Here is a 72089-nt window from a genome sequence, read left to right on the forward strand (position 1 = left end):
GGTATCAACTATTTTTTTGTTTGTTTGTTTGTTTGAGACAAAGTCTTGCTCTGTAGCCCAGGCTGGAGAGCAGTGGCATGATCTTGGCTTACCACAACCTCCACCTCCTGGGTTCAAGCGATTCTCCTGCCTCAGCCTCCAGAGTGGCTGGGATTACAGGTACGCATTACTGCACCTGGCTAATTTTTAGTATTTTTAGTAGAGACAGAATTTCACCCTGTTGGCCAGGCTGGTCTTGAACTCCTGACCTCAGGTAATCTGCCTGCCTCAGCCTCCCAAAGTGTTAGGATTACAGTTGTGAGCCACCGTGCCCAGCCTGTTTCAACTTTTGGCATTATCCTCCTGCTAGTCAAAATAGTAGTCTCCCGGGCCGGGCGTGGTGGCTCACACCTGTAATCCTAGCACTTTGGGAGGCTGAGGCGGGTGGATCACCTGAGGTCAGGAGTTTGAGACCAGTCTGGCCAACATGGTGAAACTCCGTCTCTACTAAAAATACAAAAATTAGCCGGGCATGGTGGCAGGTGCCTGTAATCACAGCTACTTGGGAGGCTGAGGAAGGAGAATCGTTTGAACCTGGGAGGCGGAGGTTGCAGTGAGTTGAGATTGTGCCATTGCACTCCAGCCTGGGTGACAGAGTGAAATTTCATCTCAATAACAAACAAACAAACAAACATAATAAAATAACCGGAAGCCCACGTTTCCACTTTAAAAAAAAAAACACAGTTCTGCTATTTTACAGTAGGATTTGACACTACGTAAGTACTCTTTTTTTTTTTTTTGAGATGCAGTCTTGCTCTGTGGCCCAGGCTGGAGTGCAGTGGCGAGATTTCCGTGCACTACAACATCTGCCTCCTGGGTTCAAGCGATTCTCCTGCCTTAGCTTCCAGAGTAGCTGGGATTACAGGCACCTGCTATCGTGCCTGGCTAATTTTTGTATTTTTGTAGAGACGGGGTTTTACCATGTTGGCCAGGCTGGTCTTGAACTCCTGACCTCAGGTGATCTGTCTGCCTCGGCCTCCCAAAGTGATTACAGGCGTGAGCCACCATGCCTGGCCAATAAGTACATTTTTGATGACAACAGAGTGATATCAATGTCTAAAGTTTTGATATATCTCTCAAAATTGAGAAGATGACCAAAAGGGAGAAATTGTTAAATTAATTATATTCTAATGCTGCCACTTTCACATTTAATTTTTTTCAATAGGTTTTTTTTACATACTAAACTGAAACCTAACTTGATATATAAATAGACTGTACCCATTCTTGTACCAGCCACATTGTATTGGCAAATATAAGAATGTCAACTGTTCAAATCATGTTCAAATCAGGCAAATTCTAAGCTGTAATCAATCTGGCTCTTTCTGTACATGCCTTGCATTTTCCGTATGTCACTTTGCTTTTTCCACCATGTGGCTATGCTGGAGTATCTCTGAGCCTACTCTGGATCCACAGGGTATCTGATTTGCAAATCATTTTTTGCTCAATTTAAGCCTGTTAAATTTAATTTCTCTAAAGTTTTTTTTTTCTTTTACAAGTTTTGAAATTATGTCTATGATGAAAAATAAATAATATTCTTGGGCTTTGACTTTCTAAACTCATCTCTCAGCTTTTCTTTCAAATTATTCTATGTCTGTTCAAAATGCTCCTGCAATTTTTTTGAGACAGTGTCTCACTCTTTTATCCTGGCTAGAGTGTGATGGTGTAACCAATTATTTCTCATTGTAGCCTTAATTGTCTTGGCTCACACAATCCTCCTGGTTCAGCAACCTGTGACTACAGGCATGCGACATCATGCCTGGCTAATTTTTAAAAATTGTTTTCATAGACATAGGATCTTACTATGTTGCCCAGGCTGTACTTGAACTCCTGAATCCAAGTGATTCTTTCAACTCAGCCTCCCAAAGTGCTAGGATTACAAGTGTGAGGCACCATGTGCTTCTGCAATTTCTTGACAGGATTATTCTCAATAATAAAGAGTACTACATGGGCACAAATCTAAAAAAAAAAAAAATCCAGCTTCTAGTGTAAAAGTATAATTCTCCAGTATGTCATGGGTCTGCAGAAGCCAATAGTTTGATCTATGGGGGAGCATAAATCAACAAATTCAGTTTATTCTGAGTTTCAGCCCAGCCACTTAGCAGGTGTGGGTCTTTGGACAACTTTCTTGATGTAAAAGAGTTGTATAAACCACATATGCAAAAAAGGCAGAATAATATTGATTGTAAAAATTGCAGCAATTTTTCTTTTTTTCTTTTTTCTTTTTGAGATGGAGTCTCATTCTGTCGCCTAGGCTGGAGTGTAGTGGTGCGATCTTGGCTCACTGCAACCTCTGCCTGCTGGGTTGAAGCAATTCTCCTGCTTCAGCCTCCTGAGTAGCTGGGATTATAGGTGTGCACCACCATGTCCAGCTAATTTTTGTATTTTTCTTAGAGACGGGGTTTCGCCATGTTGGCCAGGCTGGTCTTGAACTCCTGACCTCAGGTGATTCACCTACCTCGGCCTCCCAGAGTGCTGGGATTACAGGCGTGAGCCACTGTGCCCAGCCATAGCAATTTCTCATTCCTCCTATATCCATGCCCATTGCCAGGTGCTTTTACAGCTGCTCCCATTGAGATACAGAATCTGTTTTACAAAGCTTAAATCTGACTGACCTTGTTTGCTCAGGACAGTAGAAACCTATGAACTGACAGTGTGCTAATTTGGTGAACGGCTGAAATGGTCCTGAATACTACCTTTTTCTTTTTAAAGTTTGGCAATAGCCGGGTGCAGTGACTCACGCCTGCAATCCCAGTATTTTGGGAGGCCGAGGCGGGCGGATCACCTGAGGTCAGGAGTTCGAGACCAGCGTGGCCAACATGGTGAAACCCTGTCTCTAATAAGAATATAAAAATTAGTTGGGTGTGGTGGCGGGTGCCTGTAATCCAAGCTACTCAGGAGGCTGAGGCAGGAGAATCACTTGAGACTGGGAGGCGGAGGTTGCAGTGAGGCGAGACTGTTCGAATGCACTCCAGCCTGGGTAACAGAGCGAGACTCCGTATCAAAAAAAAAAAAAATTAAAACTCACATGTGGCTCACATTTTATTTCAGAGGATTGCCTTTTTAAAAAAAAATCTTGGCTGGGCGCGATGGCTCACGCCTGTAATCCCAGCACTTTGGGAAGCCGGGGCAGGCGAATCACCTGAGGTCAGGAGTTTGAGACCAGTCTGGCCAACAGGGTGAAACCCCGTCTCCACTAAAAGTCCAAAAATTAGCCGGTCATGGTGGCAGGCGCCTGTAATCCCAGCTACTCAGGAGGCTGAGGCAGGAGAATCGCTTGAATCCGGGAGGCAGAGGTTGCGGTGAGCCGAGATAGTGCCATGGCACTCCAGCCTGGGCAACAAGAGCGAGACTCTGTCTCAAAAAATAAATAAATAAATAAATAAATAAATAAAATCTTAGGCTGCCTCTTTAAAGAACTGAAGCCAGGAAGGTCACAAAAGCCGAAATTTTAAAATAACTGTTATTATATTCTTTTCCTTTATGAATAGCCATATAGTACATTATTTATAAATGCGTATGACCTTATACACAAAGTTAATGGCAAATCCCCTCTGGGGTGGGCCTGGCTCATTTCAGGGAGGAGGCCCTGCCTGAAAAGGCTGCAGCTTAGGCTGTCACTCTTTCTTCATTGAACCCAGCATCTGATTACATCTTCTGTCACTCCAGGCCTGAATGGGCGGGGCCTTAAACGGCATCCAATCAGGGATGCTTGACTAAGAGCCGTCCAATCAGACCCGCAGCTAGAGCGGACAGGGCAGCTTCCGGGATTTGGCGCGGCCTTTTGAGTTGCTGGTCTCTGTGGCCTCCTGACCTACACGCATTGGGAGATCCACAGCTAAGACGCCAGGACTCCCTGGAAGCCTAGAAATGGTGAGAGTGCCGGGTCTGACATCCCGAGAGAGGGGACGGGCTGGTTGGAACCAGTGGGAAGTGGCTGTGGCGGGACTCAGGCCTCCCTGCAGTCAGCCCCACAATCTGTGCCCGGAGTTCTAGCCTGGCTCGGCCTCAGACCCCTTCAGCGATAAGATGGCGGCTGTACTGACAGCCGGGCCCGAGCGTCTTGTCTCTTCCCTGGCAGTGACGGTGCCCGGGCCTGGAGCCCTCTCTGGGCAGCTCTGCACCCGCAGCGCCGAGTCTCTCCCAGATTGTGCAGGGACCAGGGGAGGGTCGTCAGGGGAGAATCCTGACTCGGGTGAGGAGTTTCTGAATGTAAACAACTTTGGTCCGTGGGGTTCCTAGTTCCTCTTTTCTCCTTTTAAATATTTATGGGAGTAATCGCAAAAATATTAAAGAATTTAAAGAGTTGTTCAAAAATTATAGAGCACCCCTATGGGTTGTAGTTTGTGGTCCATTAGAGGGGCTTGAAGAAAAGACTTTTATAAGATGCATGATGAAAAAACCCAAATTCTGTAATCAGGTACAGTTACGTAGTTTCCTAGTTTCCACCTTGAGCCTACAAATTTCCTGATTATGTAATCAGAGCTTAATTAGCTGTTTATATTTGGTTAAGACTGAATTTCGTTTCTTCTAATGTAGTAATTTTTTTCGGCTCACTGCAGTCTCCGCCTTCCTGTTTCAAGCGATTCTTCTGCCTCAGCTTCTCGAGTAGCTGGGATTACAGGCGCCTGCCACCGCACCCGGCTAATTTTTGTATTTTTGGTAGAGACGGGGTTTCACCATGTTGGCCAGGATGGTTTCGAACTGACCTCGTGATCCGCCCGCCTCGGCCTCCCAAAGTGCTGGGAGTACAGGCGTGAGCCACCGCTTCTGGCTATGTCCTGCATTTTTTTACATGTTTTTCAAGAAGGGTCTCAAATGTACCCCCCAATCCTCCTTTGCTCTAGCCTAACTGGCTTAAAGTAAAATACTAAATTTCCAGCTCCTTCTGACAATTCCAATTCCAAACGCTAACTTTTCCTCCGTAAGTCAGATTATTAACTTTTTTTTTGAAACGGAGTCTCGCTCTGTCGCCCAGGCTGGAGTGCAATGGCACGATCTCGGCTCACTGCAACCTCCACCTCCCGGGTTCAAGCGATTCTCCTGCCTCAGCCTCCCGAGTAGCTGGATTATAGGCGCGTACCACCACGCTTGGCTATTTTTTGTAGAGACGGGGTTTTGTAGAGTCCATGTTGGGCAGGCTGGTCTTGAACTCCTGACCTCAGGTGATCCACCCGCCTCGGCCTCCCAAAGTGCGGGGATTACAGGCGTGAGCCACAGTGCCCAGCCGCTATTTGTTTTTTAGTGTACTTTTTTTTTTTTTTTTTTCGAGTCTCCTTCTGTTGCCCAGGCTGGAGTGCCGTGGCTCACCGCAACCTCCGCCTCCCAGGCTCAAGTGATTTTCCTGCCTCAGCCTCCCAGGTAGCTGGGATTAGAAGCATACACCACCACGCCCGGCTAATTTTTGTATTTTTAGTGGAGACGGGGTTTCACCATGTTGGCCAGGCTGGTATCGAACACCTGAGTTCAGGTGATCTGCCCGCCTTAGCCTCCCAAAGTGCTGGGATTGCAGGCGTGAGCCACTGCGCCCAGCCTGGTGTACATTCTTGATAAAGTATTTTAATTAATGATTTTTTTTTACAGCGCATTGGATGGAACATTTAAAGAGATTCGTTTTCTATTTTTAAGTCTTTTCCTTTAGAAGAATGCAAAGGATAATCCCCTTGCAATGTATTGTAAATAAATCTTTGTGTGTCTTTCTCTTTATCTTCCCTAGGCACAGAGATCTTATGAGAACGTTTTGGGGTCATTTTTTTTTTTGGAAACTTTATGGGGTTTTGTGTCCGCAGCCACCATTTAGTGTTTTTCTCATCTTGGATTTTAGTACTCTCTGTGAATAAACGAAGATACTCACTATGTCTATGTCTGCTAGAGTGTCTAGGTAATATCAGCTCCTGGGTCGTTTTCTGCCATAGGACAACCTGAGGTATGGAGTATAGCCTCTCCAGGGAGGAGGTTGATGCCCTGGGGCTGAGAGGCATCTCCTGGCATACTCTTCCTTTGAAAAGCTAACATTTAGACATTAAGATTGTCTTCACCTAACCCATCTTCCATTTCTTGGAGACACGTTGCTGGTCAGCCAATCAGATGCTGGTATTGAGAGCAAAACAGAAATAATTTCTGCCACCTGGATTCTCTAAGATTTGTGAAAAAAAAAAGTAGTATCCCCAAAGACAGGAAAAAAACCTGACCCCAGTGAGAAAGTGCAAGAATTTGCACAGTAAATTGCACTTGAGGCACTCACTGGGGCATAGTGCAGTGTCTCCTGAGAGGGTCATTGAGCATTTAACTGAGCAGGGTGGGGTGGGAGAATCTAAGTGATTGGATGACCTGACTTGACACATGACTGAGACACATCTGTGTGTGTGGTTTTTTTTGTTTGTTGGTTGGTTTTTTTTTTGAGACAGAGTTTCTCTCTTGTCACTCAGGCTGGAGTGCAATGGCAAGATCTCGGTTTACTGCATCCTCTGCCTTCCAGGTTCAAGCAGTTCTCCTTTCTAAGCCTCCCGAGTAGCTGGGATTACAGGCGCCTGCCACCACACCCAGCTAATTTTTGTATTTTTTAGCAGAGATGGGGTTTCACCACGTTGGCCAGGCTGGTCCTGAACTCCTGACCTCAGGTAATCCACCCACTTCAGCATCCCAAAGTGTTGGGTTTGCCACCTTGAGATTTGTGCACTTATATTGACTTCAGTTTCTTAACTGAAAATTGCATTTTATTAGTAGAGCTTGAAAGGTTAAAAAGAAAATGTTTACAAAGGGCATAAAATAGGTGGATTTCAAAATATATTCCATTTGTTAAGAGTTCTCATTTACCGTTTTTTGTTTGTTTGTTTGTTTTTGTTTGTTTTTCCCAGAATGAGTTTAGGAAAGTTCTCAGGTGTGTTTTTATGGGTAATTTCAAACAGAATTCCAAGGCTTAGATTTTGTAATGCTATCAAGGAAAATAATAGGGAAATCTCTCTTTTATTTTGGCTGTAGAAAATAAATACATTTCCACAAGAAAATGTGGTAGATAATTGATGAGTTGCATAGATTCATGAAAACAACAGTTTTTCTTTTTGTATGGTAAATTTCTGACGTGAATATTTTTGTTCTATAGCCTGTGATCTTGATTTCTGATTTTAATGCTAAATATTACAAGATGAAACTTGGTACCTCTTAGGAATGTTCCCATATGACCAATTGTTTACTACATAATTTTTAGTGCAAATAATAAAATAATACATTTATTGTCTGAAAGGAATAGATACTTTGGGTTTTCTTGTTGAGGTATGAAATGTAAGCACCTTAAATTTTTTTTCCCTCATATGAACACTGTTTCAGTAATTTTGCTAGATGTTTCAAACACTTAGTTTTAAAAACTGAGTAAATAACTCTGACATAAAAATTGAAGCTTGAGCCCAGGGACTCCAAGCTAAGGCTAATATTGAGCCTGCAAAAGGAGGTTATTAAAGGCACCGTTAGTTCTTCCTGGGGATTTCCCAGCCTGCTCACCCCGGCCATGGAAGAAGCTTTTATTCCGAGAGAAGCTACAGAGCCCTGGAAAGCTGGGGACCCTCAGGCTGACGCAGTTAAGGTTGAGATGGAATGGGACTGAAAGGATCTCACTGAAGATAAAGTTATTCTTGCTTTGAGGCAGTTTCTAGACTTTTAGAAATAAAACAAAGTGAGATTTATGTAAAAAAAATTAAATTCTAAAGGAGTATTGCAGCAAGAGGAAGTACCAACCATAAGATATTTAAGGATTGCAGAGGATAGGCAGACAAGGGCTTTCTTTCATAGGAAGGAGCAAATAAGATTAGAAAGAAGGTGATAGGGGAATGGCAAATGGAGGGTGAAAAATCAGATTCTAGATGGAGAATATTTTATCCTGAAGTCAGCATGTTCTTAGAAGGGACATAAAATGGGGTTTATGTTGGCTCAGACTGAGAATAGCTCAAAGTTCAGGAGCTGTGGGAAGAAGATAAACTTAAGTGAAGTTTGATTAACAAGTATTCTATTTTGACCACTGAAGACAAATTCAGCCGATTTTTCTATGAGAAAAAGATTTGCAGAGTCTATGTCTGGCTGTGATAGGTAAGCACAAAAAGGATAGAGAATTTTATTAATTGTAGCTATTTACCAGGATTATCTTTATGCTTCATCTTTCTTCCATTTGACATTTCCTGGGTTGTATCTTTTATTATAAACTGGTCAGCATAACTACAGTGTTTTACTGAGGTCTGTGAGTAGCTCTATCAAGGGAGATTACGGAAGTCCCCAATTTTTAAACAGTAGCTCAGAAACACACATGGGGATGGCACAATTGCTTATGCCTGTAATCCCAGCATTTTGGGAGGCTGAGGCAGGCAGATCCCTTGAAGTCAGGAATTCAAGACGAGCCTGGCCAACATGGTGAAACCCTGTCTCTACTAAAAATACAAAAATTAGCTGGGCGTGGTGGTGTGTGGCTGTAATCCCAGCTACTTGGGAAGCTGAGGCAGGAGAATCACTTGAACCCTGGAGGCAGAGGTTGCAGTGAGCCGAGATCGCGCCACTGCACTCCAGCCTGGGCTACAGAGCGAGACTCTGGCTCAAAAAAAAAAAAAAAAGAAAAAAGAAAAGAAAGAAAGAAAGAAATATAGATGAGCCCATGGAGTTTGTGACTGGCATCTGCAGTAAGGACAATATTGTGGGACTGAGCCCTGAACCAAGGTCTGTGCTGACTCTGGGTGGTTTCAGAATTCAAATGTTAGACAGTGAGTTGGTGTTGAAGAATTGTTTGGTGTTAACAAACAATCTGGTGCCAGAAAAAATATGGAGGCCTGGCCTGGAATAAAACTCTAGGTGTGTGGAAAGGAGAGGCTCTGCTTTCCTGTACACAGGCCGTCACACTGCTCATTGTTCTGTGATCCCAGATCTCCTCTTAGGGTGAGAGAGGACTGAAAACTTAGAGAAAAGGAGTTCTGATGACAGACCCCATTTTTCCACAGCTGCCACCACAGGATTCCCACCCACTCACAATCATGCCCACTGGACGTTGACATGTGCACACTCCTTCCAGGACTAGGCACCACCCTCAAAAATTTAACCACGGCATTTTTGATCCTAGTGTTTTTTGCCAAAATCCCACAAAATTGTCTACAAATGTTTGGCATATCCCTACCCCCAGACACTGAATCTGCAGCAGCAACCTCTTTTCTCCACCAGCTTGGGGTTCTGGGCCACCTCTTCATAATCTCATCTGCCTGCGTGGACCCAGAAATAAGCAGCACAAGCCAGTCCTGCCTACACTGCACTCTTCCCCACCCATTGAGTTCATTTCTTTTAACTCTTATTTTTGTTTTGGGGTACACGTGCAGGTTTACTATATAGGTAAAATTGTGTCATGGAAGTTTGATGTAAATTATTTTGTCACTGAGGTACTAAGCATAACACCAAACAGATTTTTGTTTTTTAATCTTCTTTGTTCTCTCACTCTCCACCCCCAGGTAGGCCTCAGTGTCTGTTGTTTTCCCCTTTGAGTCCATGGGTTCTTATTATTTAGCTCTTACTTAGAAATGAGAACATGGAGCCGGGCACGGTGGCTCACACTTGTAATCCCAGCACTTTGGGAGGCTGAGGCGAGTGGATCACGAGGTCAGGAGTTGGAGACCAACATGGTAAAATCCCGTCTCTACTAAAAATACAAAAATTAGCCGGGCGTGGTGACACACGCCTGTAATCCCAGCTACTCAGGAGGCTGAGGCTGGAGAATCGCTTGAACCCGGGAGGTGGAGGTTGTGGTGAGCCGAGATCTAGCCATTGCATTCCAGCTCGGGTGACAAAGTCTCAAAAAAAAAAAAAAAAAAGAACATGCATTTGCTTTTCTCTTTCAGCATTAGTTTTCTAAGGATAATGGGTCACAGTTCCATCCATGTTGCTGCAAAAAACATGATCTTGTTCTTTTTTATGGCCACACAGTATTCCATATTTATATACTATATTTTTCTTTTCATATAAATATTTTACTTTATTTTCTTCTTATTTTATTATTATTTTTTGAGATGGAGTTTCACTCTTGTTGCCCAGGCTGGAGTGCAATGGCACGATCTCTGCTCACTGCAACCTCTGCTTCCTGGGTTCAAATGATTCTCTTGCCTCAGCCTCCTGAGTAGCTGGGCTTACAGGCATGCGCCACTATGCCTGGCTAATTTTGTATTTTTAGTAGAGACAGGGTTTCTCCATGTTGGCCAGGCTGGTCTCGAACTCCTTACCTTAGGTGAACTGCCCTCCTCGGCCTCCCAAAATGCTGGGATTACAGGCATGAGCCACCACGCTCGGCCTTCTTCTCATTTTATTTTAAGGAGAGGCAGAGTCTCACTCTGTCATGTAGGCTGGAGGGTAGCGGTGTGATCTTGGCTCACTTCAGCCTCAACATCCTGGGTCCAAGCAATCCTCTTACCTCAGCCCCCTATGTAGCTGGGACTACAGGTGCACACCACCACACCTGGCTGATTTTCCTTTAGTATACTTTGTAGAAATGGGGTTTCTTCATGTTGCCTTGGCTGTTCACAAACTCTTGAACTCAGGCAGTCTGCCTGCCTCGGCCTCTTAAATTGCTGTGATTACAGGCATGAGCCACCGCCCTTCTGTATTATATTTTCTTTATCCAGTTTACCATTGATAAGGATTCAGGTTGATTCCATGTCTTTGCTATTGTGAATAGTTCTGCAGTGACCATGAATGTGCATGTGTTTTTATGGCAGAATAACTTATATTTCTTTGGGCATATACCCAATTATGAGGGTGTTGGGTCAAATGCTAATTCTGTTTTTAGTTCTCTGAGGAATCACCAAATTGCTTTTCACAATGGCTGAACTAATTTACACTCCCACCAGCAGCGTATAAGCACTCCTTTATCTCCACAACCTTGCCAGCATCTGTTGTGTTTTTGTTTTTTTTTTTTTTTTTGAGACAGAGTCTCACTCTGTTGCCCAGGCTGGAGTGCAGTGGCACGATCTCGGCTGACTGCAATCTCCACCTCCTGCTTCCCAGGTTCAAGCGATTCTCATGTCTTAGCCTCCTGAACAGCTGGGATTACAGGCATTTGCCACCATGCCCGTCTAATATTGTTTATTTTTAGTAGAGATGGGGTTTCACCATGTTGGCCAGGCTGCTCTCGAACTCCTGGCCTCAAGTGATCCACCCATCTCGGCCTCCCAAAGTGCTAGGATTACAGGCATGAGCCACCGCGCTTGGCCCTGCATGTGTAATTTTTTGATGTTTTAATTATAGCCATTTTGGCTTGTGTGAGAAGGTATCTCATTGTGTATTTTCTTTGCATTTCTCTAATGATTAATGAGTATTTTTTTTCATATGCTTGTTAGCCACACATATGCCTCCTTTTGAAAAGCATCCGTTCATCTTCTTTGCTTCCTTTTTAATAAGGTTGTTTGTTTTTCCTTGTAAATTTATTTAAGTATTTTATGGATTGTGGATATTAGTTGTTTGTCAGCAGCATAGTTTGCAAATATATTATTCTATTCTGTAGGTTGTCTGTTTACTCTCTTGATGGTTTCCTTTGCTGTGAAGAAGCTCTTTGGTTTAGTTAGGTCTCATTTGTCAATTTTTGCTTTTGTTGCAATTGTTTTTAATATTTTCTTTTTTCTTTTTTTTTTGAGACGGAGTTTCGCTCATTGCCCAGGCTGGAGTGCAATGGTATGATCTGGGCTCACTGCAACCTCTGCCTCCTGGGTTCAAGTGATTCTCCTGCCTCAGCCTCCCAAGAAGCTGGGATAACAGGCATGCGCCACCATTCCTGGCTAATTTTTTATTTTTAGTATAGGCAGGGTTTCACCATGTTGGTCAGACTGGTCTCGAACTCCTAACCTCAGGTGATCCACCTGCCTCAGCGTCCCAAAGTGCTGGGATTATAGGTATGAGCCACCGCACCTGGCCTGTCCCATTTCTTTATAATGCTCATGTTTCTCACGCTGAGAATAGTTGTGCACTTTGGGTATTTAAAGAGAAATTTTTTTCTTAGAGGAATATTTTCTGGTGGACTTGATCAATATTATATCTAATCTGAGTTTTGTTTTTAAAGATGCTTTTAACTTTTATTTTCTCTTGATATAATCTTGCTCAGATAGAGAGCTGTTTTTTGCTCGAATCCTTTGGGTTTCTGTTTCAGAAGCCCTGTTAGTATCCCATGGTATCTATGAATGAGGTGGGCTGTCACAGGGAGAACTCTTAGACCTATCTCTATCCGGACTCATGCTGGAAATCCAGCAGTATTTTTTTCATGTCACCATTATAAACAGAAGCTGAGGCTGAAACAGTGCTCCCATTCCCATTATTGTGAAGGTGCAATTTCACCCAGGAGGCCTGCAGGCTCTCCTCCTGCAGCTCAGGCTTCATTGTCTGATGTGACACTGGAGTGCTGCTGTGGCAATTGGGTTTCATGTAAGATATGAGCTGCCAGCTATGAGCTTTGTGTTGTGGACTGTGCGTCAGTGGCAGATGGTAGGCGTCAAGAGAGGACACTGGCCATCAGGAGAGGGCAGGCAGGGTGCTCTAGCCCAGTGCTAAAGGAGTTAAAGAGCCATTGCTTTAAAATATAAATAGCCAAAAAGATAACACCCTATTCAACCATTTCTGTAGGAGAGTGGGAGCCTACCTTCAGCAGGCACCTGGCTTCATCTTGCAGAATTACCTCCTGTTATGAAGATGTGAAAAGTTTATTTTGTCATTGAATATAACCAATAAGCATACACCAATGGCCTTGCCAATTGCCAGGTGAATTTAGGATGAACTACATATGACATGGTGCTGTAAATTTTTCCACTTGTGGACTAACTGTGGTGACTTTCTGTCTTGACGATCTCTTGAGCAGATTGACTGTGATGCGTGTCACATTCAGGTTAAATTGTGTAATAAAACAGTTTTCTTTCTGTTCTATCATTTTGGAGTTTTTCTGGGGCTGGAGAAAAATTTTCTTTTAATTATGTTTTCCACACACTGTCTAGAATTACCAGACATTATATAAACTCATAGGATGCCAACCCAGCTTTACTCTAGAGGAGACTTTTCCTCTCAGCCTTCCAGTCAACTCACAGATTTGTACAAACTTCACAGGGTAGCAATCAACCATTTCACCTCTTTCAGTGACTGTTGGGTCTTCAGACCTGAAACTGATTCAGAGGCCAGGGGGACCAGAAACCCAATCAGAGTAACATGTGAGTGTTGAGTAGACATGTAGACATGAGAATCTCCGCTTTCTCCTTCCTCCTGTTGCTAAAATACCCACAAATATGCAAGTAACACCTGCTGCAGCTCCAAATTCTGAATCTAGGTCTTGAGATCTGGGAACCAAAAAAAAAAAACAAACCTTTCATCTGAGGAATGCAAGTCCTTTTAGTTGTCAAACTCAGAGAGACATTAAAATGAGAACACAATTTTGTCTTTCTCCCACCTTTGAACTATGTTTTTTGTTGTTGTTGTTTTTTTGAGATGGAGTCTGCTCTGTCCCCAAGGCCGGAGTGCAGTGATGCAATCTTTGCTCACTGGGACCTCCACCTCCCGGGTTCAAGCAATTCTCCTGCCTCAGCTTCCCAAGTAGCTGGGATTACAGGCATGTGCCATAACAGCTGGCTAATTTTTGTATTTTTAGTAAAGAAGGGGTTTCACCATGTTGGCCAGGCTGGTGTTGAACTCCTGACCTCAGGTGATCGACCCGCCTCGGCCTTCCAAAGTGCTGGAAAATTACAGGCATGAGCCACTGCGCCTGGTCCTGAACTAAGAGTTTTTTTTAATCTCTTAAAACTGTTAACTGTTGCCACTAGTTATAAATTAATAATGACACACTGGACACTATAACCCATACTCTAAATTTTAATGATGTATATCCAATCAATAATCAATGTCATTTCTGTAAATACAATAAAAATTTCTGGTAAACAACTTTATATCAACCATCTCTCTCCCCCTCTCTTTTTGCCTTTTCAGATCAACTTGTAACTGCTCCTAATCAAAGTGTAGATGACAGGCAACTTGAAGATTTGCTCCCAGGTTACAATCCTCAGGCTTTGCCCAAATAAACTGTCTACTTACATTCATGTTGCCTTAGCTTTTTTTCTTTTAGGTAGACATATCTTTCAGAATGTGCTAAAGCAGCCTATATAAGGGGATCTTTCCTTTGATTGTACTCTGCTTGCTGTAACACCCAAGAATGAAGAGCCAGGTTGATCCGACCTAGAATCTGCAAATAAGGTGTATTCTCTTCCTGGAATTTACAAGATAAGGCCAGACTTTGAATTGAGAATGTAGAGAAAACTAACGAGACATTTTCTGCATTGTCAGATGTCAACATAGACATCTTAAAGTTCCTCTTTGAGAATGTGATTCTTTCAGCTCCTCAGATCTTGTCCAGTGACCTGCTACAGTTATGTGAGGGGCACCAGGTGTAAATAGAATCTGATGGCAGAATACGTAAGTGTGAACAAGCATCTTCAGAGTTATAGAAAGGTGATAATGTATCCAGAGCCATAACCACAACTACACCTGTCTCTAAAATGTGGGACTGGAGTAGAATATTCCTGTTCTTCCTCTTACCTAGGAGCTGGATAATCAGGACAGGTGATCCAGGTTCTGGAGCTTCCCCAGGGCAGTTTAATTTTTTGTTTAGAATTAGCCTGAGTCTCTCCTGTCTGTTTTAGCATTGGGCCATCAGCCCAGGGTCACTGGGAATTCTCACAATCAGCTGGGTGTCTTTGAGACATCTGAGGATGTCCAGAGCAGAATTGTGCCAGGGTAACAAAAGTGGTTAATTCTGCTTCTGTCTCAGTGTAAAAAATTGAGTCATCCTGTGTTTGCTCCTCCCCTCACACAAGAGATGACTTTGGTGAGTACCCAGATGAATGTTTCTCCAGTTTTCAGATACTTGTGTGAAAAACAACCAGGATGTCTGGAGACTCAAACAAATAAACGAATTGCTTTTATTTTATATGGCCATTAGAAAAATAGATGAAGCAGTCATCCAGGAACCATCCAGGAAATTTTAGACTAGACTAGCAACTGAATAAAGGGTTGAATTAAGCATCATATGGTTGATTCATTGAACAGATGTGTGCAAAAACATTTGCCTTTATTTGGGCCCCTTTCTTTATATTGTAGTGACTTCTTATGTCATCACCTGAAGAGATATTTATGAACAGAAGAGTTGCTATTATTATATGCGTTTCTATTACCTGCTAAGAATACATATTTATCTTCTAATAATTACCCTAGAGAACCTTAAGACATTTATTTAAATTGCTTATTAGTATGCATTATATAATTGACAGGGCAGTGGCTAAAAAAAATTATACAAACTCTGAGATTTAAGTTTCTCTTAGGCAAGTTTAGGAAAATAGAACTGGAAATACCCCAGTGGCACAGAGAACAGAATTCTACATAAGGTCCACTCCCTGTCCCAGTTCTGTTCAGATTCACTCTATTTGGGGTCTTATTTAGATCTGGCCCCACTCTGGAGTCTTACCTCACAGAACTGATTAGAAGAGATGAGGGTTTTGGCTGGTGAATCCTGCTGCCTTTCTAAAGCTGGTGCTTACAATTTTCTGAACCCCAAAGGAGATAAAGGGAAAAATAAAGTATGTATTTTAAGATCTTAATTTTTAAATTTTCTATTAAATCAGTGCTTGCAGATTCCATTTAGCATCTTGTTTTCTATTCCTGCAGATTCAGTAGTTGCTCCACTAGTCACACACAAAAAAATATAAACACAATAAAATTTCTCTAAACTGCGTTAAACTTTTCTCTATTCAGGTAATTTGTCTACATTTAGCTTTTATTCTATACATTTTCTTTAAAAAACCAAGAACAGAAATAGAAGATGAAATACACGTGCTGGGCCCTTAACCTAATGCTGGGAGTTATTAAATACTTAGTACCAAATCGCAGTGTGTTATGAGGATTAAATCACATAATGTATTATTTGTATTAGTGTTCTGCAACATACTCTTGAGCACATAGTACCTGCTTAAACATTGCATTAGTACGTGTGTATGTGTTGTTTTCCAAATGTAGGCTTATTCAGGCACTGCTACCTTTTATTGTCTCTGTAAACTTTAAAGAACTGGCAAAGAATTTGATGCTTTAGGATGGAGATTAGTTGTCTTCATTTGTGCCAGAAGTGATTGTGTTGTGACAAGAGTACGGAGTGTAAGGGACTCTGTGCTGTGCCTGCTTTCTCTAACTAATGCTAATAATGAGCCCACGGGGAGCATCATCAGCATTGACAGGGGACTTATTTAAAACACACATTCATGGCCAGGTGTGGTGGCTCATGCCTGTAATCCCATTTGGGAAGCCGAGGCGGGCAGATCATGAGGTCAGGAGATCGAGACCATCCTGGCTAACACGGTGAAACCTCATCTCTACTAAAAATAGAAAAAAAATTAGCCGGGCATGGTGGCAGGCGCCTGTAGTCCCAGCTACTTGGGAGGCTGAGGCAGGAGAATGGTGTGAACCCAGGAGGCGGAGGGTGCAGTGAGCCGAGATCACGCCACTGCACTCCAGCCTGGGTGACAGAGCGAGACCGTCTCAAAAACAAAACAAAACAAAACAAAAACATTCATGTACCCTTTGAAAACCTGCAGAATCACATTACATAAAGAGGGACTAAAATTACTGAGTGGTTTATAAGCTTGTTAGAGCTTGAGAGACAATGCTTAGCTAAGTGGTTATAAACCCAGGGTTCTATTAATTTGGTGCAAAAGTTATTACAGTTTCTGCCATTGTAATTAATGTGGATTACTTAGATATGGATACTCAAATTACATTGCCAATTCACAGAAATATCTTTGTTCGTGCCCTTTCCACGGGTTCTTTTTATTGTTGGACACATCCATGTTGTTTTAATTAAGAGCCTTGTGTGATTCTAAGGTGAGGCCAGAATCACTTATGAGGGGTTGAAGATACACTCATGAGAGTTCATTTTCACCTGTTTACTACAGGGTGATTATAGGGCCTGTTCTGTTTGGGTTTGGTATGGACAGGGCAGTGTGGCCCATATTTTTATTACTGTAGCAGAGATTATTGGTGTCTGTAGCAGGGGAGGGCACCTAAAGAGAGGAAAGGAGAAACTTATATTTCTTCTTCATGGGGAAACTCATTGTTCCCGAATTTTTCATGTTATAAAGGACAGAAATGGGTGGACTTTTTCAGCGGGTCTTGGTACTTCTGCCTGTGGGTGTGGTGGTAGCAGGTAAACAGGTGGTGCTGACACCTTTAAAGGCATGTTCTCAAGATGCGGGTGTAATTTGTCCAGAGAATCTCAACCGAAAAGGAATCCCAGAGAAGGAGGAGATAGGGAAAAAAATATGCCTTTTTTTTTTTTTATCTAAACACATCTCAGATCAAGAACTGCATCCACTCTGCCTCGTGGATTTCCATGCATTTAGTACTTGCAAACCTTTACTTCTCTTGTGTTTTTCCTCCCTAATGAGTTTGTTTTAACTACTTTTGAAAATTTTATTGATAGTCAAGGGTCTCTGAAAAATATTTCTTTTTAGAGCCTTTTCTAAATTCTCCACATCATGGCTTTTTATATGCCATGGAGGATTCTCACCATTAATTTATGATCTGCAGTATTAAAAATGCTTCCTTTGTGGCTGTTGAACATGGGAGGGTGGGGATAACTCAAGATTCCTGTTGGGGAAAAGCTGGAATCCTTAGTAAAGATGGAGAACAGGTACTGTTGAGGCTCCATTTGTGTTCCCCATTAGCACCATGCAGAACGGGATTAAGGAAATGCTTATTTAAACAAGATGAGGGCCGGGTGCGGTGGCTCCCACCTGTAATCCCGGCAGTTTGGGAGGCTGAGCAGGGTGGATCACCTGAGGTCAGGAGTTCAAGAGCAGCCTGGCCAACATGGCGAAACCTCGTCTCTTCTAAAAATACAAAAATTAGCCGGGCATGGTGGCGCATGCCTGTAATCCCAGCTACTCGATAGGCTGAGGCAGGAGAATCGCTTGAACCCGGGAGGCGGAGGTTGCACTGAGGCAAGATTGCCCCACTGCCCTCCAGCCTGGGTGACACAATGAGACTCTGTCTCAAGAAAAAACAATGAGATTTATTACCCAGAAAGTTCGAAAGATAATTATCAGGAGATTACTGCTCTCTACGGTGCTCAAAAAAGACTCCTTAAAATCACTACTAAAAATGACGGAAAATGGGAAATATCTGTATCTTGAATTTTGCATAAAACTGATGTTTCTGTATGGTTGCATTCAGCCTATAATTTCCTTTTTTTTTTTTTTTTTTTTTTTTTTTTTGAGGTGGAGTTTTGCTCTTGATGCCGTGCTGGGATTACAGGCATGAGCCACTGCCCCTGGCCAGCCTATAATTTACTTTTTGGGAACAATATTTCAGCAGTGATGCTGTGTTATGTGTGTATCAGCACATCATAAAAATTTTTCCTACTGCGGTTGATGTTTATGATTCACTTGGATAAGCACTCTCTGACAGATTTTTTTTTTTTTACTATAGAATTAATTTTTTTCTTTGTTATTTTATTTTATTATTATTGTTTTGGAGACAGGGCCTCACTCTGTTGCCCAGCTTGGAATGCAGTGGTGTGATCTCGACTCACTGTAACCTCCGCCTCCTAGGTTCAAGCGATTCTCCTGCCTCAGCCTTGCAAGTTGCTGGGACTACAGGCGCCCACTGCCATGCCAGGCTAATTTTTGTAAAGGCCTTTTTTTTTTTTTTTTTTTTAAAGTGTCTTTATGCAGCTGATGTGTGTAAACTATCAAATTTAATTTGGCAGCTGCTCTTTCTTAGAGTTTCTTTGCATATATCTGTCCTTGGAAAATGAAGAGTTTCATCTTCTTTTATAGTCCAGAAAAACTGGAAAAAACACAGGTTCTTCCATATACTAGATGTTTGATAAAATATTCTTCTTAGGCCAAAATCATTGGCACTATTGGTGAGCTTGTTAGAAATTCAGAAACTCAGACTTTATTCCAGATGTTCTGGAAAAAAAAAAATCTCCATTACAAGATCTCCAGTTTATTGTACACATTAAAATTTGCTAGGTACCTTCTAACTCAACATGTCTTTTCCATGTCAAAAATACACAGAACTCATTCGCTATGATTTTAATATAGCACTCAAAAATATACATGCTTTTGTTAATGCCTTTAATTTTATACTTTATTATCCAGAAAAGTATATATACACTGATGTTGTGGATCTTATTCCACTCTTTTTTCAGAGTTAGAGAATACATAAGAGAATATTTCTGTGTTGAAAATTATTTTCGGCCAGGCGTGGTGTCTCACGCCTGTAATCCCAGCACTTTGGGAGGCCAAGGCGGATGGATCATCCGAGGTCAGGAGTTCGAGACCAGCCTGGCCAATATGGTGAAACCCCATCTCTACTAAAAATACAAAAATTAGCTGGGCGTGGTGGCGGGTGTCTTGTAATCCCAGCTACTTGGGAGGCTGAGGCAAGAGAATCACTTGAACCCAGGAGGCAGAGGTTGCAGTCAGCCGAAATCGCACCATTGTACTCCAGCCTGGGCAACAAGTGCAAGACTGTCTTAAAAAAAAAAAAAAATTATTGGAGGATTTCAGTCATTCCTATAAGTCAGAACCTGTTCTCTTTACTCTCTCATTTCACCTTCAGTCAAATTAAAAATTCTGCCCTTGGCCACCCGGTAAATGTGTGTGTATGTGTGTGTGTGTGTTTTTTTTTTTCAGGGACCATTGACATTCACAGATGTGGCAATAAAATTTTCTCTGGAAGAGTGGCAATTCCTGGACACTGCACAGCAGAATTTATATAGGGATGTGATGTTAGAGAACTACAGAAACCTGGTCTTCCTGGGTGAGAATAACTTCAATACACAATCCTCAGATACTGTAAATGTTTCTTTTTTTGGTGTTGTAGAATGTTTTTTGGTAACTGATGCTTTGCATAAGTGAGTTTCATATCACTGTTTTGAAGAAAATCTTGGGAATTTGTCAGTGTAGAAAAGAATTTCTTCAAGATAAACATCTTGAAATTCACCTTGATCTGAACTTTTCACATTCCTGAGCAGACCTGTAGTTTTTACTCTACATTAGTGATCATTTCAAAATTTAGTGACATAAAATATTGTTGCCCACACCTTAACATCTAATTGTCACCACCAGCTTTTGATTCAGTGGTACTGGGTAGTGAAATTATTTTATTTATTTATTTATTTATGAGATGGAATGTTGCTATTGCCCAGGCTGGAGTACAATGGTGCGATTTTGGCTCACTGCAATCCTCACCTCCCAGGTTCAAGAGATTCTCCAGCCTCAGCTTTCTGAGTCGCTGGGAGTACAGGCGTGTGCCACCAAGCCCAGCTAATTTTTGTATTTTTAGTAGAGATGGGGTTTCACCATGTTGGCCAGGCTGGTCTCGAACTTCTGACCTCAAGTGATCCACCCTCCTTGGCCTCCCAAAGTGCTGGGATTACAGGCATGAGTCACCGCACCCAGCCCATTTTCTAAATATTTAGAAATTACTGTTATAAATTAGTGTTTTGGGATTAATATACTAGAATATTCTATTATGTTCTCTTTACTGAGCACATTATTTGAAGAATATGAGGAACATACATGTTATTTATTTTTAATAAAACAGGTGTTGGTGTGTCTAAGCCAGATTTAATCACCTGTCTGGAGCAAGGAAAAGAGCCCTGGAATATGAAGAGACACAAGATGGTAGCCAAGCCCCCAGGTAGGTGAGAGTGAACACAATGGACAACACAGATTAGAGGTCCAAAGGTCAAGGAGAAAGCCAGTCCTTAAAATAGATTTTGGGAAGCTGTGTTCCAAAGAAAATAGTTTCAGGAAAGCCTGAGAGTTTAAAAAATTTTACTCTCACATAGGGGCATCTTCTGCATTATGCTATTAAATTCTCTAAGGATTCTACTTTCCCTTTTGTGATCTTCCTTGAAGTTTATAGTGACAGCCAAAGTCTTCTTCATGGCATATAAGGGACTGCACAATCTACTTTTTCATATTTTCAGGGGAACTATAAATATCTGCATAATTTTATAAAACTCTGTTAGGCTGGGCAAATGTCTCACGCCAGTAAACCCAGCACTTTGGGAGGCCGAGGCGGGTGGATCACCTGAGGTCAGGAGTTCGAGACCAGCCTGGCCAACATGGTGAAACCCCTTCTCTACCAAAAATACAAAAATTTGTTGGTCATGGTGGCGCACTCCTGTAATCCCAGCTATTTGGGAGGCTGAGTCAGGAGAATGGCTTGAATTAAGGAAGCAGAGGTGACAGTGAGCTGATGTCGTGCCATTGCACTCCAGCTTGTGTGAGAAGAATGAAAGTCCGTCTCAAAAGTAAAAAAAAAACCAAAAACCTATGTTAAACTATTTTTCATGTTTTCTTGTTTTATCATGTTTAAAATATGTGAGAGTAGTGGTTTCTGTTCCATTTGTTTTTTCATTTTTCTGCATAATTCATCCTGTTTTTATTAGTATAGTCTTGAAATACAGTTTGGAATTATTATATTAAGTATGACATCCTCCTGGTTTGTTCTTTTTTGTCAAGATTGCTTTGGCTATTCAAAGTTTATTGAAGTTTTATATAAATTTTAGGATTGTATTTTACATTACTATATAAAAGATAGCACTGGAGGTTTTTTTTGAGATGGAGTTTCGCTCTTGTTGCCCAGGCTGGAGTATAATGGCACCATCTTGGCTCACTGCAACCTCCGCCTCCCGGGTTCAAGTGATTCTCCTGCCTCAGCCTCCCGAGTAGCTGGGATTACAGGCACGTGACACCATGCCCAGCTAATTTTTGTATTTTTAGTAGAGATGGGGTTTCACCATGTAGGCCAGGCTAGTCTCGAACTCCTGACATCAGGTGATCTGCCCACCTTGGCCTCCCAAAGTGCTGGGATCACAGGCGCTTGGTCTTTTTATTTTTTTCTTTTTACTGAGATGGAGTTTTGCACTTGCCGCCCAGGCTGGAGTGCAATGGCATGATCTTGGCTAACTGCAACCTCTGCCTCCTGGGTTCAAGTGATTCTCCTGTCTCAGCTTCCCCACTAGCTGAATTAGGCATGAGCCACCGTGCCCAGCTACATTTCTTTTTATTAAGTTGTTTAATTTATATTTAAAATAATTGCTTAGAGATATGAAGTTACTATTAACAGTTTATTATTGTTTTTTGTAGATATGTTTTTTCTCATTTCCTGTTTTACTGCCTTAATTTTTGTTTAATTTTGTTGTGACATGCCTTGATTATTTTGTATTCTGTTTCACATACTTTCTACAAATACAATGCAGTCATCCTGAAATATAATGTGATCATTTTGAAAAATGGAGATTACATAAAACATCTTAAAGTTAAAACAATACATTTTAATATCATAACTTCAATTGAATACAAAACCTATACCTTGATATTTTCCAGTTTGTTATTGATATTATAAATATTATCTTATATTGTGTATCTATTAACAAATGTAGGCAGATTTAAGTCTTGTTTTTTGTATTTACAGAAGAAGTTTAGGGGTTTTATGCACCATCATTGTAATAGAATTCTATATGTGTCTCTATATTTACATTTAACAGAGAGCTATTTATTTATTTATTTATTTTATTACTATGTTTTCTTGAGATGGAGTCTTGCTCTGTCGCCCAGGCTGGAGCGCAGTGGCACGATCTTGGCTCACTGCAATCACCGCCTCATGGGTTCAAGGAATTCTCTTGCCTCAGCCTCCTGAGTAGCTGAGATTACAGGCACGAGCCACCACACCCAACTAATTTTTCTATTTTTAGTAGAGACGGGGTTTCAGCATGTTGGTCAGGCTTGTCTTGAATTCCTGATGTCAGGTGATCTGCCTGCCTCAGCCCCCTAAAGTGCTGGGATTACAGGCGTGAGCCACCGCGCCCAGCCTATATACATTTTCATGATGCTGTCCAGCATGATTTTATTTTTCAACATAATGGACTCATTTTAGGATTTCTTTTTATTTATATGCAGTCTCACTGTGTTGCTCAGACTAATCTTGAACTCCTGGTCTCAAGTTATCTGACTGTCTTAGCCTCCTAATGTTATCAGATTACAGGCATGAGCCACTGTGCCTGGTCACCATGTAGCATTTGTTATAGGACTGTGTTAGTGGTGATGAACTCCGTCACTTTTCATTTTGGAAAGTCTTTATTTTTGTCTTGTTTTTGAAGTAAAATAATTTTGAATAAAGTATTACTTGTTAGAACTTTTTTTTTTGAGACGGAGTTTTGCTCTTGTTGCCTAGGCTGGAGTGCAATGGTGCAATCTGGGCTCACTGCTACCTCCGCCTCCTGGGTTCAAGCGATTCTCCTGCGGAGTAGCTGGGATTACAGGCATTCGCCACCACGCCCACCTAAAATTTTGTATTTTTAGTCATGATGGGGTTTCTCCATGTTGGTCAGGCTGGTCTCAAACTCCTGACCTCAGGTGATCTGCCCCCTTCAGCCTTCCAAAGTGCTGGGATTACAGGTGTGAGCCACTGCGCCCAGCTAGAATTTTTTTTATAAAATCAAAATTGGTAAAGTTCTCAGTTTTTGTTTCTTCAAGTAATCTCTGTATTACTTTTTCTTTATAATCTTCTTTTAAGATTTCTTTCATAAATATATTGATCTACTTTATACTGTCCAATAAGCTTTACATTGCATGTTTAGTGTTGTTTTACAATTTTGTTTCTGTGTTATATATTTTAGAATATGCCACCTCATAGCAGTTAATTGTGTTTTGATGTTTTAGTTTATATTATAATTTTATATGACAGTATTAAAGTCTGTACAATTTAAGAATGGATAGAGCAAGATCAAATATTAGTCATTCATATATCTGTTTCCAATATAGTTATCTTTATGTTTGTTTCCCTGTATAAATATTATCTCTGTATCTTTTATGACTGTATATTTTTTGTGTAGGTTTGTTGTGAATGGTTGTTTAATCTTTTCTAGGTAAGCAGTCATAAACATTTTACTAGTTTTAGCATCTATTTGTGAATCCATATTATTTCTGTGTGGGGAAAAATTTTGGACTTGACAATAATTTAAAAACTTATCAGAACTTTATTAGGTATTATTGTTCATTTTTACTTGTCAAAAACACAGAATCTTTACAGTCAAATGTTTTAAAATATTCAGTTTAGTCATATTAATGGTATTGACAATGCTATGCAACATATCCCTAGAGTGTTTATCTCACAAAGCTAAATCTCAAGACACATTGAACAGCTACCAATTTTTTTCATTTCTTGGTGCTTTTCAAATGCCACTCTGTTTTCTGTTTTTAACAGTGTAACTGCTACATATATCTCATTCTATCTCTGACTTTGTGTGACTGGCTCATTTCATTTTGCATAATATCATCAAGCTTTATCTTTATAGTTGTTAAGAATATTTTCTGCTTATAAATCCTGAGTGATATTCCAGTATTTTTATATTTCAAATTATTTCTACTGAATGATTTGGTGACAGAAATTTGCATTGCTTTTAGTTATTGGCTTTCAGTAAAAACAGTGCAATAATTATAGATATGCAAATAGCTCTTTATATAACCGTATATATGACAGTTTATATATGTGCTGCATTCTCTTTTATTATTCTACTTTTTAACCTTTATATTCATAGTAAATTGTTTTAATTCTGTAGCTTGTAATGTGTTTTGAAATCAGGAACTGTAATGCCTTCAACATTGTTTCTTTTTTTGAAGATTGTTGAGTATTTTATTTTCTCTTGAGATTGCATATACTTTTGGTATTGCTGTTTACATTTTTTCAAAAATGCAGTTAGAAATTTAGTTAAATATCATTAAATCTGTAGATTACATTGAGCAGCATGGACATCTTCAAAATATTCAGTTTTTGAATAGATGCATTCTCAAGAGTGTGCTGTTTAATTTTTATATATTTATAAAGTTTTCAGGTTTTTTTCTATTATTGTTTTATACCCTCATTCCATTTTGGTCATATAAAGTAATGCATAAAAATTTTGTTTTAAGAAATTTGTTAAGACTTTTTTCAAGGAGAATCTTGTAAGATTGTGTGAGTATTTATTTATTTATTTATTTATTTATTTATTTATTTATTTATTTGAGACGGAGCCTTGCTCTGTCTCCCAGGCTGGAGTGCAATGTCCTGATCTTGGCTCAGTGCAACCTCCTCCTCCCAGGTGAACCTGCCTCAGCCTCCCAAGTAGCTGGAATTAAAGGCACCTGAACCATGCCCAGCTAATTTTTGTATTTTTAGTAGAGACAGGGTTTCACCATGTTGGCCAGGCTGGTCTCGAACTCCTAACCTCAGGTGATCCACCTGCCTTGGCCTCCCAAAGTGCTAGGATTACAGGCTTGAGTCATCGCAACTGGCCATATGAACTGTTGAGAAGGGTGTGTATCCTGATGTTGTTGAGGAGTGTTCTTTATACTTCTTTTAGAAATAAATGTTTTATACTCTCTTCAGATTTTCTCTTTCCTTACTAATATTCTATCTTGTTTTATTTTTATTATAGAAAGTGGGGTATTAGAATATCCTATTATAATTATATTGCTCTCTATGTGTTTCTTTAATTCTGTCAATATTTGCTTTATATATTTGAAAGCCAAATGTGAGATACACACACACACACACACATTTGTTATGTTTACAGTAAATGACTCTATTATTGTTAATTTCCTTCTTTGTCTCCATATAGTTTTGACTTAGAATACATTTTATAAAATATGACAGTTTTTGACTTCAGATATAGCTTATGTAATATTATTTTGACCTCTTCTTCTCTCATTTGGTTAATATCTGCATAGAATGTCTATGTCCGTCTTGCCACTTTCCGTCTTTTTTAATCATTAAATCTCAGCTGACTCTTGCAGGAAAGTAAGCTGGATTTTGGGTTTTAAGATTTTTTAAATAAATCCTTTTATTGAAAATATGTCTTTTGATTGGAAAATTAATTGTATATATATTTAAATAATTTTCTGAAACAGAAAAACTTAATTTTTTATTGTTTTATTTGATTCTTATATCTTTGTCCCTCATTTTCTCTCTTTCTGCCCTCTTTTATATCTGTTTCATTTTTGTATTAATATGCTTTTACTTCTTATTTTGTTTTGTTCATCTAAACATATATTCTTTGTGGTACCTTGGGGATTACACAAAACTTCTAAAAGATATAAGAATATATTTTAATCTAGTAAAAAATGAACTTCAGCTGAATACAAAAATGTTTCTTTGGCTGTGCTTGGTGGTTTACACCTGTAATCCCATCACTTTGGGAGGTTGAGGTGGGCAGATCACTTGAGGTCGGGAGTTCGAGTCCAGCCTGACCAACATGGAGAAACCCTGTCTCTACTAAAAATATGAAAGTTCCCAGGCATGGTGGCACATGCCTGTAATCCCAGCTACTCTGTAGGCTGAGGCAAGAGAATCGCTTGAACCCAGAAGGCGGAGGTCGCAGTGAGCTGAGATTGTGCCATTGCACTCCAGCCTGGGCAACAAGATTGAAACTCCATCTCAAAAAAAAAAAAAATTCTTCCTCAAATTTTTTATTTGTATATTATTCTCTGGAATTCTTTAAATTGTATAGAACAATTACAAATGTTTTCTGCACCATTATAACAATGGTAGGAAATTTCATTTTTATGTATGTGCATATCTTTCCTAGAAAATAATGTATTGTTATATGATTATGTGTTATTTTCTTTTTTTTTTTTGAGATGGAGTCTCTCTCTGTCACCCAGGCTGGAGTACAGTGGTGCAGTCTTGGCTCACTGCAACCTCCACCTCCCAGGTTCAAGTGATTCTCCTTCCTCAGCCTCCTGAATAGCTGGAATTATAGACACACACCACCACACATGTCTAATTTTTGTATTTTTAGTGGAGATGGGGTTTTGCCATGTTGGCCAGGCTGATCTTGAACTCCTGACCTAAGGTGATCCATCTGCCTTGGTCTCCCAAAGTGCTGGTACTACAGGTGTGAGTCACCACACCTGGCCTGTTATTTTCTTGAATCATATTATTTTCAATGGAAGAAACTGCTTTCAGTATCTTTTATGCATAGGGCACATGCAGTGCCAATATACTTTTTCAGAATTTGATTACTTTGGAAGGTTTTTTTGTTTTATTTTTGGCAGGACAGATTTGCTGATGGTATTATTCTCACTTGATAGCTATTTTTTCAGGACTTTGACTATATCACACAGTTCTCTTCTGGCCTCCAAAATTTTTGTTGACAGTTCAGTGGTTATCTGAAAGCCTGCTTGTAAGTGATACATCACTTTTTTCTTGCAGTTTCCAAGATTCTCTTTTGTCTGTCTGTGACTTTTAAAAGTGTGCTTATATATGTGTTTGTTATAATTATCTTTGTGTGTTTCCTAGTTTGTTTGTTGAGCTTCTTCATTTTTATTTTATCTTTCTTTTAGAATGTTTTTGTTTGTTTGTTTTTGTTTTTTGAGACAGAGTCTTGCTCTGTCTCCCAGGCTGGAGTGCAATGGCATGGTCTTGGCTCACTGCAACTTCCACCTCCCAGGTTCAAGCAATTCTCCTGCCTCAGCCTCCTGAGTAGCTGGGACTACAGGTGCTTGCCACCACACCCAGCTAATTTTTTGTATTTTTAGTAGAGATGAGGTTTCACCATGTTAGACAGTATGGTCTTTATCTCCTGACCTCGTGATCTGCCCACCTTGGCCTCCTGAAGTGCTGGGATTATAGACATGAGCCACTGTGCCTGGCCAGAATTTTTTAGTTATAATTTCTTTTTGTATTTTTTACCTCCACAATTTCTGTTTTTTTGATATTTCATACTTTTGTTACCCTCCTTTTTCTGTTTTTCTGTAGTTGTCTGTTTCCATTTCACTCATTGAGTATTATTCAATTTATTTTCAATTTTTAAAATTAATATAAACATCTTTTTTATAATTTCTTTCTGAAAACTTTATAATATATTTGATGGGATTGTAGTGCCCTATCAATTTGTATACCTTGTAATCTTTGAGATTTGGACATTATTAAAAGCTACCTGTTACATAATTTATGGCATAGTCTGAAAACAATTGTCTTGGTTAGAGATTTTGGGAGTCTATCAAACAGGTTCTTATGATGTGTCTTGTCTGAATTTAGTTTTTACTTTCTAGTTAAAGGAGTTTATTCATGTTTCTTTATATTCATCACTTGCTACACCTGTTCCCTGCCTGTGGTACTGCAGTTTCTCTGCTGCTGTAACATTTACGTTTAGTCTCAGCAAACTCAAAGTGTCACTTCAAAGTATATGACCAGTTCTTTTAGCACTTTATGTCATTGGAAACAGAAACCAAGTGTCTGGAAAAGCCCCTCAAAGACAGAAATAAAGATGTATGTGCCAGTATTTTACTTGTCTTTTAAAAAAGAATTCAGGAGCTTACAATTTACTTGTAAAGGCTCTTTGCTATATTGGGGAGCAGGAAGAGCTGTTTTGGGTAGATGCAATAAACTTTTCATTCTATGAGGCTCTTTGTGGCACTGCACATACCTAACTCATTTATACATTTTCCACAAATGTATTTTGGTCTGTATGTTTTTGTTACATTTATATGTCTATGAAGTAATTACGGCCTATGGTATTTTGCTATGCCGTCTTGCTTATGTAGTTTGTATAATTTTATAGCTTAGATTTGTAAAGTATATCCATCTGAGTCTAGTAAGTGAAGTAATTTGTTATTTCTGTTTTTTTCAGTTGTGTGTTCTCATTTTGTCCAAGACCTTTGGCCAGAGCAGGGCATAAAAGATTCTTTCAAAAAAGTAATACTGAGAAGCTATGGAAAATATGGAAATGACAATTTACAATTAAGAAAAGGCTGTGAAAGTGTGGATGAGTGTAAGATGCACAAAGGAGGTTATGATGAACTTAAGCAATGTTTGACAACTACCCCGGGCAAAATATTTCAATGTGATAAATATGTAAAAGTCTTTCATAAATTTTCAAGTTCAAATAGCCATAAGATAAGACATACTGGAAATAATTCTTTCAAATGTAAAGAATGTGGCAAATCATTTTGCATGCTTTCACACCTAACTAAACATGAAAGAAATCATACTAGAGTGAATTGCTACAAATGTGAAGAATGTGGCAAAGCCTTTAATGTGCCCTCAAAGCTTAATAATCATAAGAGAATTCATACTGGAGAGAAACCCTACAAATGTGAAGAATGTGGCAAAGCCTTTAATGTGTCCTCAAGCCTTAATAATCATAAGAGAATTCATACTGGAGAGAAACCCTACAAATGTGAAGAATGTGGCAAAGCCTTTAATATGTTCTCAAGCCTTAATAATCATAAGAGAATTCATACTGGAGAGAAACCCTACAAATGTAAAGAATGTGGCAAAGCCTTTAATGTGTTCTCAAGCCTTAATAATCATAAGAGAATTCATACTGGAGAGAAACCCTACAAATGTGAAGAATGTGGCAAAGCCTTTAACCAGCCCTCACACCTTGCTACACATAAGAGAATTCATACTGGAGAGAAACTCTACAAATGTGAAGAATGTGGCAAAGCCTTCAGCCAGTCCTCACACATTACTACACATAAGAGAATTCACACTGGAGAGAAACCCTACAAATGTGAAGAATGTGGCAAAGCTTTTAAAGTATCTGTACACCTTACTACACATAAGAGAATTCATACTGGAGAGAAACCCTACAAATGTGAAGAATGTGGCAAAGCCTTTAACCAATCCTCAGCCCTTACTACACATAAGATAATTCATACTGGAGAAAGACCTTACAAATGTAAACAATGTGGCAAAGGTTTTAGCCAATCCTCAACCCTTACTAAACATAAGATAATTCATACTGAAGAGAAACCCTACAAATGTGAAGAATGTGGCAAAGCTTTTAACCAATATTCAACCCTTAATAAACATAAGATAATTCATGGTAGAGAGAAGCCTTACAAATGTGAAGAATGTGGCAAAGCCTTTAACAAGTCCTCAATTCTTAACAGACATAAGATAATTCATACTAAAGAGAAATCACAAACCTTAAAGATGTGACAATGCTTTTTACGAAATCTCAGACTTTTTTAAACATAAAAGAAATGCTGGTGGCCGGGTGCGGTGGCTTACACTTGTAATCCCAGCACTTTGGGAGGCCGAAGCGGACAGATCACCTGAGGTCAGGAGTTCGAGACCAACCTGACTAACATGATGAATCAACGTCTCTCCTAAAAATACAAAAAATTTAGCCGGGTGTAGTGGTGGGCACCTGTAATCCCAGCTACTTGGGAGGCTGAGGCAGGAGAATCGCTTGAACCCGGGAGGTGGAGGTTGCAGTGAGCCGAGATCACGCCATTGTACTCCAGCCTGGGCAACAGGACGAGACTCTGTCTCAAAAAAAAAAAAAAAAAAAAAAAAAAAAGTGCTGGTGAGAACTCGTAGAAATGTGAAGAATATGACAAAGCCTTTAAATGGTTGTCTCACTTGATTGTAGGTAAGATACTTTATACTGGAGAAAACTCCTACAAGTGTGAAGAATGTGGCAAAACTTTTGACTAATGCTCACACTGTAGTGCACAGGAAATTATATTTTAGACAAATTTTACAAATATAAAGAATATGACGAAGCCATTAATAACTGCTCACATTTTAACATCAGAGAGCTAATACAAGCATTAAAGGTGCAATTACTGTCAAAAGATCTTCCAGAAAATATAAGCCTTTAAAATGTATTAAATTTATTGCTGTAAATTCTTATGGCTTACAGTTAAGAATCTCTTCATGCAAATTCTGTTTTTACTTTTCTGGTACTCATACTAGACCTATAATTTTCTTGATTCTTATTTCGTTTTGTTTTATAGATTATAAAGTATTCATTATATTAGCTGGTCAGTGATTATAGTAATTGTTTTTATGAAATTTACTAGTGCACACAAAATAATTTTCAAAGGTAATTCCATTAGTGTATTAAGTTTTATTTAGTGTTAGAACATTCCATTTTGTTCTTTTAAGTGCAGAAACTTATATAAGCCAACTTTTTTTTTTTTTTTTAAGATGGAGTTTCACTCTTATCACCCAGGCTGGAGTGCAATGGTACAATCTTGGCTCATTGCAGCCTCCACCTCCTGGGTTCAAGTGATTCTCCTCCCTCAGCCTCCTGAGTAGCTGGGATTACAGGCATCTGCCACCACGCCTGGCTAATTTTTGTATTTTTAGTAGAGACAGGGTATCATCATGTTGGCAAGGCTGGTCTCGAGCTCCTGACCTCAAATGATCTGCTCACCTTGGCCTTCCAAAGTGCTGGGATTATAGGCGTGAGTCACCGCACCCAGCCAAGCCAACTTTTATTTAGTTATTTTAAAAAAATTTTCTAATAATTGACATAAGTACATTTATTTATTTAGTCAATTTGTTCAGGTAAGTACTAGGGAAACTTGATAAGTTTTGAGGATGTTTTTGTATATAAATATATCAAACAAACATGACAGTGCTTGCTGTCTAACAGATGCTCCATAATGCAGAAATATTTATGCTAAAATTAGTTTGTAACTTTGATTCAGAAATAAAAAATACCATTGGGCCAGGTGCGGTGGCTCACACCTATAATCCCAGCACTTTGGAAGTTTGAGGCGGGCAGATCACAAGATCAGGAGATTGAGACCATCCTGGCTAACACAGTGAAACCCCATCTCCACTAAAAATACAAAAAATTAGCCAGGTGTGGTAATGGATGCCTGTAGTCCCAGCTACTCAGGATGCTGAGGCATGAGAATGGTGTGAATCCAGGAGGCGGAGCTTGCAGTAAGCCCAGATGGCGCTGCTGCACTCCAGCCTGGGTGACAGAGTGAGACTCCGTCTCAAAGAAAAAAAAAGAAATAAAAAATATCGGCTGGGCATGGTGGCTCATGCCTGTAATCCCAACACTTTGGGAGGTCGAGGTGGGTAGATCGCCTGAGGTCAGGAGTTCAAGACCAGCCTGGCTAACATGGTGAAACCCCAGCACTACAAAAATACAAAAATTAGTCAGGCATGATGGTGGGTGCCTGTAACTCCAGCTACTTGGAAGGCTGAGACATGAGAATTGCTTGAATGCGGGAGCAGAGGTTGCAGTGAGCCGAGATCACGCCATTGCACTCCAGCCTGGGCGACAGAGTGAGACTTTTGTCTCAAAAAAACAAACAAAAAAACAAAATAAAATATCAATGCTGAAGATATAACATTGTTTTTTTCATGTGGAGAGGACACTTTTTCAGGCTGCAAAGCTGAATCTTGCTGAATTTAAAGAGAAATTCTGCTGCTTTAATTTCCTGATTATCTTGATTTCTTTTCACTTTTTATGTGTATTCTAACTATGTATGCATCACAGCCCTTTTTCTTCTTGCTCTGTTATGGCTACAGTTTTCTCACTGTTATCTCCATGCCATATCATTTCACATGGTACTTTGTAGGTTCTGATGAGAAAGTTGGTACTTTTTAATGCATTGAAAAATTGGTTTTAACTAGAGAGTTTGCTTATCAATATAACTTTCAGATTAATTAAAATAAAAGACATACACTTTCCACAAGAATGTATCAGTTAACATAGAATATATCATATATCAGTGAGAAGAATAAGTTAGCACGGTTTTGTTTGTTTATAAACGAAAAACCTTATTAGATTCTCACAAAGAGTGAAAAATATAGTGTGCTAAAATATGTATCTTAGAAATTTTATTTTTGAGCAAGTTGATTGCAAGTGAACAATTTCAAATTTAATTTTTATAATATACTTATAGCATAACTTATGTTTCTATACAGTATCTTCCGCTTTTAAGTGTGAATGTTAAAGTTGGCAAAATAATAAAATGATCTCTGGATTTGAAATTTGATGTAATTTATTTTCATGTTGATTACAATTTGGAGGAATTTCTTACTTTTTTTCCTAGTCTGCAGTTTTTACTCTTTTTCACCTAACTGTAGTCAACTCCCTGGTCATTTTCTCTGGAAAACTTTTGGGAAACATGGCTGCTTTTGGATTAAAATATTTCCCATTATTTTGCATAAAAAACGAGTTTACTGTGTTCACAGAGTGGCTAGTCATGGGACCATAAGCAACAACTCCACCTTTTAGTGTTTTTCATACTATTACCATCAACAACAGAAACTCCAGGTACCCTATGCTCGAAGTAAAAGCCCTAACATACATTGGCTCTTCCCATACACTCTGCTGGGTCCAGAAAATGCTGTTAAATATTAGAGTTTCTAAGCTGGGCATGGTGGCTCACGCCTGTAATCCCCAGCACTTTGGAAGGCTGAAGTGGGTGGATCACCTGAGGTCAGGAGTTCGAGACCAGCCTGGCCAACATGGCAAAACCCCATCTTTACCAAAAATAGAAAACTGGGTATGGTGGTGGGCACCTGTAGTCCCAGCTACTTGGGAGGCTGAGGCAGAAGAATCCCTTGAATCCGGGAGGCAGAGGTTGCATTGAGCCAAGATCGTGCCATTGTATTCCACTCTGTCTCTAAATAAATAAATAAAATAAATAAATATCAGAGTTCCTATGGTCATGGCTGACAAACTAAATGACAAAAACTATTTTTGATACTATTCATCTGTTTATGACAGACAGTATTTGAAACATTGTTATATGTGTGTGTGTCTATACATATAACATGTTATATATATATAACATATACATATAACATATATATATATATATATGTAATTTTTAGACAAGATTCTTGCTCTGTCACCCAGGCTGAAGTGCAGTGGCATAGTCTCAGCTCACTAAAACTTCTACATTTCAGGTTCAAGCAATTCTCATGCCTCAACCTCTCGAGTAGCTGGGATTACTGGTTGGTGGCACCATGCCCGGCTACTTTTTCTATTTTTCATAGAGATGGGGTTTCTTCATGTTGGTCAGGCTGGTCTTGAACTCTTGACCTCAAGCGATTCACCCACCTTGGCCTCCCAAATTGCTGGAATTATAGGTGTGAGCCACTGCACCCATTTAATTTTATATATATATATATATATATATTCTTTTTTTTTTTTTTTTTGAGATGGTTTCAATCTGTCCCCCAGGCTGGAGTGCAGTGCAGCCTCCACCTCCTAGGTTTAAGTGATTCTCCTGCCTCAGTCTTCTGAGTAGCTGGGACTACAGGCATGCACCACCACTCCTTGCTAATTTTTGTATTTTTGGTAGAGACACAGTTTCACCCTGTTAGCCAGGCTGCTCTTGAACTCCTGACCTCAAGTGATCTGCCCACTTTGGCCTCTCAAAGCACTGGGATTATAGGCATGAGTCACCATGCCAAGCTAAAAATATATTTTTCAAGTTGACAGATAAAATGTGTATTCTGCAATACAATATTTTTAAGTACATATATATCATCACATGCTTAATTCTAGGTAATTAATGCTTTACCTCATGTAGTTAACATTTTTGTTGTGAGATCACATGGCATTGTCTTAACATTTTTCAAAAATAGAAATACATTCTAATGAACTGTAGTCACTGTGCTGTACAATAAATCTTCTGGACTTATTCCTCCTATTCAAGTATAATTATATATTCTTTTCTTTCCAACTCCCCATTTCTTCTAAACACGTTGGCATCTGGTATTCACCATTTTATTCTCTACAGCAATGAGATTGTTTTTTAGAATTGTTGTGTAAGTGAGGCCAGGCATGGTGGCTCACGCTTGTAATCCCAGCACACTGGGAAGCCGAGGCAGGTGAATCACTTGAGGACAAGAGTTTGACACCAGCCTGGCCAACATGGTGAAACCCTGTCTCTACTAAAAATACAAAAAAATTAGCCAGGCATGGTGGTGGGCACCTATAATCCCAGCTACTTGGGAGGCTGAGGCAGGAGAATTGCTTGAACCCAAGGGGTGGAGGTTGCAGTGAGCCGAGATCGCACCATTGCAATCCAGCCTGGGAAACGAGAAAAACTCTGTCTTAAAAAAAAAAAGAATTAATGTGTAAGTGATATCATAAGATAGTATTCATTCTGTGCCTGGCTTATTTAAAGTAATATAATGTTCTCCAGGTTAATTCATGTTACTGAAAGTAATAGAATTTTCTTTTTTAAAAAATGAATAGTATTCAATTATGTGTGTATACCACATTGTTTTTATTTACTCATTAGATGTCAAACTGTTGACTCTATTTTGGCTATTGTGAGGAGTGCTGCAAACAACATAGAAGTGCAAATGTTTCTTCATCCTGATTTTATTTGTTGTGGATATATGTCCAGTATTGAATTCTTGTATTATATAATAGTTTTGATCTTATGTTTTTTTGTGAGATCTCTTTTGTTTTTCATAATGGCTGTCCTCATTTACATTAAAACCAACAGTGTGCAAGCATCCCCTTTTCTTCACATCTATGCCAACACTTTATTTTTATTTTTATTTTTTTGAGACGGAGTCTCGCACTTGTTGCCCAGGCTGGAGTGCAATGGCACAATCTTGGCTCACCGCCACCTCCGCCTCCCAGGTTCAAGTGATTGTCCTGCCTCAGCCTCCCGAGTAGCTGGGATTACAGGCATGTGCCACCACGCCTGGCTAATTTTGTATTTTTAGTAGAGACAGGGTTTCTCCATGTTGGTCAGGCTGGTCTTGAACTCCTGACCTTAGGTGATCCACCCGCCTCGGCCTCCCAAAGTGTTGGGATTACAGGCATGAGCCACTGCGCTTGGTCACTTTTTTTATTTTTAATAAAAATCATTTTAACAGTAGTGAGCTGATATCTTGTAGGTTTTTTTGGCATGCCTTTCTCTGATAATAATTGACATTGAGCATTTTTAAAATATATTTGTTGGACATGTATATGTCTTGAAATATATTTAAGGTTTTTGCTCATTTTTAGTAGTTATTTGTTTGTTGTATAGTTATTTGAGATTTTTTTTTTTTTTTTGAGATGGAGTGTTGCTCTGTTGCCAGGCTGGAGTGCAGTGGCGTGATTTCGGCTTACTGCAATCTCCGACACCCTAGTTCAAGCGATTCTTCTGCCTCAGCCTCCCAAGTAGCTGGGATTACAGGCACGCGCCACCATGCCCAGCTAATTTTTGTATATTTAGTAGAGACAGGGTTTCACCATGTCCTCGGCCTTGGCCTCAGCCTCTCAAAGTGCTGGGATTACAGGCATGAGCCACTGTGCCCGGTCTTGAGTTTCTTATATATTTTTGATATTAAGCTCTTGTCGTGTATGATTTGCAAATATTTTGTCTGTTTTTTAGTTATTTCATTCTGTTTTATCAGATTCTATGCAGCAGCTTTTTAATTAAAAGTAATCTGAGTAATCCATTTTTCCTTTGGTTATCTGGGATTTTGATGTTAAATAAAAAAATTCACTGCCCAAATCAATGTTATGCTTTCACTCTATATTTTTTGTACTAATTTTAGAATTTCAGGCCTTACATTTAAGAACCTAATTTATTTTGAGTTGATTTTTATATATGGTGTGAGATTAGGATCTCATTGCTCTGTATGTGGGTGTAAAGTTTCCTTAACCATTTATTGAAAATACTGTTCTTTCCCTAAGAAGTTGTCACCTTTACATTTGTGTAAAATGTATTTCGTTTCTTCCTTTAATGTTCTTTAGATTATAATGTACAGGTCTTTCAACTTTTTGGTTAAATGTATTTCAAAGTATAGTTACTAGAGTTTTTGTAGATGGGATTGTTTTTAAATTTCATTTTGATATATTTATTACTGTATAGAAATGCTACTGAATTTTAGATATTGCTTTTGTATTCTGTGAGTTTAATGAATTTGTTTATTATAATAGCTTTTAGTAAAGTCTTAGGCTTTTCTATACTTAAGATTATGTATAGAAATAAAAGATTATTAAACAGGGATAATTTAACTTACTTTTTCCAATTTGGATGCCTTTGGTTTTATTCTCTTCTCTGTTATATTTAGTAAGACTAAAAAAAGTGCACATTCTTGCCTTGTTCTAGCTCTTAGAATAAAATCTTAAACTTGTTTTGTTTATTTAGTATGTTGTTAGCTGTGCATTTTTTTGTTTCATATACCATTTATCAGCTTGAGGTGCAATGCTGCTATACCTAATTTTTTCAGAGATGTATTATGAGGGAATGTTGAATTTTGTCAAACTTTTATTCTGCATCTATTAGTAGAGTTGTGAAATCACAACTAATTCTACTTAAATACCAAACATTCTCAGAGACTTGTATGAACACCTCTATGCATTCAAAGTACAAAATTTAGAGAAAATAGATAAACTGAATACATACAACTTCCAAGTTTGAATCAGGAATAAACAGAAGTCTTGAGAGCAAAAATGCATAAAATGTATAATGAATTAGTAATAAAAAAAACCCTACCAACCACAAAAAGCCCTGGATCAGAGGAATCCGCAGAAAATTTTACCACATATGCAAAGATGAGCTGGTCCTAATCATACTAATTGTATTCCAAAAAAAAATCATGGTGGGATTCCACCCTAACTTATTACATAAAATTAGTATCATGTTGCTCTCAAAATCTAGTGAAGACAGAACAACAAAAACAACTACAGGCCTATATTCCTGGTGAACATAGAAACAAATATCCTCCATGAAATACTAGGAAGCTGAGTTCATAAGGAAATAAAGTTACTTTGCCACAGTCATATGAGCTTTATTCTATGAATGCAAGAATGTTTCATCATATGCAAGTCAATAAGTGTAATTCACCATGTGAAGGTAATTTTAAGCAAAAAAGTATATATCACAATATATGCAGAAATAGCATTCAAGAAAATTAAATATTGACTCATGAACATATTCGCAAAAAGCCAGGCATTCAAGAAACATACCTCAAAATAATAAGAGACATCTATGACAAATCCTCAGCCAACATCATACCGAACAGGAAAAAGCTGGATGCATTCTCTCTAAAAATAAAAATAATACAAGAATATTCACTCTAAACCGTCCTATTCAACATGATTCTGGAAGTCCTAGCAAGAGCAATCCAAAAAAGAAAGAAAAGGAATGCAAGTTTTCTGCACTGATGATATAATTCTTTTTCTAAAACCTTTAAAGATTAGACCAGAAGACCCCTCTGCCTAAAAAAAGACTAAAGCAAAGTCTGAGGATACAAAATTAATATACAGAAATGAGTAGCATTTCTGTACACCAGTAACATTCAAGCTGAGAAAAAGAAATCAAGAACATAGTTCTATTTACAGTAGCCACAAAGTAAAAACAATATACATAGAAATGTATTAAATCAAAGAAGTGAAATATCTCTACAAGGAGAACGTAAAACTGCTGAAAAAAACAGAGACAAAGCAAATAAATGGAAAAGCATTTCATGCTCATGAATTTGAAGAATCAACACTTAAAATGTTCATGCTGCATAAAGCAAACTACAGATTAAGTGCTATTTCTATCAAACTATCAATGACTTTTTTAAAATAGAATTAAGAAAAGAAGGCTGCATGCAGTGGCTCATGCCTGTAATCCCAGCACTTTGGGAGGCTGAGGTGGGCAGATCACTTAAGGTAGGAATTCAAGACCAGCCTGGCCAAGATGGTGAACCCCTATCTCTAAGAGTTTAAAAAAAAAAAAAAAAGCCAGGTATGGTGATGCATGCCTGTAATCCTAGCTACTCGGGAGGCTGATGGGAGGATTACTTGAACCCGGGAGACGGAGGTTGCAATGAGCCGAGAATGCCACTGCACACTCCAGACTGGATGACAGAGTGAGACTCCTAAAAAAAAAAAAAAAATTAAAATATATATGGAAGAATAAAAGAATTCAAATAGTTAAGGCAACTTTAGATAAAAAGGACAAACCTGGAGACCTTCCATTACTTATCTTTAAAGTGTACTATAAGCTACAGTAATCAGTATAACATGGTTCTGGTACAAAAATATACATATAGAGCAATGGAAAAGATGAGAGAGCCCTGAAATAAAGCTACACTACTCCAACTTATTATTGAAAAAGTATACAGAAATAAAGGAAAAATAACTTCCTATGCAATAAATGGTAGTGGGAAAACTGGCTAGTCATATGCAGAAGAAAATTGAATCCCTACCTCATATCATAAATATAACAAGATAGATTAATAACTGTGAGTCTTCAAGCTACAAAAATCCTAGAAGAACATCTAGAAAGTACATTTCTAGACACTGGCCTCTAGAAATAATTTATGACTAACACCTTAAAAGTGAATGCAACAAAAATAAAAATTTTTAAATGGCACCTAAGTAAACTAAGGAGCTTTTGCAAAGTAAAAAGCTATCAACAAAGTAAACATAGAGCCTACAGTGTGGAATAAATTATTTGTATACTGCATACCGCAAAGGATTAATACATGGAATCTATAAGAAATTTAATAAGAAAGTAGACAACTGATATAAATACTTCTCAAAGGAAGACATAAAAGCTGCCAATAAACATGCAGAAAATTGCACAAGATCTCTAATCAGAGAGATGGAAAATTTTGGAGAGAAGAAAATCTTTATAAACTGTTGGTGAAAATGCAAATTCAGCCACGGTGAAACAGTTTCTAGATTTTTTAAATAACTAAAAATAGAATTGCCATTTGACCCATTAACCCCTTTTTTGGGTATCTACCCAAAGGAAAACAAAGTATTTTACTAAAATGACACCTGTACTTACATGTTTATTGCAGCACTATTTACAGTGGCAAAAACCTTGAAAAACTATAGGGTATGATGTACACTATGTGGGCAAGGGAATTATTAAATGTGCAAGCCTCAACATCCTGATGTATACAGGTTACAAATCTGCACATGTACCACCTGCATCTAAGATAAAAATAATAAAATGTTTTGTGGTATAATGGCATGTTACATTTCTCCAGTTCTGAATTAGTAGTTGGGATTAGGGGTGAGAGAATTATTTGCCCCTTAGGGCGTAGGGGTAAATGTTTTTATACCAGGTCTCCCCACACTCTATAAGCTAGTCTCTCTGAAAGCTCTTGGGTTATAGCTCACGAAGTGTTTTATTCCCAAGTATGCAGATAAAATAAAAGACTCTACATCTTTATTTTTTATGTATCAACTGTACATTAGACTACAGAGTTAATTTGTTAGTCTACTCTTTTGGGGGAAAAATGGTAAGTGGTTTAATCACATTAAAAAGTTTTTTACAAAATGTGAGGTTGTGAAAATCATGGTTAATTCCTTTATTAGGAAAAGAAAACATTTTTCTAAAAAAATGCACAAAAGTCTAATGTCCATAGCCTAAGAATAATGAAACAGAGACTGTGGTTTATTTAAGACCACACTGCTGCAAATGCTTACTCCATCACAAGAAATAGAAATAATGGGTCAGAAGGTGTTTTCAGAGTACTTTTCTTAATCTATTGCAGTGTTTAAATTTTTGTCTTTATTATCTCCTATATAAGTCTGTACTTAAAAAGCCATGAATTTTATGTTAATATGCTCACACAAATATTTTTCCTAGAAAAGTACTAGTGTGTTTGCAATGAATGTGTAGCATTTCTGGCCTACCTCGTGCTGCTGTGTTTGTGTGAAATTAGAAGACAGGAAATAAAGCAGAGTTGACCATGACATTTCTAGTTTCTACAACCACACCATCTGAAATGTAGTGTTAGGTCAACAATAAATAATGCCAAAGTATTTCAAAATATAGAAACAAATTGATACTTTGTATATTTAGTTTTTTATAGTTTATAAAAATTTGTAGTTTCTGAATTATTATAAATTAAACAACTTGAACATGAAGATACCTAAAAGTTTTATCTAAATGATAATATTAAAATTGTAATAGCTTATGATGGTGAGTCACAATTGCCCTATTGGGTTTTCTGGAAAGTAGTTATTTATCTTCTAATAGTAGATAGAGAATAGATTTTTATAATCCTAAGGATACAGATTTTTTTTTTTTGAGACAAAGTTTCATTCTTGTTACCCAGGTTGGAGTGCAATGAAACAAATCTTGGCTCACTGCAACCTCTACCTCCCAGCTTCAAGCAAGTCTCCTACCTCAGCCTCCCAAGCAGCTGGGATTACGGGAATGTGCCACCATACCCAGATAATTTTTGTATTTTTACTAGAGACAGGGTTTCACCATGTTGGCCAGGCTGGTCTCAAACTCCTGACCTCAGGTGATCTGCCCGCCTTAGCCTCCCAAAGTGTTGGGATGACAGGTGTGAGCCGCCGTGCCCAGCCCCGATCTTTTAAAATTAGTGCTGCTTAGATTTGTACAAAATTCATAGGCTTGCAGTAGCAGAAATTTTAATATTTTTTTCTAATAGAAAAAGTGGCTGGGCACGGTATCTCACGCCTGTAATTCCAGCACTTTGGGAGGCCGAGGCAGGTGGATCCCCTGAGGTCAGGAGTTCGAGACCAGCCTGACTGACATAGTGAAACCCTGTCTCTACTAACAATACAAAAATTAGCCGGATGTAGTGGCGGGTGCCTGTAATCCCAGCTACTTAGGAGGCTGAGGCAGAAGAATCACTTGAACCCAGGAGGCGGAGGTTGCAGTGAGCCGAGATTGCACCATTGCACTCCAGCCTGGGTGAAAGAGCAAGACTCAGTCTCAAAAAGGAAAAAAAAAAAGTCAATAAAATTAAGTTTTTAAAATAAGTTTAAAAGAAACTTCACATTTGTTCATTAAATAAGATTTAAAACCACATTTTAAGTGACTGTTCAGTAATTCCAATCTATTTCATTTTAGTCACCAAAAAAACCCTAATATCCTTAAATTATTCAAAAAATACTTTATTCAAAAACAGTATTCTTATATTAGTGTTTCTGAAACTTTCAGAAACTGTGGACCACTTTAATGGATGATGATGTACATGGAGACAACAAATTTTCTATATGATAATAGGCTCATCCTAGCTTTTATTTTTATTTAAAAAAATTTTTTTTGAGACAGAGTTTTGCTTTTATTGCCCAGGCTGGAGTGCAATGGTGCGATCTTGGTTCACTGCAACCTCCACCTCCCGGGTTCAGGCGATTCTTCTGCCTCAGCCTCCTGAGTAGCTGGGATTACAGGCATGTGCCACCATGCCTGGCTAATTTGTATTTTTAGTAGAGATGGGGTTTCTCCATGTTGGTCAGGCTGGTCTTGAACTCCCGACCTTAGGTGATCTGCTCACCTTGGCCTCCCAAAGTGTTGGGATTACAGGCGTGGGCCACCTCACTCGGCCTCATCCTAGCTTTTAATTTAAAAATTCAAATTATTTCAAAAGTAAAATTAATGGCTCTTTTAAGTCATGAGAGGGATAGCTATCATTGTTAGAATCCATTTACCAAAGTGTCTATCTTAGGCTTCGTAATGAGTACTTTAAACCAAAAATCAAGTTCTACATACTATCTAAGTGTAAAAAGAAGTGGTTTGTAAATTCGTCTTTATTTCTACTAAATTAGAAAATTCAAAGCCAAAATGTTAAGTTAGAAATAAAAACAAGCATTGGATAAGAGTGTGTTGGGTATAATGATTAAGAGTTAAACTCGACATCAAGTGGTTCTTCACTGCATCTCAGTTCTGCTATTTATGGGCTGTACAACCTGAATACAGTTTCTTCACCTCTATGTGCTTGATTCTTCAGCTGTACAGTGAGAATAATGGTGCCTAAATCCTAAGGTTTTGTTAAAATTAGAGCAAGTGATACAAATAATGTCCCAGAAGAGCATCCAACATATAGCAAGTGTACAGAAATTTTAGCTCTTGTTTGTCAATTCTGTTAGATTGTGATCAATGTTAAGCCTAAAAACCAGGTGACCACATCAGTGGACTGTAACCTATGTTCATTCTACTCAGTCAGTCTGAGGCTATATAGTAGTTGAATGTTTCTAATACTATCCTTGGCAAATTCTTATATATTCACATATGTGTGTGTGTATGTGTTTCCTGAAAATTTTAAGATGAACAAGCACTTTCTTCTCTGGCCGAATTTCTTAAAGCTTTTTTCTGTCTTTGGTTTTAAAAAAGTGTTAATATTTTTGATTGACAAATCAGAGTTGTATACATTTATGGGGAACAATATGAAGTTTTATATATGTATATAATATGGAATCAAAAAGTCGAGTTAAATAACATATCAACTCAACTATCATTTTTGTGGTGAGATATTTGAAATTTACTCTTAGTCATTTCGAAATATACAATACATTATAGTTTACTATAGTCACACTGCTGTACAATAGATCTCAAAAGCTATTTAACCTGTCTATTTGAAACTTTGTGCCCTTTGATCAACTCCCTCTTTCCTTCCTTCCTTTCTTTCTTTCTCTTTCTTTCTGTTCTTTTCTTCTTTCCTTCTTTCTTTCTTTCCTTCTTTCTTTTTTTCTTCCTTTCTTTTCTTTTTTTTTTTTTGAGATGGAGTCTTGCTCTGTTGCCCAGGCTGGAGTGCATTGGTGCAATCTCGGCTCAGTGCAACCTCCCTCTTCCGTGTTCAACTGATTATCCTGCCCCAGCCTCCCGGATAGCTGGGATTATAAGCATGTACCACCAAGCCTGACCAACGACTCCCTATTTTCTTCCCACCACACCACTGGAACAACTGGTAACCATTGCTCCACTTTCTACTTTTGTGAGTTAAAATTTATTAGATTCTACATATAAATGAGGTCATGCAGTATTATTCTTTCTGTATCAGGTTTCTTCCATCTAGCATAATGTCTTCTGAATTTATCTATATGTTTTTGAAGAATAGGATTTTCCTCTTTTTTTTTTTTTTTTTTTGAGTCAAAGTCTCACTCTGTCACCCAGGCTGGAGTGCAGTGGCATGGTCTTGGCTCACTGCAACCTCCACCTCCTGGGTTCAAGCAATTCCCCTGCCTTGGCCTCCCAAGTAGCTGGGATTTACAGGTGCCCGCCACCATGCCCACCTAATTTTTTGTATTTTTTGTAGAGATGGCATTTCACCATGTTGGCCGGGCTGGTCTTGAACTCCTGACCTCATGATCCTCCTGCCTCGGCCTCCCAAAGTGCTGGAATTACAGGCATGAGCCACCACACCTGGTCAGGATTTTCCTGTCTTTAAGGCTGGATAGTATTCCATTGTGTATCTATGTCAAATTTTTAAAAAAATTAATTTAAATATATATTTATTATTGGTTGAAAAACTTGTGTTATGAAAGGATATTTCTGTGTTAAGCATGTATTAATGTAATTCAGCACTAAATATTAATAATAGCTGGTTTGTACTGAGCACTAACCATAACACTATATACATGTTAATGAGTTTAATTCTCCCAGTAACTTAATACCATAGGTATTATAATTATTCTCATTTTACAGAGGAACAAAAAGAGCCACTGAGAAAAACAACTTGCTCACAATAGCCCAGGCTGGAGTTTAGTGGTTTGATCTTGGCTCACTGCAACCTCTACCTCCCGGGTTCAAACAAACTATTCTCATGCCTCAGCCTCCCAAATACCTGGGATTATGGACGTGGAACACCATGCCTGGCTAATTTTTGTATTTTTAGTAGAAGTGGAGTTTTTACATTTTTGCCAGGCTGGTCACAAGCTCCTGACTTTATGTGATCCTCCCACCTTGGCCTCCCAAATTGCTGAGATTACAGGCGCGAGCCACTATGCCCAGCCTAATATGAAGGTTTCTTGAATCCAGAAAAGTTATGCAGATAGTTTCTTGTAGGTTAACATAAAAGAACAATTAGCAAAAACATTTGAAATGGGATAAAATTAATCAAAACCACATCTTTCCAATAAGTGGTCATAATTGCTGTGCTTTTTAAAATGGCTAGATTACTAACAATATGCAAACACAAGACTTTGGCTTTGCTCAATTATTAAGTTTTTGAACATTTTGATATCTGAAATCTTGGCTAAAGTTTTTTTTTTTTTTTTTTTTTTTTTTTTTGAGATGGAGTTTTGCTCTTGTTGCCCAGGCTGGAGTGCAATGGTGTGATCTTGGCTTACCACAACCTCTGCCTCCCGGGTTCAAGCGATTCTCCTACCTCAGCCTCCTGAGTAGCTGGGATTACAAGCATGTGCCACTACGACTGGCTAATTTTTTGTATTTTTAGTAGAGATGGGGTTTCTCCATGTTGGTCAGGCTTGTCTCGAACTCTCGACCTTAGGTGATCCGCCCGCCTCGGCCTCCCAAACTGCTGGGATTACAGGCGTGAGCCACTGCGCCTGGCCAGAGATTTTAAAAAGAATATTTTTGAGGTGGCTTTTTAGGGTTTCCAAGGTAATACAAGAAGAATTTTAATAGGCAGGAAAATGCATTCTACATACACACATTGCACTTCTCTGATTTGCTTTAACATTGAAAGATTAAAGATTGCAAATCTAGTTTCTCAATTTAGAGTAAATTAACAAAAGATTTACTTTTCAGCTAGGCAAATAATTGTATAAAACTAATGGATAACAGATGCCATTAGCTGTCAAAAAATAGCATGACTAGATTCAGTAAGTATCTAGCCATGCAAATGACAATCCAATAAAATTAAAACCCTAATTGGTTCATGTGGAAAGCATTGATGTGCAGTGTCGTGCACCGCCACTCAGCACCTCCTTGGGCCTGTTTACAGAGATACCAATTTCTCCTTTGGGACTAGGGGTGAATACTGGAAACAGAGTGCTGTGTTCAGAGTTATTACTGGGAACATGGTTAACACATTTCTTTCATATTGTAAAGACATTTTTTGAATGTTACTTTGCATCACAAAACGTTTTAGTAAAAGACTGTTTATTTAAAGTACTCAATTTGGATTTATAAAAAATGTCAATATTCTGGGTAAGTCACAAACACTTAAATCTCAATCAAATTTTATAAAACATATTTGAATAAGATAAAGTTTTCTTAGCTGAGAATTGTATTTTATTACTAAATTTAGAGACAAATAGAAAACCAGTACTTTGGGCCAAATAACAGTGTTTGGCACAGAAGTACTCCCAAACAAGTGCTCTTCATCATCACCCTTAAAATAGCAACGGCACCACGTGCTTTCCTGAAACCAGCTGGACTGTTTTCCACTGATAAAAAGTAGAGAGGACATTGAAATAATGAAGGAAGCTGATATAAATGGAATACTTATATAAAATAAAAGTAAATACAAGTGAAATACTTACATGAAATACTTTAAAAATAAAAAGTAGCATTTGATGTTGTATGACTGTAGATGAAACTATTAGTATGAGATCCTCATATTTTTACTTCTCTTGACAGGATAACTTCATTCACAATGTTCTTATTTCAAATAATATTTTTTCTGCTAGATATTTGCTAGCTTTCAGTCAAATAGTACCTGAGCTCAATAGAAATCAACAAAAGAAATATTTTACCACAAGCATTTTATTATTGATGCACATGCTTATTTTACTTAAAATACACTAGCTTTTGGTGAAAGATTTATACTTGTTTTTCAGTGTGTTTTTTATTGTCCTTCCAGGAAACTGCTGTTCTCAGCTCTACCCGCATTGACTAATAGTGAGTAAAAGTTATGTTTGGGTAAGAAGCAAATGTGTCTTGTCTGCATCTCTTTTTTCATTTGTTGGCTGAAGAAAGTAGAATGCAGATAGAAGATTAAAGAAAATATAATCCCTGAAAGATTATTTAGAAGTCCTCTTAACGAGAAAAATAAAAAACCCTCAAGGAATTGTGATATGAGCAGAAAATATATTATCTTGCTAAGCCTCTAAAATTTCAGTATAAAAGGCCGGGCACGGTGGCTCACACCTGTAATCCTAGCACTTTGGGAGGCTGAGGTGGGTGAATCACGAGGTCAGGAGATCGAGACCATTCTGGCTAACACGGTGAAACCCCGTCTCTACTAAAAATATAAAAAGTTAATCGGACGTGGTGGCGGGCAGCTGTAGTCCCAGCTACTCGGGAGACTGAGGCAGGAGAATGGGGTGAACCTGGGAGGCAGAGGTTGCAGTGAGCAGAGATCGCTCCACTGCACTCCAGCCTGGGTGACACAGCAAGACTCCATCTCAAAAAAAAAAAAAAAAAAAAAAAAGTTCAGTATAAAACCTGTATTGCTTTAACAAACATATTATTCCTTCAGTTTTTATTTTTCGGAATATGATTCAATTTCTTGGTGAATCAAAACTGAGAGGAGAATAACTTATTTGTTAAGGTTAAAAAATGTAGGGAATACTTACTGCTTATGGTCAACATCTTCTCCACCCCCAGGCCCAGGAAATCATCATTCCATGCTCTGCTGTTATTGATACAGGAGCACAAAAGAAATTATTTAGGCAAATTGTGAGGATAAAAGAGCCCTTGGCAAAGCTTCCCTTTTAACAAGAAGCAGCCCCCAATTGATTTTTTTTTCAACAAAGAGCAGCCTGTAAAATCCAGCTGCAAATATAGATAAGCAAGCTGGAGGCTTGCATGGGTGAATGTTGGCAGCTGTGCCAATGGGAAAAGGCTACCTGGGGCCAAGCATTTTCAACATGGAGGCACCATATTCCCTTTTTTTGTGAACCACGTGTATAAAGGAACAGGAAACATGGCACTGGCCAGGTAAAAAACCCATCTGTATAGTAGAAAATTAAAGTGGGGTGGCCAGCTTCTTCATGCACTATGTAAATGGCACAACTTGTCTGACCAATCTTTTGGGCCCTATGTAAATCAAACATCACCTCCTCAAGCTCATTTGTAAAACTCCATGCATTTTACCACAGAACTGGAAGACCTGCTTGAGAGCCCCTCTCTACAGGAGAGAGAGGTTTTGTTTTTCTTTTGCCTATTAAACCTCTGCTCTTAAACTCACTCCTCATGTGTTTGCATTCTTAATTTTATTGCTGTGAGGCAATGAACCTCAGGTATTACCCCAGGTGAATGACACCGCTTCATTGTGGGGGCTTGTCCAGGATTATAGGAAGGGTAAGTATAAAAGCAAATGCTGGCCAGGTGCACTGGCTCACACCTGTAATTTCAGCACTTTAGGAGGCTGAGGTGGGCAGATCTCTTGAGGTCAGGAGTTTGAGACTAGCCTGGCCAACATGGTGAAACCCTGTCTCTACTAAAAATACTAAATAGCCAAGCGTGGTGGTGCATGCCTGTACTCCTAGCTACCCAGGAGACTGAGGCAGGAGAATCGTTTGAACCTAGGAGGTGGAGGTTGCAGTAAGCCGAGATCACGCCATTGCACTCCAGCCTGGGCGACGGAGCAAGATTCTGTCTAAAAACAAAAACAAAACAAAACACAACAACAACAAAAAAATACCAGACCCCAACTCTTGTCCTTTTAGGCTCTCACACTCCATTTTAAAATCAAATAAAACCAGAAATACCAGGTGTCCTATGGCCAGCTGAATACCTTTAGGGTGAGCTGCCATTCTCAAGTCTCACATGACAGACTTGCTGGGGAGAACATAATGAATTCCCCAGTGCCCTCAGGTTGCTGCAAATGTTGGCTATTTTTCAAACTGCTTTTCATTTATGGAGGACCTAGCCATCACATGGGGCTGGAAGAGGTCCTAAAGTAATTGAGGATTTCTTTTCTGGGCCACACCCTGGTTTTACCTGAAGGCTTCTGGACTGATCCCAGCCTCTGACTGCTCGATTGGATGTTGGCAACAGGATTTCCAAGCTTTCCCTATCACAATTTTTCTCCCTTTCCTATCTGTGACCACCATGTCTTCTAGCCTCTCTTCATACGTAACGTCACAGGAATTTTTACAGTTCAAGAAAGTAATCCTGTTAGGCAAGATCAGAAAATACCAATAGTAACTGGAAATATAGCTCACGGGGTTGCTGGTTTTGTGAATTTTTTAGGAGCAGAGCGTCCCACCACAGTCAAAACCACTGTCTTTTTCTCCACCTTGGGCCACTTCAAGGGAAAGGAAGGAGACTAAAAGGATGCCTTTCTCTCACTTTTCTTTCTAGGTGGGTAACAAGCCATTTTTGGCCTGCACTCCTCTTGAGTGCATTCAGAAGCATTGGCATTCCTGTAACCTCATGAGTTTGGGGGGGGGAAAAAAAAGTGGCTTATTGCACAAGGGCCTGACATTTTTACTAGACCTTTGCAAGCATTGCAAAATCAACCCAGCTCTATTAGCAGTCATATCAAGCAGGTCTATAGGAATGATTCTCCAAAATTAGAGAAGCAACTTCCAGGAGAACCATCTGAGGATCCCCCTTATTCAGGATCCACTCAAGTTCCCATGTCATGACAGAACCTTAGTCAAAAAAGAAAATAGTGAATGAAAAAATATGAGAAACATTATTCTCAATTGAAAGAGAGACAGTACCTCTTGAGAATCCTGATTGGATCCCCAGTGATGCCACAGATAAATGGAAACTCAAACACTTTTTAATGTGCATATTGAAGGGCCTATGGAGAACTAAGGCCAATACTCTTAGTTACTCTAAACTGTCCATGATAGACCAGAAGCTAGATGAGAATCCTGCAGCCTTTATGAAAAGGCTGAGAGACGCACTAATAAAACACACCTCCTTATCCCCTGATTCAGTTAAGGGACAGCTAATCCTAAAGAACAAGTTTATTACACCGGCACCTCCTGATATTAGAAGAAAACTGCAGAAGCAGGCTATAGGAGCAGATAGCACCTTGGAGAACCTCCTGAGGGTGGCCAACTTAGTCTTTTATAATAGAGACCAGAAGGAGGCCCCCCAAAAAGAGAGCACAAGAGAAAGACAAAGGCTCTAGTAGCTGCTTTGCATGCTTGCAAAGTCCAGGATCCCGAAGGTGCCTCGACTAATTGCTACCCACGTGGCAAGCCAGGGCACTTTGAGAAGGGGTGCCTAGGCACCAAGAGGAATCCACCTCAACCCTGTCGAGCCTGTGGCATGGTCCACTGGACTCAAACTGCCCCCAGAGGTGGAGGTCATCAGCTTCAGAACCAGTCTCACAGATGGTCCAGAAGGACTTATGAGTCCTGGGCCTCAAACTCCTGGCTCCAGTGGCTCAAACTGCCATTACAGCACAGGATCCCCAGGTAATTCTGAAAATTGAAAGAAGGAAGGTAGACCTCCTTCCGGAAACTGGAGTCAGCCTCTCTCTTCTTCTCTCTAATCTTCTACCCTTTTCCCATAGCATGACTATGAGAGACATCTCAGGAAAAACTCTAATCCAATATTTTTCTCAACCCCTTAGTTGCAGTTAAAAGGACCTATTATTTACACATGGATTTTAAATCATGCCTGAAAGTTACACTCCTTTATTAGGTAGAGACATTCTATCTCACATGGGGACCAGCATCCTTATAGGCCCAGGACAAATCCTTCGTCTTTATCTGGTAGAAGATAATATTAATCCAGAAGTGTGGGCAATTCAAAGAATAGGTCAATCTGTAAACATGAGGCCAGTCTGGATGCAACTTAAGGATTCCACTTTCTTTTTTCTTTTTATTTATTTATTTATTTATTTTTGATAGAGTTTTCACTCTTGTTGCCCAGGCTGGAGTGCAATGGTGCGATCTGGGCTCACTGCAACCTCGGCCTCTGGGGTTCAAGCAATTCTCCTGCCTCAGCCTCCCACCCAAGTAGCTGGGATTACAGGCGGGCACCGCCATGCCTGTGTAATTTTTTTTTTTTTTTAATTTTAAGTAGAGACAGGGTTTCACCATGTTGGCCAGGCTGGTTTCCAACTCCTGACCTCAAGTGATCTGCTCACCTCGGTCTTCCAAAGTGCTGGGATTACAGGTGTAAGCCACCTCGACTGGTGGATTCCACTTTTTCTAATCAGAAAAAATATCTCCTAAAGCCAAAGGATAAAAAAGGGCTAGAAGCCATTATTAGTAACCTAAAAATCTAGCCACTCATCAAACCCTGTAACATCCCAATATTAGAAGTGCAAAAATCCAATGTGAAATCAAAACCATCAAAAAATTAACAGGTTATTATCCTCAGTTTCCCTTCCACAAAAGGTAGCAGTAATGCATTCTAAGGAATATAAAAAGAAAAGAGGAGGTAGCCGAAGAAAATAGTTTAGCTGATCAGGCAGTTAAATCGGCAGAAAGGAAGCTTCAGGTCATCAACACACTTCATACCCCTCTAATTTGGTAAGGCTCTATAAGAAAAATTAGGCCTCAGTACTCTCCTGCAGAGATAAAATGGGTCATTATTCAAGGGTACACTTTCCAGACCTCAGAATAGCTAGAGTCAAAGGATGGCAAACTCCACTTGCCAGCCTCCAGCCAATGGAAAGTCCTTAAAATGCTTCACCAAGCTTTTCACTTGGGAAAGGATAAAACTTTTCAATATGCCCAGAGATTGTTTTCAGGACAGAACTTATTCAAAACAGTCAAACAGGTTGTTAAGGCTTATGAAGTCTACCTTAAAGATAATCTCCTCAATAGACAGCTTCTTCCTCTTTGAATCCAAAATGGGAAGCTATTCAAGGGAGATCCGGCAGACAAACTTCACCCACATGTCAAAACCAAAGGGCATCCAATGCCTTCTGGTATGGGTGGATACTTTAAGGGTCTTTCTTTTCATGGGCTATGTAATTGGCACACTTAGTCAAACCAATCCCCTGTAAACCAGTCATCACCTATGTAAATCGATCACTGCCTCCTCAAGCCACTATAAAAAATCAATCATGTTCTGCCGCAAATCAAACGGCAATGTACATTCTCAGAATGAGGAAGTTTTTTCTCTCTCTTCTTTCTATTAAACTTTCTGCTTCTAAACCCACTGCTTGTGTGTGTTTGTGTCCTGAATTCTTTCTCAATGCAAGACAAAGAATCATGGGTAGATGCCCAGATAACAAAGACATTTCATTTGGGGGTTCTCATCTGGGATCAGGATCAGAACAGAAGATACAAACATCAGACTGGTGAGTATGGAGTGAACCTCAAATCTGTCTTTTAATCTCAAGGCTTTCTTCAAACCAGTTTTATTCACAGAGGTCCTAGCCATCATGTGAGGCTGGAAGAAATCTGATGCAACTGAGGATTACTGTCCAGGGCACACTGTGGCATTATTCAAAGGCTTCTGGACTGAACCCAGCCTCTGACAGCCCGTCTGAGTGTTGGTAAAGGATCTTCAGCTATCCTGTCGTAAAATTTTCCTTTCTTTCTATCTGGTGTCACTATGTGTCCTATTCTCTCTGTGTGTGCAATGTGTGGGAAGTTTTACAGTTCAGAGAAACACTTCTGTTAGGAAAGATTGGCAAACGCCTCAGGCAGTAGCTCAATAAGCATCTCTCTTTCTAGTGAGCACATGGTATTTCTAAGCCAACAGTGCCACCTAGTGAAAAATAGAAATTCTCTTCGTGAGACACATTGTCAGTCCTTTACCATAACACTGCAGTTTCCTAATTTTTGTGCTGCTAGAAAAGCCCCTTCTGTGAATGGGAAAGCTCTGCCTTCAACAATTAGGAGTAAAACATTCTCCATAGCCAAATTTTAGTTCTGATACTGTCCCATTAGCAGGAAAAATCATCGTTAGGGCCCTACCTTCATTTAAGGCACCTAGTCTGTCTCCAATTAGAACAGTACTTAATTAGTAAAGAGAATTTTAAGTTTATAAGTTAACCAGAAACACTTTTCTAAGGGTGAATGTTTTATTATAAGCCATAATAGCAGGCAATTTAGCAATTTTTTTTGTTAAAGAAACCTCGCCCAAAGGCGACTATTACAGTCTCTGTGAAGATTCATTTTTTGAGGAGCTAGGAAGATCACACAAGTTTAGAAAGCCAAAAGGGATCACAGGTGGATAAGCTAAGGTTGCATGGGTAAAGCACGGTTAATCCCATCACTTAGTTCATCTGGTTCCATGGTTTGGAAAGACACACCTACAACCGTGGGCAGCACATTTAACACAGTGCCGGGACCCAGGAAACAAGAAAAGAGAATGGTCGGGGAGACACACTGTCTTCCCCTCCACCCTGGGTCACAATGAAAGCAGGAAAACTAAAAAGATGTTTTTATTCTCACTTTTTCTAGATGAGTAACAGACCATCTTTACCTTGCACCCCTCTGGAGTACACTGTGAAACATCAGAACTTCTTTAACCTCAGGACTTTGAAGACAAAAGCAACTCATTTTCTTTTGCACAAGGGCATGGCATTTTTACTGAACCTTTGCAAGCACTGTAAAATCAACCCCGCTATTTTAACAGGCATATCAGGCAGACTATAGAGAACAATCCTCCAGAATTAGAAAAGCAACTTCCAGGGGAACCATCTGAGAACTCTCCTTATTTGGGGCCACCTCAAGTTCTCTTCTTATTACGAGACCCTAGAGAAGTAAAGGAAGACTGAGGCCAATTTTCTGACAACTCCAATAGGTTTATAGAAGGTTTTCAGAATTTAACTCAAGTGTATCTCCTCACATGAAAGATGTTATGCTGCTTCTAAACCAAACCTCAACCACAGCTGAAAAGCAGGCAGTTCTGCAGGCAGCAGAGATTTTCAGAAATGAGCAACAGATCTCCTATAATACATCAAAAGGGAAGAAAGCAGATAGGGAACATGAAGAAATAGCAGAAACACCATTTCAAATAGGAAGTGAAGCAGTTCCTCTTGACAACCCTGATTGGAACTCCAGTAGCTCTGCAGGTGAATGGAAAAGGAAACACTTTTTAATATGCATTTTAGAAGGTCTAGAAAGAACTAAGGCCAAATTTCTTAATTGTTCTAAACTGTCTATTGTAGACCAAAAGCCAGACAAGAATCCTGCAGGCTTTATGGAAAGGCTGAGAGAGGCACTAATAGAGCAAACCTCCTTATCCCCTGATTCGGTCAAGAAACAGCTCATTCTAAAGGACAAGTTTGTTACACAGTCAGCTTCTGATATTAGAAGAAAACTACAGAAGCAAGCTATAGGACCAAATAGCACCTTAAAGAACCTCCTGAAGGTGGCCACTTTGGTCTTTTATAATAGAAACCAAGAGGAAGACCCTGTAGTCCCAGCTACTCAGGAGGCTGAGACAGGAGAATCGCTTGAACCTGGGAGATGGAGGTTGCAGTGAGCCGAGATTGCACCACTGCACTCCAGCCTGGGCCACAGAGCGAGATTCCATCTCAAAAAAAAAAAAAAATTGTGAATTCAATTTTTTTGGTATTCTTGGTATGTTTTTGTGGTGGTTCTTGATGCAGAAGTTTATAATGTGAGTATCTAAATGCTACCCTGTCTATCAAAGTGGGAGCTGCAAGTTAGTCTTGCCTTCTAGTCACCACTTTGTCTCTCTCAAAGGTGGTCTTTTAACTTAGCTACTGTTTCTTAGCTATAATTACTGAGTTCAGGGTGGAGCCCATTAAGAAATATTCTCTATGCCTGGACTCAAAAAAAATTCTGTATGCCTGAACTCAGTATGGATAAATCTTAAAAAGGGCAAGCCTACTTTACCTAAGGGTCTACTTTTACAAATACTTTATTTAAGATATATATATATATATATTTTTTTTAACCTTCAAGGCAGGATAATGACTAAGAAAAAGGTTGGCAGATTGATTTAATTTTTGTGATAAATTAGTCTTTTATTTACCTTTTACAAACATTATCTTTTAAAAAACAATAAATATATTAAAAATATTAAAATCTTTTTAGAAGCTGCTGCACATCAGCAGTCAAGCCTAGAGGAGGCTAACTAGGGAGACTTCCTTTTCAAATGCATGTCCTAAAGTGCAGTGTTGTTTATTTGGACTACCCCATTGTAATTTTAAATTACCTTTAGTAAAATTTTCCCATTTCTGTGTTTGCTGCTACAAGGGCCTAATACATACGCATGTAAATGTAGGCATACCTGGAAGATAAATTAATCAGTTCTTAAAAAATTAAGGATTCCATTCTTATCTTGAACCTTTCTTTGGCTGATATCATTCTGATAAACTTAGCCAATGATTCTTTTCTGCCTAAAAAAACACAAGAATAGGAAACCAAGGGGATAAAACACAACAGTGTCTGACAACTTGCAGACGTCATAGTTTATACTCCTTGCATTATTGCCATTTACTACTGATTTCTACCTGACCCAGTGAGATGTCATAGACCTCTAACTGAATCCAAGCCAGTTAATTATCAGATCCAATCTGATCCTGGATCCAGTCCAGTTTCTATCCTGACTTCTTAATCCAGTTTGAATTCTAAATTCGCTAAAACTCAGAGAGTTCAAAACACAAATCCATGACACTTTGGAATCCAAGAAAGAACTTATCATGCCCCCCTAGTTGCTGCAAGACAGCAACAAACACAATAAGCCATTGTTTGGTCACTTGGTGTTCCTGGGGGTTGCTAGAGGCTACTTCAGACTTTGCTTCTACTTCAATCTGTTAAAAAAGCCTTAAACAGAATATATATATATATATATATATATTTGACATGGAGTTTCATTCTTGTCCTCCAGGCTGGAGTGCAATGACGCATTCTGGGCTCACTGCAACCTTCGCCTGTCGGGTTCAAGCAATTCTCCTAACTCAGCCTCCCAAGTAGCTGGGATTACAGGCACCCAGCACCACGCCTGGCTATTTGTGTGTGTGTGTGTGTGTGTGTGTGTATTTTTAGTACAGAGAGGGTTTCACCATGTTGGCCAGGCTGGTCTCGAACTCCTGACCTCAGGTGATCCACCCGCCTTGGCCTCCCAAAGTGCTGTGATGACAGACTTGAGCTACTGTGCCCAGCCAAACAAAATAAATTTAACAGAGTCTAATCAAGCAAAAAATTATTCACTAATTTTGCAGTCTGGTGAGCCAGAGTAGGCTCAGAGAAACTCCCAAGCAGTCACACTGTTGGAGGCATTTAAACTAGAACAATTTCACTATGAATAGGGGATGGATAAAATAATGCTGAGACTTGTTGGGCTGCATTCACAAAAAGTTAGGCATTCTTAGTCATAGGATGAGATAGGAGTTCAGTAGGATTGGTATCACAAAATACAGTTTATAAAGACCCAATTGGTAAAACAGAATGCAATAAAAAAGCCAGACAAAATCCATCAAATTCAAGATGGTAATGAAAGTGACCTGTGGTCATCCTCACTGCTGATTATACATTGATTGTAATGCATTAGCATGTTAGAAGAAACTCCCACTGGTGCCATGACAGTTTACAAATGCCATGGAAATGTCCAGAAGTTAAACTACATAGTCTAAAAGGGGGAAGAACTGTCAGTTCTGGAAATTGCTCACTCCAGTCATGGAAAACTCATAAATATTTCACCTCTTGTTTAGCATATAATCAATAAATAACTGTAAGTATACTCAATCAAGCAGCCCATGCCATTGTTTTATCTATAGGTAGCCATTCTTTTACTTCTTGACTTTCTCAATAAACTTGCTTTTACTTTATAGACTCACCCTAAATTCTTTTTGTTTGTTTGTTTGTTTTTTAGTTGGAGTCTCGCTCTGTCACCCAGGCTGGAGCGCAGTGGCACAATCTCGGCTTACTGCAACCTCCACCTCCTGGGTTCAAGCGATTCTCCTGCCTCAGCCTCCTGAGTCACTGGGACTACAGGCATGCGCCACCATGCCCAGCTAATTTTTGTATTTTTAGTAGAGATGGGGTTTCTCCATGTTGGCCAGGATAGTCTCAATCTCTTGACCTTGTGATCCACCTGCCTCAACCTCCCAAGTGCTGGATTACAGGCGTGAACCACTGCACCTGGCTGACTCACCCTAAATTATTTTATGTGTGAGATTCAAGAACCCTCTCTTGAGGTTTGGATTGTGATCCTGTTGCGGGATGCAGAGGACTAGAGAGACTAGTATGGGTGAATAAAGGAGGATATTTATTTTAAGGTACACACTGGCTCAGTGGATTCACGTCTAAAAAGCTGAGCCTTGAACAAAGACAGAGTGGGGTTTTTATAAGTGGGCTTACAAAAGCAAAACAAAAGCAGTTAATCATATAGTGCATAACCTGTGGCCTTGCATAGCTGGTGGCCTTGTAGCTGCATCAAAAGAAAAACAAGAACTGGCTAAATACAGACATTTATAAAACATAGTCATGCTTAAGAGGCAAAGGAAAGGAGTAACAATAAAGGAGTCTGTCTTTTTGTTTTTCTTCAACCTTGCTCTGGAGTAGGGGAGTTTCTGGAGTCTTTTCCTTGGCCTTGGCTTTTCGGATAGCGTTCTTATAACTGTCCTTGAAGTGAGCTGCTAAGCAGAGGAAAACTAGTTTCTTTTTCTTTTTAACCCTTACTATAATCCCCTTCTGGTCACAACATAATGGAAGAATATTTATGCACAGATAAAAATCCTGAAGTACGGGAAAGAAAAGTGAGTTACAGAAAGAGCTGGATTAATTAGAACTTGGCATTTGCTTTATTTAGACATGAATTAAAGAGTTGGCCTCTTTTGATTGGCCAAAATTTGATAACTGGCACAAAACTAAGTTACACTTTATTTACACTTTCTGTTGGGTTTCAGTTTACCATCTATGAAGAAACCCTCAGGCTCAATTCAAAACATATAAAAAGGCAGCTTTAGGTTAAACTTTATTTAACAAAACAGATTTAATAAGTCTGCAAATGCTTTTCATCTCTTTTTGATATTTGGAGGCTATTCATGATTTTCAACACTGACTAAAACTACTGTGCCTGAAACAAACTCTAACTTTGATATCAAGTGACTTATAGACAAATCTGCTAAAAGGATACTTTATTTTGCTGAAATTTAGAAAAATAGCTGAGTACATCTTGAAGTTGTCTTTTGATTTTTAAAATAGCAGAGCTGCTTTTTAAGATTCTAAAGTCAGAAGCAGCCATGAGGCAATTCTCAGCAGCACACATGAAAAGCACACACAGTGAATGCATCTTTCACTCTGAATCAATTGTTTTCTCCCCAGTCTGCATGTAAAAATCACCTGGGGGAGGTGCTCTAAAAATCTTCCCAATTCAAATCGACACACCCCAATTAAATCAGAATTCCTGGAGTGGAACCTGGGCAACAGTATTGTTTAAATATCTCAAGATGACGACAGAGTACAGCCAAGCTCAAAGCCACTGATTTAAACCAACAATTTTTAGATTACCTACTTGCCAATTAATTCTCAAATAAATAAAAAATTGTTTGCCACTAAGTCACAGTCTTTCAGTCTTACCAGTATTATCAAATTACAACTTTTTTCAGAACCAACCTTGCTATTGGTTCTGTTCCTGATTCAACCTGGTTCCATTGATACTGCACACTATGTGCAGTGCACTGTGCTAGGTGCCCTGGCCTTGGTGATTATTACTGTGAGAAAAACATTTTCTTAAATTTAAAAAAGTTGCATTTTCCCAAAACAAACATTACATGTACCCAAATTAAAAAAAAAAAAAAAAAAACCTATGATTCACCCAAAGGTTAGAGCTTTTTTTTTTGAGACGAGTCTTGCTCTGTCCCCCAGGCTGGAGTGCAGTGGCACAATCTCGGCTCACTGCAACCTCCACCTCCCGGGTTCATGCCATTCTCCTGCCTTGGCCTCCCGAGTAGCTGGGACTACAGGCGCCCGCCACCATACCCGGCTAATTTTTTGTATTTCTTAGTAGAGATGGTGTTTCACTGTGTTAGCCAAGATGGTCTCGATCTCCTGACCTCGTGATCCGCCTGCCTCGGCCTCCCAAAGTGCTGGGATTACAGGCTTGAGCCACCTCACCCGGCCGGTTAGAGCTTTAATACTCCCTTTGAATATTAACATCTGTATGATTATGTCCTGAGTGAGTGTGTTCCACCAGAAAACAAACAAAAAACAAAATCCTGCCATTATTCTGAGATACTGAGTTAGCATTTTTGTACAAATATGTACTATTTAATTTTTTATTAATATGTAACATGCATACAGAAATACATGCACAAAGCATTTATTCATGTAAAGCTCAATAAATTGTTACAAAAAATACACTTGTGTAATAAAAAAATAAAACTAGGCCTGGTGCAGTGGGTCACTCCTGTAATCTTTGTATTTTGGAAGGCCGAGGCCTGCAGATCGCTTGAGCTCAGGAGTTTAAGACCAGCCTGGGCACCATGGTGACACCTTGTCTCTTCTAAAATAAAATACCAAAAAACAACCAGGCATGGTTGTGCACACTTATGGTCCTAGCTACTCCAGAAGCCGAGGTGGGAGGATCATTTGAACCTGAGGGGTGGTGGTTGCAGTGAGCCAAGATCACACCCCTGCACTTTATCCTGGGTGAAAGAGTGAGACCCTGTCTCAAAATAAAATAAAACTAGCCTCATCCATGCCCCAACAATTGCTTTATCCTTTCTTCTCCAACAATAGCCGTAATCTTAAGAGCTAACATTATAGATTAATTTTGTGTTTTATTACAGAAAATTTTTAACATGTGCAAAACAAACAAAACACGTATTGTTGAGGCTTCATGACAACCACCATAGACTTGTCATGAAGCCTCAACAAGAAATAATCTTGTGCCATTCTGGTGTCATCCACACTTCTCTACTTCAGTCAGCCCTGGTCAACCCATTGGCCACCCTCCATTATTTTCTTTCTTTATTTTTTTTTTCGTGAGGTCAAATGTACATACATTGAAAGGCACAAATCCTAACTGGAACATTTTGACAGATAAATACACTCATATAACCTTCATATCTTTTAAGAATGAACTGAGTATTGTTCTATTCTAGTGATAGAGCATAAGAGCATAAAATAGAATGATGATTTTTTTTCATTCTCAGATAATTCCTTCAGGCCTTTCTTTCAGACAATTTTGTTGTCACAAGAGGCTATTTTCTTGGTGATTTTTTTTTTTTTTTTTTACCATTGGTTCATTTTGCCTGACATCATACAATATGTACCATTTTATTTTAAGCTTGTCTTATTTAGCAGGTTTATGAGATTCATCCAGGATGTTTGCTTCAGTAGTTTGTTTCTTTCTATGACTATTCTCTTGTATGAATGAGTTACAATGGGTTATAACATTTGTTAAATAGTCATAAGAGTTATAAATAAATTAAGAGAAAATGATGTTCATAAATATTTAAAGGCAAATATTTTGAGGCTATGTAAATACACTGTTTCTCTTTTAAATTTACCCACAATTTTTGCATTCTTCAGTACATCTTGTCTATAGTAATTATTATTGTGGTGTCCTAGTTGTGATTTTCTATTTTGCGTTATCTATCTACATTAATTAGTATTTGGAATTCTATAAAAAAGATTTTCTTTCTATCTCTCTTTATTTCTATTTATTTTTTCTAGATCTGTGTGGACTTATGAATATTTCTTTTATTCTCAGGTTTATAATCCAATCCTATTATTATTTATTTTGTTTCTCACGTTGTTCCAGCTTGGGCTGCTTGAAAGTCTTTCAGGTTGACTTCCTCTGACATGTCTTTTTCTGTTGTTCATAAAGCACTTTTTAAACTTTCTGGCTTCACAAGATACTCTACCTTAACTTGAATGTTCCACTCCACTGCTAGAATTATCTAATTTTATAAACAGTCTTGCTTGCTTTTATTAAAGAATAGTACTTAGAAACCATGATATGAGAGCTAGGTGTGCTCATTAATACTGGGATGTCACTGCTTCTGAAACCTCTCAGCAGACAGAGTTTGAAAATTTACATATTAATATAGATTCATGTAGGAACACCTTTCTCTCTCTCTCTCTCTCTCAATTGATATATTATGAGACATGCATTTATCTAAATATTCCCAACTCTGGTCCAGCACCACAGAGTTTGTTCTAGAATTCTCCTCCCTTTTTTTTTAACTTCAGAGGGAAGCAGGCAGTAATGACTTTATGTATAGTGTGTGTTTACACACACACACACAAAGATACATACACACACACACTAACAGAGTCATTTTAAAAATTGCTAATCTTTATTCTTATAAACAAACAGTACTAACCAGAATACAGTGTTTGTATTCAGTTCTTGAGTCTTGCAGTATTCAATTAAAACACTGTTTTTCAAAGTAATATACATCAAGACCTTTCATTGCAATCTTCTAAAATAGTGTTAGGTTAGATAATACATTTTTAGTAAGGCTAAATTCTATTTTTTACTGCCTGCATTTTATCAGAATGTCCTCAAAATCATGGTTTCTTTTCTAATTTGCTGAAAGGAAAATTTATTCTTTGTGATGTACGGTTCCACGAAGTTTGACAGCTGTCTAGAGTCATGTCCTCATCTCCACAGTACCACACAGAACTATTTATTACCCCCAAAATCATCTAATGCTTCCCATTCATAGTTAACTTCTACCCTCATCTATTCTTTGGCAACCAGTGATTATGCTTTAGTTGTTGTTGTCTTACTCCTCCTCCCCCTCCTCCTCCTCTCCCTCCTCCTCCTCCTCTTCCTTCCTTCCTTCTTCCTTCTTTCTTTGTCTCCTCCTCTTCTTCCTCCTTCTCCTGTAGGGAGGTCTTGCTATGTTTCCAGGCTAGTCTCAAAATCCTGGGCTCAAACAATCCTCTCACCTCAGCCCCACAAAGTGCTGAGATTACAGACTTGAGCCACCAAGCCTGGCCTGATTATTATCAATGCCTATAATTTCTTTTTCTACAATGCCATAAAATTGAATCATATAATATGTAGCCTTTTGGATCATCCTTTCTTCACTTAAAGAAATGCATTTCTGACTCCTTCATACTGTGATGTGAATCAATAGTTTGTTTCTTTCTGTTGACAACTGGGATTCTATTGTATGGATAACCCACCGTTTGTTTATTCATTCACCTGCAGAAAAGTACCTGGTTTACATCTGGCTTTTTGCAATTACAAATAAAGTAGACAATAAACATCCACAAAAAGGTTTTCATTTTAACATTAGTTTTCTGTTTGCTTTAGTAATGACCTAGGAGTGGAATATTTTGGTAACATAATAAGTGTATGTTTAACTTTATAATAAACCACTGAACCGTTTTTCAAAGTTATTGCAGGAGTTTATATTTCTAGTTCTAGTTGCTCCAAGTCCTCGCCAGGACTAAGTCTTTGTAATTTTTCTCTGCATGGTTGTCATTCTCATGATTGTGTGCTATTTCATTGTGGTTTATGCTTTATTTTTTTTTCCATTAATATTGGGAAGCCCAAAATATGTAATCAATGTAGGAAGAAATGTATAGAATACCCTGGTGTAAGCCTTGGATTCTGGAAACTGACTTCTAGGAATCTGCTATGCAATTAGCGCTTTGCAAACATTAAACAAATACTTTATAGTTTATTCTCTGTGGTTCTCTCTTTCTTTTTTTTCTTTTTTTTTTCTTTGAGAGCGTTTCTCTCTGTCACCCAGGATGGAGTGCAGTGGCATAATCGCAGCTCATTGCAGCCTCAACAATCCGTGCTCAAGCTGTTCTCTCACCTCAGCCTTCTGAGTAAGTGGGAGCTATCCGCGGGCGGAGTGGCAGGTGCCGCGCCGGGGGTGGCCATGGTGGAGTGGGCGTCCCTGCTCGGCGTCCTGTCTCTCTGGTTACCGCCTCCTCCCCCACTCTGCCGGGGGCTAGTCCCCGGCAGGTGTTTGGGGAGGGTGGTGGGATTTGCTGAGTCGCGGTCGTCGGAGGGTTGTGACCCGGCGGCCCCTGTTCCAGGGGTGGTTGCGTGGACTTGGGGGTGGCCGTCCGGTCCACGGCGGGAGGTGGGCGGGGCAGGCCTGGCGCCCTTCCTCCTTTTTCCGCCGCCCGGGAGACCAGCCGACCACGGGGGAGAGGTGGGAAGGAAGGTCAGTGGACTCAGGCTCAGGCCACAAGCGCCACACTTGGCCTCTTCCTGCTACACTTGGCCTCTTCCCGCGGCGGCCGCGTTGACTAGATGTCGGCCTCGAACCGACAGCCTGAAAGGTTTAAGGTCGACCAGGTGGCTGTAGCCGGCAGCAGCACCGTGTGTGTCCAGCAGAGGGTGAGATCCCGGCTCAGTGCAGCCTCTACCTTCCAGGCTTGCCCAGGTGATCCTCCCATCTCAGCCTCCCAAGTACCTGGGACTACAGGGATCTTCTTCCTCTGTTTTTTGTTTTTTTTGCCTGTTTCCATTTCGTTTCCACAGTACTTTGAGTTGCTGTTTTATTTTTTGTTGTTGTTATTTTCTCTCTCTTTTTAAAATTTCTTATGCTCCTTGCACACTGAAGTTGCTGTTGTTTTAGATTTACTTTTTTTTTTTTTTGGAGTGAGTTCTTCTCACTCCGTCACCCAGACTGGAGTGCAGGTTCCTGATCACTGTTCCTGCAGCTTTGACCTCCCTAATTGGGACTTACAGAGATTGCCCTCCAGCCTGGGTGATGGAGACCCTGTCTGAGAAAGAGAAACAGGGACAGAGACTGGTTAAAAACACACACACACACACATATTTTTTAAAAATTAAGTACAATTAATTGTTATCTTGATTACCTTTTACTTTTGTTCACTCCCACTTATTTTGTTTATTGTTATTATTGTTTGGAATAATTTTTGTTATTGTTATTGTTTGTTGTTATTTATTTAATTATTATTATTATTTTGAAACAGGGCCTCATTCTGTCACCTAGGCTGTAGTACAGTGGTACAATCTTGGCTCACTGTGGCCTTAAACTTTTGGGCTCAAGCCATCTTCCCGGCTTAGCCTCCCTGCAAGTAGCAGGAACTACAGGCATGTGCCACCACGCCTGGCTAATTTGTGTTTTTATTTATTTATTTATTTAATTTATTTATTGTAGAAATTAGGTTCCACCATGTTGCCCAGGCTGGTCTAGGCTAGTCTCAAAGTCCTGAACTCAAGTGATCCATCCACCTTGGCCTCCCGAAGTGTTGGGATTACAAACATGAACCACCATGCCTCGCTATCTAGCTATCTATCTATCTATCATCTATCTATCTATCATCTTTTTAGTAGACTTGTGGTCTCCCTGTGTTGTTCAGGCTCTGGTCAAGTATATTTTTTAACTTTAATTATTATTATTATTATTTTTTAATAGAGATGTTGTCTCACCAAGCTGCCCAGGAGAATCTCAAACTCCTGGGCTCAAGCTATCCTCCCACCTTGGCCTCCCAAAGTGCTGGGATATAGCCGTGAACCACCACACTCTGCTCTATCTACCTATCTATTCCTTTAGCAGAGACACAGTCTCACTATGTTGTCCAGGCTCTGGTTATATATATTTCTTTTTAAATTTCAATTATTATTATTATTTTAATAGAGATGGGGTCTCACCACCTATCCCAGCATGGTCTCGAACTCATGGGCTCAAGTGATCTTCCTGCCTTGGTCTCACAAACTCCTGGGATTACAAGCGTGAGCCACCTGGTTATATTTTTGATGTGTTGATTCTTTGCAGTTCGTGTTCCAGTCCAGATGCATAGTGATAGTACAGGGATTGAAAACAAAAATTTTGACACAGATCAATCTCACGAACTTACCTTTCCTTTCTAGTAGCATAAGTCTCATCAAGTGAAGTGCTCCTAATCTCTGGTGGTTTTAAATATGGTAGAAAGCATTGCCCTATTTTACGCTGTGCACTGAAGATTTTTTCTAGTTCTGGAATACAGATAAATCTAGACATCTCTTCTTGATCAATCACAAGAAAATCAATAAGCCTATTTCCTTATTCTACTTCCCTTTCTTGAAAGGGAGGGACTTGATTTGCGTTGCTGCCTATAGACAGCGATTTGTCTAATTTTTGTTGAAATTGGGAGAAGACTGAGCCTGACGAGGCTGCAGGGCTGTGAGGCCCTGCCCCTCAACTAAAAAAAATATTTAGGGGTACATATGCTTGTTTGTTAAATGAGCATACTGCATTCTGCAGGGGAGTGGGTTCCAGTGCATCCAGTACCCACATAGTAAATGTTGTATCTGATAGGTGATTTTTCATCCCTCATCCCCCTCCCACCCTCCTCCCTTTTGGAGTCCCTGAGTGTGTGTGCGCTGTTTAGCTCTAACTTATAAGTGAGAACATGAAGTATTTTCTTTTCTTTGGAGTTAGTTCACTGAGTATAATGGCCTCCAGCTCCATCTACGTTGCTGTAAAAGACACAAAATCATTCCTTATGGCTGCACCATTGGATAATTTTAGCTTTGTTATTGGTATCTCCTTCCTTCCTTCCTCCCTCTCTCTCTTTCTCTCTCTCTTACTTTCTTTCTTCTTTCCTTCATTTTTGTTTTCTTTTGTTTGTTTGTTTTTTTATCTCAGATTACACACACCAAAGTTTATTTTTTGAGACAGGATCTTACTCTGTCACCCTGGCTGCAGTGCAGTGGGCATGATACTAGCTCACTACAACCTCAAACCTCCTGCCTCAGCCTCCCCAGCCTCCTAAGTTGGGGCCCAGCGTGACGTGTGGGTCACCACCTTGCCAAATCTTTTTTTTTTTTTTTTAAGGAGGTGGATTCACCCTCCCCATGTTGCTCAGGCTGGTTCTCAAACTCCTGGCCTATTTTAACATTTTTTTTTTGGCGGGGCAGAGCGGGGCAACTGCTGCATAGCTGTTCTACATAGGGAAAATCTATTTTTATGGGAAAGGGGGAAGGAGATACTTCTTGAAACTTGCCTCTTCAAATCCAGCTTCTGGTTGTTTAAATGAGCATCTGTTGTGAAATAGAAAATATTGAAAAATAAGAACAAAGATAAAAAGCACAAAATAAAGTTTCTCTTGTCATCACCAAGGGTGTCCCTTTGACCAGAAAGGGGAGTTTTAGTACTAAATCATTCCTGTCCCTGAAACCACCGTTGCAAAATTATAACTGAGACAGTGAAAAATATCTGACTTAACCAACTCCATTTTGCTTCTAACCTTCAAGCTGCCCTTGCTCATTCCTGGGAATAGGCTGAACTAACTTTGGAAATAACTTAGTTTATAGTTTAAAACAAAGATGATAACAACCCTTTCCCAAAACAAACCTCCTTCTTGCCTGGGGACTTGACTGCCTTGGTAGGACTAACAAATTAGTCACAAGATTAAAAATTATGGTTTAGGAGTCATGCAGCTGGAGGCTACAAGATTCTGACCCTCTCTAAACTGCTCCTAAGATCAGTGCTTGAGATATTTTGCAGACCCTGCACTTGGTGGATCAGCTGCCACTACTCAGATTGATAAACCGGCTCATATGGTCTTGTGGCCTCCACCCAGGAACTGACTCAGCACAAGAGGACAGCTTGGACTCCCTGTGATTTCACTTCTGACCTGACCAATCAGCATTCTCGACTCACTGGCCTTCCCCCACCCACCAAATTATTCTTAAAATCTGTGATCCCCAAATGCTCAGGGGGACAGATTTGAGTAATAATAAAATTCCAGTCTCCCACACAGCCCACTCTGCATGAATTACTTTCTTTGTTGCAATTCCCCTATCTTGATAAATTCACTCTGTCTAGGCAGATGATTACAACACTAGAGATGTACAGAATTCCATTAAGAGGCAAAAAATTTATCGGGATATCTAGTGACCTTGGCTTAGGGAAACTGCCTTATGCTTATTATAAAACGCAATGTGGGGGCAGAGGGAGAGGTTTCACTTTGGCCCTCTGAAGTTTCACTGAGAAATCAGCTCATCAAAGACAGATGAATAGGAGAAAAGGCAGACACGTTTCTGTGCACAGAACCTTCAGAATGAAGACCCCAAGACAGTGGGGAAATTGTGTTTGGGTTTTATTTATTTATTTGTTTATTTATTTAAGACAGAGTCTTGTTCTGTCGCCCAGGCTGGAGTGCAGTGGCGTCATCTTGGGTCACTGCAACCTCTGCCTCCTGGGTTCAAGCGATTCTCCTGCCTCAGCCTCCCAAGTAGCTGAGATTACAGGCTCATGCCACCACATCCGGCTAATTTTTGTGTTTCTTAGTAGAGACGGGGTTTCGCCATGTTGCCCAAGCTGGTCTCGAACTCCTGACCTCAGGTGATCTGCCCACCTGTTATGGCATCAACAGCATTATATAATATGTGTAGTTATTTCTTGAGTACCCCCTTCCTTCTCTCTCTGTCTCTCTTTAAAATAAGCTCAGGCAGATCTAATCCATTTCCAAAGCCTGAATTCTTTTGTTTGTTTGTTTGTTTGTTTTGAGACAGAGTCTCACTCTGTTGCCCAGGCTGGAGTGCAGTCACACGATCTCGGCTCACTGCAACCTGCACCTCCCAGGTTCAAGCGATTCTCCTGTCTCAGTCTCCCAGGTAGCTGGGATTACAGGTGTGTGCCACCACGCCCAGCTAATTTTTGTAGTTTTAGTAGAGGCAGGGTTTCACCGTGTTGGCCAGGCTGGTCTTGAACTCCTAACCTCAGGTGATCTGCCTGCCTCAGCCTCCCACAGTGCTGGGATTACAGGCGTGAGCCACTGCGCCCCAAAGCCTGAATTCTTAATCCAACATTGGATCTCTATCCCAAATCCTGTAGAGAACCAGTAAGTTGATTTCTGGACTTGGATGCCTCATAGACATTACATATTAATAATGATCCAACCCTAAAACTGGGTTTGCTGCTTCCTCATTCAACTCAGCTGTGACCCAGACTTACTGGTTCAATAAATTGTACCACTGTTCACCTAGGATACTGAGAGAGTTTACTCAATCTGTATCTCCCCATGTCCTAAACAACCCGTGACCAAGTCCTGTCCATTCTTCCTCCAATATGTGTCTCCAAAAACTTCTCTCCATTTCCACAACTGCCCATAGCCCTTTGTGGAGCCACTGGCTCTTTGAAGGACATCGGAGAATTTGTTTCAGGTTTTCAGGTATGAGGCCAAAGCCTGCTAACATTCCTTCCCCGGATTTTGTGTAAACAAAAGTGTCTCTGCTGGGGGCATTGAGACCATACTTCTAGGTTTGGATGACTCTCTTGAAGGATGCATGGGACCCCACAAAACTGACACCCCCAACAAGGTCAGACATCTACTACTGCATGGACCAAGGCCTCCACCATAGATCACTACCGTTGTGAGCCTAAACTGCCAAAGGTACCAACTCCAGGGAGAATCTTGGGAAGCCAGCCTTCCTCTGCTAAAGTTGAAAGTCACAGGAACCTCCACCCACAAGGTCCCCACTGCACTCTGAAGATGTGAAGAGTGAGTGGGACAAAGAGAAGGCATGGAGGGGAGACTTCCTGGCCAGAATGAGTTTCCTAGGCTCTGGCCACCCCACCCATGTCTCAGCCCGCGAGACACCACTTTCTCTCCTCCTTCTCTGTCCACAAGCCCCTGAAGCCCACACACTGCAGGTGAGAAAACCACACAGTGTGAATAGAATAGAGCCTGACACCCTCCTCATGTGAGTGTGTCCTGAGCACATAGACGGGAGGTTTGTTTGATGGTGGCATCATTGTTTATCTGCAGCTGTATCCTAGGGAAGCAATTCTCCTATTTTCCTTTTTTGTTTTTTTTGAGATGGAGTCTCGCTCTGTTGGCCAGGCTGGAGTGCAGTGGTACAATCTCGGCTCACCACAACCTCTGCCTCCTGGGTTCAAGCGATTCTCCTGCTTCAGCCTCCCCAGTAGCTGGATCTACAGGCACCCGCCACCATGCCCGACTAATTTTTGTATTTTTAGTAGAGAAGGGGTTTCACTATGTTGGCCAGGCTGGCCTCGAACTCCTGACCTTATTATCTGCCCACCTCAGCCTCCCAAAGTGCTGGGATTACAGGCGTGAGCCACCGTGTCAGGCAATTCTCCTATTTTGATTGAAGGGAGCAAGAGCTAATTTCAGGGGGGAGTCTATGGAAAGCCTGATTCTCCCACAGGCTGTAGGCTAGAAATGAATATGGCTTCTTGGGCAGGGGGGATTCAAATGAATATGGCTTTTTGGACAGAGGGAATTCCTTTGGCCTTCACGTTTTCGGGAGCATCTCTCAAACCCTCCCTTGAGGCTACAGAATAGATTCCCCCGACAGTTCCTCAAGTGCCCGATGTATCCTGTCAAGCGACCCAAGGACGACACATTGAGTTAAAAAACCCCGTTGGTTATAACTGGAGATTTTAGATTCAGGCCACACCTCGCTCTACGTCATAGAATGAGCTTTTCCAGAAGCTAAGCAGAGGAGCTGGGCTCCAGAGAAAGGAAAGGGCTGAGAAAAGCACAGGCGGAGAAAAGACGACTTTTCTTACAGGGCTAAAATGCAGGGGACTTCCTTATCCTGCAGACTCAGGGAAGCCGGGCCCCTTGTGATCCATTGCTGAAAGCCACCTCATGTTTGAAAAACGGATCCGCTCCCAACTTCAGTGGAAGGACATGACATGTAGCAAGAGGGATTCTGTTCCTTCTGATGTGGTCTGCTCGGTGGGGCCTATGGCTGGAGCTAGCGCACACCAGTGGCTCCCTCTGCATGGGGTTCCATCATCTCTACTCTGCAACATGGGCCTTGGCGAATTCTGGCTCTTAAGTCGCTGTCCAAAACCCCATCCTGTGCTCAGGCGACCGGAATGACCTTCGCTTGCACCTTTCCAGAAACGTTTCAAATCTATCCTCCATGCATGGCCGCCTAAAAATGCAGAAGCACAGAACACTCGGTCGCCATTCACCTCACTGCTTTCAGGAGAGAATGCTCAAGGTCTCTTGCTGACTTTTTTTTTTTTTTTTTTGACGGAGTTTCGCTCTTGTCACCCAGGCTGGGGTGCAGTGGCGCAATCTCGGCTCACTGCAACCTCTGCCTCCTGGGTTCAAGCGATTCTCCTGCCTCAGCCTCCCAAGTAGCTGGGATACAGGCGCCCCCCCACCACGCCCGGCTAATTTTTGTATTTTTAGTACAGACGGGGTTTCGCCAAGTTGGTCAGGCTAGTCTCGAACTCCTGACCTCGGGTGATCCACCCGCCTCAGCCTGCCAAATTGCTGGGATTACAGGCGTGAGCCACTGCTCCCAGTCTCTTTCTGAATCGTGACTCTGTGGGCACCCCGCGTTAGGGAGGCTCGCGTCCCTGCCCACGGGCCTTCATTAACCGAAGGGGACATGCCACGCACGGGGCGTTCGAGGTGTGGGAGGCCTCCCCTGCTGGCGTCCCACCTCTCCGTTTACCGCCCTCTCCCATCACTCCACTGGGGGCTCATCCCCTGAGACGGGGTCCGGGAGCGTGGTGGAAATCATCGAGGTGTAGAGGTTGGAGGGTCGTGGCCCAGCGGCTTCTGTCCCAGGGAGTGGCCGCGCGGGCTCGGGGGTGGCCATCTGGGTCCCAGCCCTTCCTTCCGTGTAGCGGGGGCGGGCGAGGTGCATCCTGTTCCACCCCTGCGCCCTTCTCCTTCCCGCCCCGCTCCGGGTGGACCAGCAGACCGCGGGCAGTGGTGGGAAGGTGGGCGGGCTTATGCCACCAGCCGCCCCCACTCCGCCTCCCACGTCTAAGGCTCCAGCTGGGCGGAACAGTCTCAGGTCGGGAGTGCCACACTTGGCTGTAGGGTGGACCCGGTGCGCCACTGCCCACGGCCACCGGCTGGCTTCGCAGTCGGGCCACTGGGTCGATCAGAAGTGGGCTGCGAGCCGCGAACATTGCTCTTGGCCACCAGCTCGAAATACTAAAGGTCAACCTAAATATTTAATATCAAACATTTAAATATTTACGCACAGCAGTGCCTCCTAGGTCCAGCGGAGGGGTGTGATCAGGCATCCCTGCGGCCTCGAACCCACGCGCCTACTCTCGGGCTCGCCCAAGTGGCCCTCCCATTTCTGTCTTCAGAGGAGCCGGGATTCCAGGGATCTTCCTGTGATTTTTTTTTTCTAGTTCCACTTCCATTTTCTTTCCTCAGTACTTTCAGTTGTTGTTTTTCCTTGTTCTCTGTCTCTTAACACTCCTTCCTGCACATTAAAGTTGCTGTTTTGATTTCTTTCTTTCATCTTCTTTTCTTTCTTTTTTCTGAGTGAAGTCTTCTCACTCTGTCACGCAGGCTAGAGTACAGCTGGGTGATCACGGCTCCCTGCAGCTTCGACCTCCCTGGGCTCAGGGGTTGCTCCCGTCTCAGCCTCCCAAGTGGCTGAAACTACAGGGATCGCTTCAGCCTGGGAGGTCGAGGCTGCAGTGAGCCATGATTGCGCCATTGCCCTACAGCCTGGGTAACAGAAGAACCCTGCCAGAAAGAGAGAGAGGGGGTACAATTAATTGGGATCTTATTTACCTTTTGCCTTTGTTCACTCCATTTTTTAAAAAAAATTAATATTGTTTGTTCTTTCTTTGTCACTTGTTATTGTTTGTTTTTATTATTATTATTTATTTTTATTTTTAGACAGGGTCTCACTTTGTCACCCAGGCTGCAGTATAATGGCGTGATCTTGACTCACAGCAGCCTCAACCTCCCAGGTTCAAGCAATCCTCTCATTTGAGCCCCTCAAGTCCCTAGTAGCTGAGACTACAAGCACACACCACCTGCTGGCTAACCTTATTTTGTGCTTTGTACATTTTATTTTTGTAGAGACAGGGTTCCACCATGTTTTCTGTGCACAAGCAATCTGCCCACCTTGGCCTCCCAAAGTGCTGGAATTACAGGCATGAGCCACTGCGCCTGGCTTGCTCTATCTATCTATCTATCTATCTATCTATCTATCTATCTATCTATCTATCTATATCTGTCTATCATCTATCTATATCTATCATATCTATCTATCTATCTATCTATCTATCTATCTATCATCTACCTTTTTAGCAGAGATGTGTTTTCACTGTGGTGTCCAGGGTCTGCTCATATATATTTCCTTTTTAACATTATTATTATTTTATGAGATGGAGTCTCATTGTGTCGCCCAGGCTGGAGTGCAGTGGTGGGATCTTGACTCACTGCAACCTCTGCCTCCTGGGTCTAAGCAATTCTCCCACTTCAGCCTCCCAAGTAGCTGGGACTACAGGTGCGTACCACCATGCCTGGCTAATTTTTGTATTTTTAGTAGAGATGGGGTTTCTCCATGTTGGCCAAGCTGGTCTCGAACCCCTGACCTCAAATGATCCACTCACCTTGGCCTCCCAAAGTGCTGGGATTACAGGCATGAGCCACCGTGTCCATCCCAGTCATATTTTTTATGTGTTGATTTTTTTCGGTTTGTGTTTCAGTCTGAGTGCATAGTGATAGTACCGGGATAGAAAACAAAAATGTCGAGACAGATCAATCTCAGGAACCTGTTTTTTTTTTTGGTTGGTTGTTTGTTTTTAGGGGCACAAGCCCCATTGAGTGAAGTGCTCCTAATCTCTGGTGGTTTTGAATATTGTAGAAAGCATTGCAGTATTTAACTCTGTGCACTGAAGATTTTTTCTAGTTCTAGAATACAGATAAATCTAGATGTATGGTTCTCGATCAATCACAAAAGCCTTTTTCCTTATTCTACTCCTCTTTCTTGAAGGGGAGGACCTTGATTCAGATTTGCTGCCTACAGACAGCAATTTGTCTA

At 40.1% G+C, this 72089-nt stretch overlaps 1 protein-coding gene and 1 pseudogene across 1 annotated transcript; both read left to right on the forward strand.

The window, feature by feature from the left end:
- The first annotated feature begins 3691 nt into the window (after window positions 1-3691).
- ZNF723 (zinc finger protein 723) lies at window positions 3692-30787 on the forward strand. Its single transcript, XM_054540055.2, has 4 exons — window positions 3692-3909; window positions 19761-19887; window positions 20674-20769; window positions 28751-30787. Exons 1-4 carry the CDS (start codon window positions 3907-3909, stop codon window positions 30064-30066), a joined length of 1542 nt encoding a protein of 513 aa, XP_054396030.1. The 5' UTR covers window positions 3692-3906; the 3' UTR covers window positions 30067-30787.
- PONPYGV1R-PS1902 (vomeronasal 1 receptor ponPygV1R-ps1902 pseudogene) lies at window positions 32955-33265 on the forward strand (annotated as a pseudogene).

The sequence above is a fragment of the Pongo abelii genome, chromosome 20 (assembly GCF_028885655.2).
Source record: "Pongo abelii isolate AG06213 chromosome 20, NHGRI_mPonAbe1-v2.0_pri, whole genome shotgun sequence".
Lineage (NCBI taxonomy): Eukaryota > Metazoa > Chordata > Mammalia > Primates > Hominidae > Pongo > Pongo abelii.

What these genes read in the sequence shown, in the direction of transcription:
- ZNF723 (XM_054540055.2), top strand. An exon ending in CAGAAACCTGGTCTTCCTGG is followed by an intron (nt 19,888 to 20,673) that starts GTGAGAATAACT and finishes TTAATAAAACAG; the next exon opens with GTGTTGGTGTGTCTAAGCCA. An exon ending in GATGGTAGCCAAGCCCCCAG is followed by an intron (nt 20,770 to 28,750) that starts GTAGGTGAGAGT and finishes TGTTTTTTTCAG; the next exon opens with TTGTGTGTTCTCATTTTGTC.